This window comes from Catharus ustulatus, chromosome 6, assembly GCF_009819885.2.
Source record: "Catharus ustulatus isolate bCatUst1 chromosome 6, bCatUst1.pri.v2, whole genome shotgun sequence".
NCBI lineage: Eukaryota > Metazoa > Chordata > Aves > Passeriformes > Turdidae > Catharus > Catharus ustulatus.
Window position 1 is genome coordinate 47,493,007 of NC_046226.1, and position 69,655 is coordinate 47,562,661.

Sequence of the window (69,655 nt, forward strand, 5' to 3'; positions counted from 1 at the left end):
GCTTGGCACCTGCCAACTGCCCCCTGAGCACAGCATGGCTCAGTTGGCCATGGGTGAGTAGGGAATGTTTATAAGGTTTAGCTGTAGTGCACAACAAGCATGTGGCTACAGGCTGCTATTATGTCAGGAGCAAGGTGGGAGGACAGCACAGCTGGGTAGCAAAATAATAATAATAATGATAATAATAGTAATAATAAGAAAAACAACAACAGTATACTTCAATGCAAACACTCCATGTCTTTGTGCTCTTTAGCTTGGCGATCTGTACCATTCCCTACATGTGTGTGTCCCCATCTGGAGCAGGACTGGGACAGTTCTTTGCATTCGAAGGAGGATGCTTAGGCACCTGACTACAGCTTCAGAGCCCCTAGAGTAGTGGTTTTTAGTGTGAGTGCCCATGAATGCCCCAATAAATTTTATGCCACTACTTTCTCAGCCATGAGCCTCATGCTTTGAATTAGTTCAGCTGCAGCTTTCAGCTGCTGGCTCCTTTCCATGGACACAGGTCTGGCTGTGCATCCAGGTCTGTCTGTGTCCAGGTCTGGCTCTATGTCCAGCTCTCCACCAGCTCTAGACCCCATCACTGCAAACAAAGGTCCACTGCCCCCCCCAAACTCCCAAAGAGCCCCATTCTGAGAAGGTCTGACCCTCAAAAACCAAGGCTGACACCAGCTGTTAAAACACCTATTCGGGTATTTATTACAACACGTTGTTCCAAAATACAAAAGAAAGGAAAAGAAAGTAGAGGGTAGAAAAGCACTGCTGTTTACAGCCTCTGGTAATAAATAAATAAAGACGAGGCAGGGGCAGGGTGTCTCCCCGGGTCCGATGCTGGCGCTGGCCAAAAGGACAGCGAGGAAGGGAGTGTGGTGGGGCTGGTGGCCAGACCCTCTCTTCCATGCTTGGGAGTCCCCCGGTACACCAGGGTGGGTACAGACCCCCTCTCTGTGTTGTGCTTGCTGAGGAAGGGTCTGATCCTACAGGGATGAGGAAGGGAGAAGAGGCTCAGTCCCAGCATGGTTGGAACCTGCCTGCTCCCTCCCTGTCCACGGCTGCTCCAAAGGCAGGTGAGGTAGGAAGGGTGATGCTGACTGGGACCCCAACACAGATCTACCAGGGTCCCCCAAGAGAGGGGTGAGACCTGAGCTCTCTCCTCTCCAGTGTGGTCTCAGAGCAACCTTGGAAATGTTCAGCACAGCATGATGAGAAGGACTCCAACCCACGACAAAGCAAAGTCACGACAGAGACAAGAAACTGTGCCTGGGCCGCTTGGAGAAGGGCAGTATTAAACCCCACAAATTAAAATGACTCTTCATGGGGCTGGCGCAGTACAGGGAGTGTTTCGTACCACGGTGCAGATGGGGTCCTCTTCCCTTCCCCTAATGTCTCCTCCTACACCTTACAATCATCTGGAAACCTCCAGGTTGTACAAGGAGCACAAGCAATGGGTGCAAAAAAACCAGCACCAGCCTCTGTCTGCTCATGACACCACAATTTATCAATGTTTGATAAAGACCATATCAAGTCTCAGGCTGGGAGCTACTCCCAGCCCATCTAAATCCCTCCAGGTACAGAGTCCACTCACATGTCTCCCTGTGGCTCTGCCACTGGGATTGCTCTAGCACTGTCCATGTGCCTTCCCCAGGCTGTGCTGCTCCTGGACAGCGGCACTGCCAGCACGAGGAGGACACTCAAGCCCAGGAAGCCCAGGGCATGTGGCTAAAGCAGCAGCCAATGTCCCGGGTTCAGCTGAGCAGGGTAGCTTTGCAAAACAGCTGCGATGCCAGAGCAAGAAGCCCCTGTGGGTGAAGGTGCAGCCTGCAGCTGCAGCCAGCTGAAGAAGGTGAGAGGACCACGACCTGGATGGAGCTGATTCCATGGACTGGCTGGCTGGCCAATGCTTCTTAAAGCTTTTATCTTTCGCCATTTAATCCTCTGTTGTTGGTGCCAGTGGGTTCCTGCCTCTTGCAAAAATGAGCAGGAACCTGTATGGGGGAGAGGAATTGCAGGAAGGGAAGGGAAGAGTTAAGAGAATGGATCTGCCCCGGGTTTGGGTGCCTTTATATCCTTAGGAAGCACCTCCCTCCAGCTCCTCTGACAAGGATTTGCCTCCTGAGGCTTGGGCAGCCGGGAGTGTGCCAAGTCAGCCACAGCCGGGCTGCGGGGAGCAGAGAGAAGGTGAGATGGGGCCTTGCTTTTATTCACAACAGAGAAACAAAGAGCAACATACAAAGAGTAAGAAGCAAAAAAGTACAGAATCATAACCATAGTAATCATAATAATAATCATAAATACTCAAATCTATCATTCATAGATTGCAATGACAACACTGATAGCTTATTATCATTAGTATTAAGAATGGGAAGGGAAAGGGGACAGCAGGAGGGGTTTCTGAGGGGCATTGTCTCCTAAGGGGCAGATGTAACAGGGATGGACATCCAAAGAAACAAGCAGACAAATAGAAGGGTTTGGAAAGCAGCAGGGGCTGGGGATGCTGCTGCTGAGGCCAGGGACGAGCCTGCTCTGACCCAAGCCTCTGGCTCAGTGTTGCCAACCTGATCACTGCCCTCCAGCCAGCTTTGCTCAGCTGGGAAGGAGGTGGCTGTGCGGCTCAGCCCTGAGGACAGGCAGAGGCTGGAGGGAAAGGAGCAAAATGCCCTTCCTAGTCTGAAGGAGAGCTGTGATTTGCTCAGTCCTTCATGTGGTGGAAAGTGCAGGCCACTGCACTTTCCACTGCCATCAGACACCCAGCCGCTTTGTTGGTTCCTCCCTTCAAAGAAAAGACCTTTCCTCTCCTCTGCTCACACTTCCACTTCTGTAGGTCCCTACAAATGAATGCACCCTCCTCAGATTGGTATGGAAAGGTGATTTTAGATTCCAGTGAGGCTTTGCGATAGGTCAGCTGTCTGTGAGAGCCCATAAAAAGACTTGGCTGACAGATGATGTGGAGGATTATCACCTGGCACATCTGTCCTCATGACAACTCACAGCTCTCTCACTCATGGACAAAGTGGCTCATTAGACAGTTTTATTAAAAAAAAAATATATAATTGCAAGCCACTTGGTGACCCTGATGGCTTTGGGTCAGGATGAGCAGGAGACACTTGGGCAGGGCTGCTCCATGAAGGCTTATTTTCTCGATATAGACTTAAAATATTGTATATATGAGGGTTTCTGATGCACATGCCCAATGTAAAGGAGAAGGATGAAGCACATCAAAATAAAGCTGCAGAGGTGGGTCATGAATGTCTATAATCTACTAATCTTAAAATATACTTATCTTTGTTTTGATTTCAGAGGAGAGAGGAGTCCGTAATGTGTAAACCCTCAAACATGTCTCAGAAGCATCCAGGCCATGGCAGAATGTAGATGACAAAAAGCAAACCACATATCTGCCTCTTTGCAGACATTCAGGATCTCATTTACAATATGTGCCCTCTCCTTCCTGACTTGCTCCATCTGCTTTTTTTGTGCTTGCAACACACTGTGTCACTTAACAGGAGAAATTAGATGGGAGCTTGCTAGTGCATTGTCTCATCTCCCAACCTGGTTGTGCCCACCTGTTGTCTTTTCTATTACACCCTTTGGGAAGTCATTTAAGCCTCCCTCCATTGCTCAAAGCTACACCTAACCAGCTCCTGCCAGCAACTTGCCTGACCTGAGCTCAGTAAGTCTGTGCTGGCACCAATCCTGGAGGACTATGGGATGGGCAGGGACTGAGTGCTACAGGGCAGAGATCAGCAGACAATCGCCACTGGCATGCTGGGGAAGAGATGTGACCACTGAGGGCAGCAAAAGGGCAAGGAGGACCAGAAGCACTCCTTGGACAGGAGGCAGGTGACACGCTATGCCCAGTGGGGAGGCACCAGAGGAAGGATGAAACCTTTTTCTTCTCCCTCCTTGATGCCTATTTAGGACAGCCTGCTGCAAGTGGAGCTCCTGAAATAGCTGCCTGGCTCACAGGATGGACCTAAATGCCTTCTGGAGTCTAGAAAGGGAGCTTAGAAAATAGTGTCATCACTGCTTCATGGTGAGAAGAGAGCAATGTTCAGGTTGGCAACACTGAGCAGATTTGAGGTGGTTGCTGGAGGCAATGATGGGTGGTGGTAGGCTTTTGAGGACTGACTATGAGATCTCTCACTCTCATCAAAAGTGATGTGGGGAGAGGAACAGGTGGTCCCTGGCTCTTCAACCACCCCCATCTCTCCCTGCCACACCATGGGGAACCAGTCAGGAGCATGCTGGGGGTCCCCAACATCTCAACAAATAGCTCCATGGAAAACCAGAAAAACTAAAGCCTGAAGAGAGCAAGGAGTCTCCAGGGAGACTTGCCTCAACTGCGAACACAGAGGTGGTTGAGGAAGACACGAGCTGAAGCGAGCAGCCCCTCCCTGTGTGATTGCAGCTCCTCACGCCTCTGCTTCATGTTCCGTTTTAAACCTGAGATCATTTGGTTTTGTCACGGGTAGTTTGATTTAAAGATAGAAACGAATGACAAGAGGAGGAATCAGGGAAAGGGAGAGAAACCATGTGGACCCAGAAAAGAAAAAAAAAACAACACTCCAAGGATGACACAGGACACAGACATGCACAAACACAGACCCCTGAGGTATCAGCTTTGCAAACTAGTGCGAGACAAGGGAGAAAGCAAAGACAGCTGCAGGGAGAGATGTGCTTTGCAGTGGAGGCAGCTCAGTGCCTCCAGCTTCAGAAAGCAGCTTCTCAGCAATCCTGACATTGGGGTTTGGGGGCAAGAGCTTCCCACCAGATGGGAGGAAGCAGCCAACCATCTCTGAAAATAAGTCACTTGTGCCCCTCCATATGCTTGCAGAGCTTCACGTCTGGACAGCTTACCATCCTCTGGATGGAGGGGAGCCGGCCTGGAGGGCAACAGGACTGGGGGAGTCCTGGCACCTGCAAACATGCTCCCCCTGAGTTTCTCAGATGGGAAACAATGGATGTGGGAAGCCAGAAGAACCGCCACTCCCAAAGGGAAAGTGGTGCCCATACCTCCCAGGCAAGGTAGCTGAGGTGAGGGGGAGCTGAAGGGCTGGGACAGGCAGGCAAGACACCTCCCAGCAAGAAAGCCAACTACCACCAGCCTCCCATCCCTCCCTCTGCTGTGGCAGCTTCTGCTGCCTTCCCCATGCAGCTGGAGGTGACATCCTGCAGCATTCCATCCACTTCAGGTGACTCCCACCTTTCCACCTCCACCAAGGATGGGCAACCAAAAGGAGGGGCAGGGAGGAGAGGGAGTATGGCTGGGATTGGGTGACTGCAGGGATGGGGACAATGCCTAGGATGGGATGATGGCTGGGATGGTGGTAATGGCTGGGATGGAGATGAGGAGAAACAGAGACCAATGTGGGAAGAAGAGGCAGCAGCTTCCAGTAGCGTTTTCTGGCTCAGTTTGTGTCATAAGAAGGTTTTATGGTTTGCTCATTTACTTGTTCATTTCTAGAAAAAGTGCCCAGAAGAGTCTCCTGTCCCCTTGTTGGTATGCTCAGAGAGAAGTGGGAAAATCTATGTAGTGGACATTAACTATAGAAGGAGCCACAGGCCTCAGATATTGCTTAGAAACTCGTATTTCAGATTTAAATACCATACACAGTAAAAATAGAGCTGAAAGTACCGCCCCACATTGTCTGCAAATCATTGCCAGAATGAACAGCTTCAATAAATTAAAAACAAAACAAAAAATTGAAATATTATTTACGTCTCAATAAAAATTGCAGTAAAACCATTTACCTTTTCTTTTGTGTGTGTGTTTTCGGGTTTTTTTCTTTATATTATATATAATATATATTTATATATGTATAGGGCTGCTCCAGTGCAGCATTTTTAGGATACTTAGCCAGAGAAACACAGGGGAGCATGCTTAGTGCACCAGGGTGCAGGGAAGGGGCAGCTGTGGTCCCCCCCTCCAGGTGCTGTGCCCCATCACCACAGCCAAAATTGCAACCCCTGCCTCTTCCCACTTGAGATTTAGGCCCAAATTTTGAGTGCAGGTCTCTGAGGGCTGGGGCGCCCTGGGGATGGGTGGGAAAGGACCAGGGTGAGTGCAGGAGGGACACTAAGCATCCGCCACTATGTTTCCCGACTCTGGAAAGACTTGTCCACCTTCGCTTCGGTTTCAGCGCTTGCGCTCCCGAAAATGCACGCGCAAGTATAAATACACCCCCCGACCCCACCGCCCCCCGTTCCCTTTCCCCCCAGTTTAAATATCCCCCCGCCCCAGCCCCGTCCCAGGTCTCCAGGCACCCCGGGTGAGTGTCAGGACACCTCGATGATCTCCATGCTGCCCGAAAAGCTGGACTGTTTGCTGATTTTGCCCAGCTCTTCCCGAGCCCTGCCCTCGGACATGGTCTCCTCGAATTCCATCTGGCAGCTCCTCCGCTTGAACTGCTTCTCGGCGCCGGCCTCCTCATGCCAGCTGTGCCGCCCGTCCCGTGGCTCGGCCCGCGCCTTGTCCCTCAGTCTGATCTCACACCCGGCCGCCACCGTGCCGCAGCCGAATGGCGCTGGGTACGGCCCGGAGCTGGGAAACAGGCCCCCGCCGCTGCCGCCGGTGCTGCCGGAGTCCTTGCCGAAGTACCAGCCAGCCTCGCCCGAGGCAGAGCTGGGGGACTCCAGGTGCACCCCGCTCCAGGCCGCGGTGGCGGTGGCGGAGGGCGGCTGGCCGAGCCGCGGTGGTAGCCCGTCCTCGGCGCCGGGGCTCTTGCGCGTGGCGCAGGTCCCGCCAACGTTGAGGCTGAGCCCGTGGGCCGGCGAGCCCGCCGCGTGCCGGTGCTTCCGCCGCTGCCTCACCTTGGCCTCCAGCAGCAGCTCGGGCCCCGTGGGCCGGTCAGGGCTGTCCGCCCCTGGGGAGAAGGGGCTGAGGCTGCCCGAGCCCGAGGGGCTGTCCAGCTTGCAGAGTTTGGGGGCTTCCCCAGGCCCAGGGGGCCCGGGGGGGTCCTGCCGCAGGCCGGGGGAGTAGGCGGACTTGATGTCCAGGGAGAAGGAGCGTTTCAGGCGGTTGGTGTCCTGGATGCGCTCGGAGGAGAGGTGCAGGCCATTGAGGCCCTGCTGCAGGGTGGTGGGTGACAGGACCTTCGGGGTCCCGCCCTGCCGCTCGGGGTCACTGGTGGGGGATGCCGAGCCGGTGCTCCTGGGCACATCCTCGGCCTTCTCTGAGGTAGGTGTTAGGGGATGCCGGCTGCTCTCAGCCACCTCTGCTGGGTCCTGCTGGGCGTCCCCCTCGCTCCAGTCGCCCTTTGACTTCAAGGCCTTGAGGAGCTTCAGGCTCCTCTCATACTCCAGGAGCTGGCCCAGGAAGTTGAAGTTGGGCGAGATGGATGGGCGACGGTCCTTAACGAACCTGCCAAGAGGCACAGACAGCCCCGTTGGTGCTTGGTCCTTCAGTGGGCCACCCCTACTCTCTCATCCTCTTTAGGGAGAAGAGGGATCATCGAGAACCTTCTGACCAGACTATCCAAAGAAAAGGATCTTGGGGAACCATGGGGCTGGGACTGCCTCCCCACTCCCTTTTAGCACTCCCAACCATTCCTTGTTGCATGCATTTGATGAGGGGAGGTTTGGTTTTACTGGGACCCAGTCAAAGCAAGACAGAGCTTCAAGGAGCCCTGACCCTCTCCTTCTGGACTCAGCCTGCTTTCCTTCCCTGGAATAAAGCATAACAACCCACCTACCCTCAGGGGAAAACTCACCTGTAAGCATCATCTGATGACATACCCATGGTCTTCATGATGTAGGCGATGGCAATGGTGGCTGACCGGGAGATCCCAGCCAAGCAGTGCACAATCACCTGGCAGCTGGACACCTTCGCTTTGTCTGGAGCAGGGCAGAGGAAGCAGAGAGAACAATGATGGTGAGCAAAATGGTTCTAGCCTCCCTCCCCAACACTCAGCCCCTTTATGTGAGAGGACAACAGCTGCTGGGAGCAGACCAGGGAGGACAGAAGAGTTCAGGTTGTGAAGGCTGAGAATTGGAGGGTCTGCAACCATAAGGAAAGCTCACCGATGAATTCAATGGACTTGTCCAGCCAGGGAAGCAGCTTCTCACAGTAGTTGTCATTGACAGGAATGCGCATGAAGTGACTATCACAGATGAAGTCTGGCTTGGGACAGGAGTTGCTGGCATTTAGGACATAGCTTATCCCGTTCTGCGTCATCAGGTCCTGGTGGGAAAGAAGCCATCAAAGGATCAGCTGAGTTCAGCCTGCACCACATACTGAAGGTCTGTCTTGCCATGCACACTCCCTGTCTTTTCCCATCCCAGCCATCCCAGGTCTCCCAGCACTGCCTAGCTGATGATAATACAGCAGAGACTAGATGAAAAGCTTGTGTCAATTTAGATGACACGGGTTTGAACCTCAGCAGATCTTTATTTTGGTCCAAGTAAAGTGAGCAAGGCCAAAGACACCTGGAAAGGGGCTCCACAGGGGAAAACCCAACAATCCCAGTATGAGAGGAATAAGACAGTAAAAGAAAGAAAATGAGCAAAAACTCTGTCTGAAAGCTGTGAAAGTATCAGCTGAGGGAAAAAGGAGACATCTCATCAAAGAGGGGAGCGAGTCACTGGTAGCACCCTACATTAACCAATGTGGCCAGAAGATGCTCTATCCATAGGCAACAGATTGAGGTTAAGGGTGGAGGCCTCGCGTGGGCAGTGCTTCTCTTCTCTAGCACATGGCCACATTGTGGGGATGGCAGAGAACACAGTTCCAAAACATGAACAAAACCCTCCAAGGAGGTGGGGAGGGAAGGAAACCATGAATTTCCCTGCCTGGCATTGGCTCCTCAGGATTTTGGCCCCAGAATTTCTGCCCTGGCTCTCCAGTGGCTGGTTCCTGCCCTTCCAGCAGGCTTGATGGAGCCAGTACAGCTCCCAGGCTCACATTCTTGTCATTTTTTTCTTTCATTTCCTTCTACTCCCTGTACATAGTTTCTCTCTCCCTCCTTTCTGTCTCCAGCTCCAGTCTGGTGTCATGGTCCCTCTCCCTCCTTGCATCTCCTCCCACGGACAAGCATGTCTGGCTGGCTCCCTCATGACTACAATAGGAAGATGCTTGGCAGCACTTTAACTGCAATTCCTCTTTCTTTCTTCTCATCATTACTTTCCCTTTAAACAAAATTCCTTCCCTGTGTGACATCACAGCACAGCCCTTCTGGCACCTTTTAAAGGGCACTGTGTGGGAAGGAGAGGAATCCTTAAAACCTTCACCCCTCTGCATGACTGAGATCCCCAACGGGACAAGGAAGATGTGTCCCCTTGACAGGGCTGTACCTTGTTCAGGACATCCTTCTGGGAGCCCAGGTAGAGATGTGGCAGGATGCGCGTGGGGCCAACGTTGGCCACAGGCAAGCATGGCTGGGAGATGCTCATCGGCAGGATGGCAGCTGGCTTCCCCTCGCAGAGCCCTGGGAAGCAGGATGAGAAGGTGGCAAAGCCTCCTGTGGAGAAAACAGGGACATTGAGATTGGAGCAGCAAGGCTGAGATCATCAGTACCTGTCACCCAGAGGCCTGGGCTGGGGACAAAGTGGTGATAACCCTGCAGCTCTGAGAGCAGAGCCTCCAGGAGCAACGAGCCGCCAGCCACCACTGACCAGTGCACATACATTGTGATGGCCATGACACACACGGAGAAAGAAATGGAGAACCAGTGATTTTTATGTGTCACAGCTGGATATTAATGCACATGTGAGGCATTCACATCCTCCCCAATGAAGTTGGCTCTTCTCAACTTTAGTCCAACAGCAGGAAGAGACAGTCCTTTTCTTGGCTTTCTACTATTCTGAGGACAGGGTCACCTTTTGATAGCAAAATCCATCAGGACAGGGTGACGACAAGCAAACCCACTGAGATGCAAAGCTCCTGGAGTCTGGAAGGTCAGCCCAAACCTTGCTGCACTGGCTACACTTACACATCTTGATTTCTAAAAGATAACCGTCTGCCCAGCCCTGCCAAGCCAATGATATCTACCACACTATGGTGGCATAATGGTATCTACAGGCCACTGCTGTTTTTCATGCTATGACCTTGCTGAATGTGACAGCAAGCAGTGTCCAGTTTGTTGCACCAAGCTGCTGTGCAGTCACACTCAGCTTGAGCATCTTGAAGCCCAGTGTTGAAGGAAAACCCCCAGCTGAGGTTGCAGTAGCTGGCATGGGACAGCCAGAGCTACTGTCACAGTGCCTAGCATGGTCAAAAGCCTGTCCTGAAAGCCTGAGCAGGGCTGCAAGCCCTGCTTGCACAGCAACCCCCAGTGCTGTTGCATTTCCTGCACAGTTGCACAAGACCATTGGTGATCCTGATTTGCTCTCACTCAGTGATCCCGTACTCCAGGGTAGAGCCAGGTCTGGCTAGCAGTGGCCTAATTTCACTCCTCTCCAGCTGAGGACATCTGGGTGGCAGCTTCATGCAATGGAGAGAAGCTTGAGTCATATCTGCCTCAAGTCTCCCTCGAGGTTTTCCCAGTCATGTGAATGAGCAGATGCAGCTTGACATCACCCAAGGGCAGAGAGGACTTGGGGGCTTGACAGCCTTTGACTGTCAAAGGAACCAGGATGCTTCCAAGAGATCCTTTTGAAAGCCCAAGTCTCTGGACTGAGCACCATGAGCATCCCTGCCCATCTCCACAGCTAAACAAGACCTTTTAACGAGCCAGTCCCTCTCCCCTTCGGAACATGGCAGCCTTGGCATATTCTCAATTTACCTTCTCCAGAATTTTGGTAACATTTCTGCTGGTCCTCCTGGAGCACCTCTCTGGTTGTTGGTGTGGCACCCACACTCTAGAGAGACATGACTGGTTCTGCAGACAACCCATCTGACATACTTGTGAGATGAAGGTGATGGAGAAGCCAAAGCAGTGCACAAAATCATGCTCACACCACTTGGGAGCCAAGTGTTCCAAGGTCCATCACACTCCATCTCAGCACCTCCTGGTGTCAGGTCCCACTGGCCTAAGGGAACAGTGTCCTTCAAAAAACCTCTTTCCTCCCCTCCCTTATGTTTTCCTGTCTGGCAGCTAACATGTCTCCCAGCTTCAAAACCCAGTCAAGACAGGAGGGGTAGAGTTAAAGCACCTTATCTTTTCCAGCACTTCCTTTTCTCTGGCTCCCTCCAAAATGACATCACCTCTCAACTGGGACATTAAATCAGAGCAAAAGCAGGAGAGCTAGTGCAGGTGCGGCATAGCTCTGGTTACTGCTCATCCCTGCACTGTGTCCCCATTGCCAAGGACTGTCCTTCACTAGCCACAGCTCTGCACGGACACATGAAACCTCCCTGCTTTGCCCCATGCTGATGCCTGGGGAATGCTGGGACAGAAACCTGGGGGAAGTGTTTCCTCTAGTAGCCCCTAGAGAAGCCTGCAGCATTTGAGTTTGAGTGAGGCACAGATCTGACCCCAGGCTTATGTGAAACAACATGGGAATTTTTCCGAAAGAACATGGCACCATTTTGGGGAGCTGGGTGCACACAAATGCAGCCCCAGGGATCAGTGCCTTCTCTGGTCCATAGGTGCCCAGCCTCTTGCACTCACTCACATCCATCAGGAGCTGCCCAGGGCAGTGGATGGCTTTGTATAACTCTTTAATGTGATCTCATAGTTCAAGCAGGTCAGGGCATGCTGCTCTCTCCATTGCTCGCCCCCACCACACTCAGCTGGCAGCAGATCCTCTGCCAGCCCTTCCTGGGGAAGTCCAGGCAGGAGCTGAGGGGGCTGTGAAGCAGGCAGGGATGTTTGTTGAGTGGCAGCAGCACCCTTAGCTGCAATGCCTACCGGGACAGGCTGCCACAAGTGAAGGATGCTGGCACCTGAAATGACGCCCATATAGCTCACCTCACTTGTCCTAAGCAAAGCCTCGACCCTGTCTCTGGAAGTCCAGGCATGCTCCCAGCCCACCTGTCCTCATCTCCCCCATACTTGCAGCTGCTGAGGGCAGCCTGAGCTTGGGGGAAACCCTAGAGATGGGGCCGGGTACTTGACACCATCCCAACATGGAAGCAGCGCTCACCCCACCCTGCAGCGGCTGCTCCAGCATGCCTTTCATTTTTAGAAAGCCAAGCAGCTCTTCAGACAATCCCAAAGGCAGTGTCCCTGGCTGGGCTCCAACTGATACCTGGGCATTTGTCCCCTCTATGCCCCAGGACATGGATCCCAGATTTTGCTGGGAGAGAGCAGCAGAGTCCAGTGAGGTGAGGAGCCAAGGATAGCTCCAATTCTAGCCTTTGCTCTTTTAGTCACAGTGCTGGTGCCAGGAGCACCATTTCTCTTGGCATGCATGGAATTAAGCTCAGGAAGGATTTGTATTTGTCATGGAGTGGGTGTTTGGGGATCTCTGGTTTCTTGTGGATACTCCCCTACTCTGATGAGGGCTTGTTGGGGAGGAGCTGGTCCTTGTGTAGCGTGGCCCAGTGAGCTGCTCATGGCTCCAACATGAAGGGCTCTCAAAACCATTCTCTGGAAAAAAACAGTGTCTGCCTACTGCAATTACCTGAGGCAGAGATGGTCCTCAGGAAGTGAAGTGGGAACTGGAAGGGAAGGGAACCAGAACAAAAGTGGGGATGCTTTCACTGCTGCTGCTGAAAATGCAGGAAAGAGGAGCCAAGAACCAGCATCAGGCAGATTCTAGGAGGCCTAGAAAGTGAAAATCACCCTCCTGGAAGTGAAAATCACAGGGTGTTGCAGCAACTTAGCGCCAGAAGAATGCAACAATGGAGACCTGGTATCTCCCCCACCCGAGGCTTCACTCAAAGGGTGCTGACCACTCTTCCACCTCTGGGCCAGCCCCCAGCCCTGCTCTGCATGGCCCTTCTGTCAAACAGAGGAGAGAGGAAAACACCACAACTTCTCCTCTATCCCCATCTTTGCCAGGCCCTCCTCTCTGCACATTTTCCAGCTGAACATCTATGATAAACTCCCAGTGAAACTGGATTAATTCTGAGAACAGATGTTAAAGAAGAAAGGCAAACAACCTGGGAATCCTTTCCGAGGCTGTCCATCAGGCCAGGGGGAAGATGCCAGCAGCATCTCTGAACAGGCTGCTGTGGTACCTGCACTGCTGCAACTGTTGGGAGGCGTGTGACTCCTCCCCTCCAGCAGCAAACTGCACAGTGAGGTTGCAGTCCCTGCACCAGTGTCTGACTACAGCCCTGAGACGGCTGTAACCAAAACGAACAAAAACACAGGCACGGAAGGACATTACAAGATGCAAGGACAGAGATGTTGCACTGGTGAGCTGGGACCCTGACACAGCTGAGGAACCCTCCACTGCCCTGGCTGTCACCTTCAGGTGGTCTCTGGGGACATCCTAGTCATAGCTGATCACTGACAACATTGCAAGTAAAATCTGTCACTTGTGAGCTGCACTGTGCCCTTCTCTGCCAAGGCTGGGCAGCAGCGGTGGTGCAGACAAGGTGACATAGAAGGTGACAAAGTCCTGGCTAAGGACAGGGATGTGGTGTGGCATTAGACTTTAGGGATTTACAATCCATTAAGCTGCATGAGGGGTTAACAGAGACACTGCTGAGGATAAAAGGAAGGTGTGGGACACACAAGGCATGGATATCCCAGCTCCTGGTGGTTCCCTGTGTCCCTCCCTGCACTGAGGCCATCTTTCTAGGCTGGAGGTGTCAAGTGGAGCTGGGGCTTGAAAAGCCTCTCACACCTTGCCCTGATGGCTGCACTCTGCACATTCATCTCCAGCCCATGGACTCACCTCCTCCTTCAGCGGCCTCTGAAACAAGCCAAAAGCTCTGGTCTTGACACTGTGCCCCACTGACTGCAAGAAACTGTGAAAGGGCTGCCAAGGGCACCTGCCTCACCCCTAATTGTTCTTCAAGAGAGCCACATGCCTCTTGAACACCCCCAGCCCCATGAGTCTCATACAAGTTCCCCACAAGACACACAGAACAGCATGTCCTATTCAGCAGCCTCCCCTGTGCCTTGCAGGCTCAAAGGTCCCCACCAAGAAACAGGGAAGAGGTGACACTGTCACTCTGCTGTGCCATCAGTTTGTGGCAGCAAGGAAGAGGAGATCCAGAGCTGGAATTCTCCCCTGGGCCAGCAGCTGCCGCACCCCACTCCTCACCCCACACCGGAAGCTAGAAGGAGACCTACCAGGGTATTAAAAATGTGTTTTAAAGCCCACCCTCATCGCTGCAGTAATGAGAGTTAGAGAGCAGCAGCCGGACCTGTTCAGATTACGGCTCCCCAAGCAGCTGCCAGAGGTTTTGCGGCAGCCCGCAGCCCCACCAATGAGTTTTGTGCCTGCGCTTGTGCTGGAGACCCTCTGCCCCACTAGGGCTCCTGGCAGCTGAGGGGGCTGAGAGAGGCCAGGCTCTGCCCAGCTCTCATTAAAATGCCTGTGGTGGCTGGGAGCTGCTGCCAGGGCGGCACGTGGCAAGGAGCAGCAGGGCATGCAAGCGAGCACGCGCCTCGGCTTGCTGCTGGAGCAGCCGCCACGCCGGCATGGCTCCATCGCTGCTGCGTTGTCTTGGTGGCCAGGATGGTGCCTGGATACCCCCTCTTCATCAGCCCAGCCCCTCGGGGAACATGCTGCTCCCAGCACTCTGACCCATCCATCCCCAAGCGTTAAAGTACCTTGCTGAACTCAGGTACAGCAGGAGATGACAAGAGCTGGGGGGACCTGCAAAACCCCAGCCCTCACCTGCATCACGCTCAGCCTTCTTATGACAGTGAGCCTGAGCGTTTGGTCGAGCATCTTTGCCACAGGTTGAAGTGAAGGACAGAAAATGGAGGGGCCTGGCAAGCTGCACATCAGCCCCCAACGCCGCTGGGAAAATCCCTCTTTGCAAAACGCCATCTCCCTGACTCTCGTGCTGGGTGGGAGCTGTTGGTGCCGGCAGCTAAGGGCGGCATGATGAAACACTGCTTACTGCCACCCTTACTCACTGTGCTCCGGGGAGCTCCGCGGCTTTGTCAGCATTTCCTGTTGCCTGGGACGTGCCTGAATTTTCCTCCTGCCTCCATCCTCACTGTTTCCTCGATACTGTAGCCCTCTTTGATTTTGCCCATCCCTCCCAGCAATGCTTGATGTGGACACAACCCATTTGCTTGCGCATCCTTCCCACAAGCCTGCTGAAATCTGGTGCTGCAGCCTGCCCAGCTTGCCCTCTCCTGGCTGATGCTCTTTTATGTCCCCCCCATCTCAGTGAATTGGAGAAAGATGCCCAGTTTTCAACCAGTCTATTTTTCCAGTACCCCACTCCCCTGCCCAGGTTTCACCATCCCCTCATTTGGCACAAAATTTCATCACCCCACTGCTGGCTCGTCTTTTTTATTTTTTTTTTTCCCCAGGCAATGGGGATGAGAAAGCCGATGAATCAGCCCTATTATGGATTCATGTGCATTCCCTGTTTCCCCAACGGCCACCCCGAACAGCCTCTGTCCATCTGCTGCTATAGTGCCCTGCTGCCTCCCAACCTGTGCCAGTCCCCCATGCCTTGCAGGCTGCTCCCCTTCACTCAAAGAAACGGAAAACATCTTTTAAAAAAGGAAAAGCAGCAGAAAGGAAGCCCTCCACCTACACAACCACGGACACGCTCCTCGAGCTGTTGAGCTTGATTTTCCTCTGGTGACTGTGCCTGCTTTGGACCAGCCTTACTCGTTCTAAGTAAAGAAAAATGTGTCATTTCCAGGAGTGACTTATTACTAATGACACCATCACTGGGTTATGTGCTTCATGCCACAAAAACCTGTCAAGCACTTTTAGCAGCCTCCCATTTTAAGTGGTGATGGAGGGGAAGTTGCTTGATTCAACCCTTCGGTAATCTAGGTCATCCCAGGCTCGGTAGATTTTTAAGCTGCTCTAGTTAAAGTCCCCTTCCTCCTCGCGCCCTTTGCCCTGACACCGGGATGCGGAAACGCTGCAAAACCCCTTTCTGAAAGAAACCACCCAAGATGGGCAGGCAGGGCAGCGCTGGTGAAGCGAAATGGCTCCGGCGGGCAGCTGCCTGGGCCGGGCACAGCGCAGCGCTCGGAGCCGATGGCCCCTTGTTCTCCCCGCCGTCCTCGCCCGTCCTCGCCCCGCGCACTCTCCTCCGCCCGGTGCCCCCCCGCGCCCGCAGCCCGGCGCCCGAGGGCGCAGAGATGCTGGTGGAAGATCCTCCTCGCTCCCGTAGCTTTCCTCCTTCCCTTCTCCGCTCCGTCCGCGCCCTCGCCAAGCTTGCCTGGACGGCGAAAGGTTCGGGGGAGTCCGGAGCGGTCCCCGCGGCCAGACAGTGTCCGCAGCGGGTGGGAGGGCTGCCCAGCGCCGGGGCCGCTGCAGATGCCTCTGCCCGCTGCAGGCAGCCGCTCACCTGCCTGAAGGAGCTGCCCTCTCCGTGCAGCTCCTGTCCCAGCCCGGCCGGCTCCGCCAGCGCCGCGCACATCGCCCCTAGCCGGGCACCGGCCATCGCTCCGCTCCGCTCCCCTCCGCACGCTCCCCGCTCGCTTCCATCGCCCCGCTCGCCAGCTGCCTGCGCTCTTTGTATCGCCAGCACCGCGCTCCGCTCCCCGCCGGCCACTCGGCAAAGGCGATCTCCGGCCCCCGGGCAAAGCAGGGCTCCGGCGGCGCAGCCCCCTCGTCCCGCTCCGTCCCCATCGGAAGGAAAGGCGCCGGGCCGGCTGACAAACCTCTCTTGTCCCTGCTCTCCTTCATCCTCCGCACCCTTATTTTCAGCTTCATCTGCCCCTCGCGCATGTCTGTCCAGAACTGGTCCTCGGAGGGAGCAATCATTACATCCACGGGCATCCAGGCAGCTGGGCTGCGGCTCGCGGGGGCACCTCTCACCGTCGCCAAACAACAGCTGGCGGGCAAACAAAATACTAAAAAAACCAAAAGAAAGCGCCCCTGCGGCAGAGCAACGCCAGCGTCCCCCCGGCTCCAGCCTTCAGGCTGAAAAAATAAAAGCCATTCGAAAAAAGCCGAGCGGGGTGAGGGGGCTCAGCGTAGCCCCCTTTCCCCGGCCGCCCCCTCTTCGCCGCCCGCTGCAGCCCGAGTGAGCTCAGCCCGGGAGCAGCCGCCCCATCCGCCGCCGCGCTCGCTGCGCGCCCGTACCGCGCTCATAGCTAACGGGTCAGGCATGCGGCCGCATTCCTTACTCAGCACACAGACACGCAGCACAACGCCGGCCTGACATATGCTTCGCTCCCTGCTTAAAGGCGCAACCGCGATTTTCTCGCCTGCCCAAAGCCCCCCGCAGCGAGCGGCCGCGGCGGGAGAGGGATCGCTGCACCACGCCGGCTTTGGCCCCGCGCGGTTATTATGGGCACGGGAACGCGGTGGGAGGAAGCTCATGCCCACACCTCATTTTAGCACCTGCCAGGGCGGCGTGCGATCAAACCCCCACATCGAAGGGGGGATGCAGCACCACCCTCCACCCCGGCTCCCTGCTGCTCCCCCGTACCGTTAAGGCACCCCACGGCTGCAGCCCCTCTGCACGGCGGCTCCTGGCAGCACCAGTGTGCATCCCCTGGGCGATGTTTAACTCTGAACTCTGCACCAGGAAGGGCAATGCCATGATCTCAGTTTCCCAAGAGGGAAACTGAGCCACAAAAGATTAAATAACTTCTCCCAGGCTCTCTGCTGCAAGGCAGAGCTGGGGACTAGACATCAGGTCCCTAATGACCAGCTCATCTTGTCCCTTAATATCTCCACTGAGAGCACCACCTAGGAGGATGCTCATCCAGGAGGGTCCCAAAGAGCTGGAGATGAATGGGTCCCAACAGCTGGCAGGAAAAGGGGCTGCTGGCACTGGGCTGCTCACACCAGTGTGTGGCCATGTCAGATGGAGTTATCTGCCTGGTCCCAGCAAAGCAGGACCATGGTCTGGAGGAGATGTACCCTCTGCCAGAACCTCCTCACGTGCAAAACTCCAGCAAGAAAGGACATGTAGGAATGGCCTTTCCTGGTCTCACTGGGGGTCTATCCATCTCCAGTGGCTTCTGAAGCAGGTGGGGAATGATGTGTTTTCTTCTTTGCATTTGTTCTAGGGGAGAAAATTACTTGTTCCCTGCTTCCCACCCGCAGGACTCCTTAATACATCTCCACACAGCTCCTTACGAGTTTATTGGTCTGAGCCCAGGCCTCCAGAAAATCATTCAGGATTATAGTAAGCGGGGGAGAGAAGGGGGGGCATGTATTGTGCCTTTGAAAATCTGAAGCTTTATGGGCTGAAAAACCCCAGGCTGAGCCATATGTGAGTGACTTCAGTGTTTTTCCTTTGAATGACATCACATGAGATGAGGTCATTGGCATTAACTAAGTGCTGTCTCCTCCCCCCCACCCCGAGCGGAGCCAGCCTCCTAACGAGCCTTGTTGTTGTAACAAATATGGTTTGATTATTATCAGATGTGGGTCAGAGGTTGGATAAAATTCAAAGCGTGCTCCAACTAGGCTGGAAGAGAGAAGCAGCCTTCCCCCACAAGCCATGCTTGGGAAGTGACTACCACAGCAGGTCCCCAGGATGCTCTGTGGTCCCCCACATTTGCCACCATTGTCACTACAAGGGAGGGCACGTGATCCTGGTGGCCAGTGCCAACGCCTGCCAGGGATGGGGATCCCTCCCTGTCCCATTGCCACTGCACCAGCAGTGCTCTCCCCGTGCTAGTGGGGATCCAGCTGTGACCTGCTCTGGTGGCTGTGGCTGGGGGTCTGCTGGGGGAGACCCAGTCACTCTGCCGGGGTCACTGGGTCATGCAGGGGCAGTGGGCAGGGGGGATGCTGCAGGAAGCATGTGGTGAATTACGGGTTGTAATACTCAACCTGCCCCTGACCCAGAGATGCACAAACAAAATTTGCCTCTCCTCACTGCCCTCTGGTTGTTCCTCTCACTCAGGCTTCCAAGAACCCTGGGCACAAGTTATTTTGGTAATGACAAGGTTCTCAGGATATGTTTCGACTGAGATTTCAGTTCAGGGCTCCTGGGAGCACCAGGTGCGAAGCTGGACATGACACCACCAAGTAGACCTCAAGGCAGGAGGCTTACCAATGTCCCACACCTCTCTGATCCTCAGCAAAAGACAAGTGAGCACAGATAGCCAGCATCCCCCTTCCTCCACCATTGTGAAGTCCAGCCACATGGAGATGCCATCTGCAGCCACCATTCCCCAGGCAGCATCCTCCTCTCTGCTCTCTCCCCATTTTCTTCACCCTTTTGCCAAAACCAAGGGGCATTGGGCAGCTGGCAAGCAGAGAGATAGAAGGCAACATCCACAGTACAGAAATATGTTCCATGTATCAGCTGCTGCCCCTTGTCCCTTTTTCCCAGGTGCTCCTGGCCGGGATGTCACCCATCCTGCCTCCAGACCCTATTTAGCAGACAAGAGATGCATCACCCAGAGGGAGATGCTCAGCCTTGTCAGCCTCACTTTACTCTCATTGCCACAGCACCCACTGGAAAAACATCTGCTGCAATGGGTTGGAGAGACTCACGTAATCCTCCTGCAAGAGCAGGGAGCAGGATGAGTCCCTGTCCAGCACCTACATGCCCTGTCAGGACAGTGCCTATGGCCTGGCACAAGCCCAGCTGGGCAGGGCCAGCAGTTCCTCTCTCCACCCAGCACTGGGACCTGGTAATAATTGCCAGTGACGACCTTTTGCAAGCATGCAGCACAGGCCCAGGGAAAAGGGGGAGGCGGATGAGGGGAGGCAGATTTCTCAAAAGGAAGGAAACTGTAACTGGGCAGTGGCTCCTGCCCATCAGGATCTCTTACTGGGGAAGTTGCCTTCCCCTCACTGACTTTCCAGAAATGAGAAATGAAATTACACAGCAGTTTTCTAAGCCTTAGCAACCGGAGGGCTGCTCTTCCCTAAGCCCCTTCTCCTCTGTCCCACTCTGCCTTTGACCCTTTTGCTTGCCTTTTCTGGGTCCAATGGTTAAAAACACAGCCAGAGGGGGAGGGGAAGCTCCTCAGGGTAATTATAGAATCGGGAAAACAAGTTGTCTGACGACAGCGTTGCTAAACAGGGAGGTTTAGAGCATAGGTCTGGAATACAATCAGCCTTGCACATACGTGACCTGGCTTAACCCCTCCCAGGGATGCAGTCACTGCTCCCGCCGGGGCTGAAAGCCTCCCAGGCATCTCCTGGTTGTGGTTCAGGGTGAGAAGGGGGCACCTTACTCTGTCCCTGTGCCTTGGACTGGGGAGACTGGGAGCACTCCCTAGGTCTGAATTTGGATGCCAGCACCCACTGAAGAGGGGCTAGAGGGCAAGAAAACACAGTCCTGCCCTGGCTAAAGTGTCCCAGATGGCTTTGCTGTAGGAAAGGAAGCGACTCCTCCAGGGATGTTCTGCATGAGAGGAAGGGAGGTTCAGAGAGTTACCTAAACCTCCAGCATTGTAAAAATCACAAACCCTGGTATTCCCATTTGATTTTTTTTTTTTAATGTCTTTCCCTCTAGGTAGCTATCAGTGTACAACTCTGGACAGTCAAAAGAAAAACACAGGTTACCCCCCACCACCTCACCACCTACAGCCTGGATAAAAGCTGGATGTAAGCCTCTGCACAGCCCTTCTTACCGTCTTGACCATCATGTGGGCAATTGTAGATGAAGATTGAGATTCCCCATTCCCATTATTTACAAAGCTGGTTCTTCAAAAGTCCCAAATCTGGGAAAAGCAAGAAATGGAGAGTCCTATGGGAGATCTTTTTCCTGTCTCATTCCACTCCCATACCCTCCTTACTCATACCCACACTCCTGCCAGCCAAGCATCTGCTTCTTTGGGTTCATCACAGTATGCTTTGGGATGGAGATGGCCACAGGTGGACAAAGGTGCTTGCAGAAGGTTCAGCGATAGTAATCAGACTTAAAGAAAAATCTTGCAGGTACATCTGGTGGATTCATGCCATTAAGTCCCCAAGTGCTCTTAGACATTATAGCCTGAGGCTACTTGAAACAGCCCCAATGCTTGACCTACAAGTGCACCTTCAGGCCCATGTACCGAGCAGAGACTCTGCTGGAGTCAGGGGACAAACAACCCACCAGCTAGTGCATTCTGCACATGCTATGTCTACAGCAGACACACTCAGCAGGTGAAATCATGATGCTGTGCAGAGGGGGTGATGAGGAACGTGACCATCAAATCACCAGCTGCACTCAGGTCCTGCCTCCCCACTCCCAACAGACAGCTTGTGACTGATGAACCCTGAGATTTGCTCACATGGTTAGAGCACTGTGCTAATGACACCCAAGGCTGTGGGCTTGAGGGTTTGATTCCTGTATCGGTCATTCACTTAAGATCTGGACTTGATGATCCTTGTGGGTCCCTTCCAACTCAGAATATTCTGTGATTCTGTGACCAAAGTGTGGGTATTTGGGGTATTTTCTTTCTTAGGTTTTCGTTTTATGGTTTTTTTCTTAGCCTGAGTTTGTAAAGACACCTCAATCTTGGTTCTAGATCCCGCTAACCTTTTATCTTTTATCAGACATCATGACATGGTGTCACTCCAGCCTCTGAGACTTGGACTGAAGGCAAGCCCCCTCTGCCCTTCCCTGCCCTGCCTCTGCCCTGCTTTCACACATGCCTATCTTGGCTTTCCTCATTCATCTTCTCTTTTCCTCCAGAATAGCTCCAGCCCAATATGTTTCAAGAGGAGCAAGCAGCAAGGGAGGTGTGTGGCTAGCATGTGGCTTCTCACAAACACGACACAAGAAAGCGTTATGGAATTTTCAGCCAAGGATGAGCACAGTCATGTTCAGTCGCCCTGATCTTTAACCTCTTTTTATGATTGTCCCCATAGAGAAAAAAAAAAGAAGTAAAAAAAAAAAAAAACCCAAACCTGTTTTTTCTTTCCTTATTTAATTCTTTTCTTTTTTAATTTTTTAAAAAAATTTTTAAAATTAAAATCATCTATCTCTGAGTCCTTGTGTCTAAAACAATTCCAGCCAGTGCCTCAGTGCTAAACCCACTCATGCCTGGGCAGCCCAAATCAGCTCCTGCAATGGAAATCCCCTTTCCTTTCTCGCTACTTCTTTTTGCCTGCGGCAAAGTCACCTGTCTTTGGTAGATTCCCCCAAAATCCCCGAGATTTCAGCCCCCACACAGATCACTGCAGCCATACAATTCTCCAGAGCTGTGCTGGATGGCCATGGCACCGCCGGGCTGGAGAGGAGCTGGGTCTTGGCCAGCTCGCTGAGGAGGATGGCGAGTGAAGGGCTGGGAGGGATTTGTCGCTGATGATATTGTTACATTCTTTCCGAATCCTGGGAGTAAACAGACGCTCCAAATTTAGAAAGAACAGGACTGGAAAATTTAAACATTCCTTGAAGAATTGGTACAAAAGCGGGGGGAGGGGGGCGCTGAAGATGATCTCACACGCTCCCGAGCCAGATGAAAAGCTCATGACTCGAGCTCAGAACGCGATTGAGGGGCCTGTTTCAGGTCGGAGCTCGATATGGCAGCGGCGAGGCTCCCCCAGAACACGGAGCTTCTGTCCTGCAAGGGGGTCCCCAGCCCCACCACCGCTGGCCACACTGCCGCCCTGGTTTGATCTCCAGCTGGCACAAGGCTTCCAGCACGGCAAAGAGGAGCCCGGTGCTCAGACAGGGACAGGATGGGTGACTGAGCATCATCTGCACAAACATCCCAAACCCCCAGCTGTCGCTTCAGCCACTGGACAGGAGTAAAAGAAAATCCGCACCCTGCCCGCTGCAGCTGGACGAATGGAGAGGAGCTGGTGAAGCTCAGCACCCACCAGCTCAGCACCACACACAGCTTGGGACAGGCTCCAGTGCCAGAGCTGGCACATGGGAGCTGTCAGGGAGCAATGGAGCCAGACTGCTGCTGCTGCTGCTTCATAAGCAGATAATGCCTCTTAATAAAAACCAACAGGGTGATTGCAAAGGGGAAGAATAAGGGAGGAAAAATATAGCAAAGTTAAAAAAAAAAAAAGGCAAAAAAGCAGGGAAAAAAAAAGCAAAAAAGCAAGGGTTTGTGCTGAAGTAAACAAAGGTTAAAGAACAGTCAGGCTCCTGCAGGAATAGCAGAGCTGGGCTGGGAGGGAGGGGGCATTACGTAATGCAGGAAAAATGTTGGCTCCATTCAGTTTTCCACCACTTCATGTGATGTCAGGAAAACCATATAAATCAACAGTCTTTCTGCTCCCACGGATGGAGGGCAGCAAGCAGCACTATTTATACTTACACAATTAAAAAAAAAAAAAAAAAAAAAAAGAAAAAAAGAAGAAGAAGAGAAGCTGATGATTTCCAAGACTGGGAATAATTGACTCAGATTCTTCCCTGCCAGCCACTGGAATCACTGCTGCTGGACTGTTAACCCTTGAGGAGTCCCTGGCACCAGTCCTGCCACTCCCAGCTCCCCTGTCCTCCCCCATCAGCCTCCATCAGCTGCTTCAGGGGTCAGAAGGTCACTGGCCTGGAGGTGAGCAAGGACAGCCAAGCCTGGTGTTTGCAGGAGATGGGGACACAGAGGCACAGACCATGGCATCTGCTGGGGCTGAGACAGCTGGGCAGCACAGAGGGGCTGTGTAGGGCTGGCACACTGGACTGGGGACCCTCAGGACAGCTTCCCTGGGGAAATGGCATCCACTGAGGCACAGGCTGAGATTTCAGCAGCCCTTGCCAACCCACTGGGGTCACAAGGCATCTCCAAAGGAGGGCTCAGGCACCTCTTCTGAGACACCAAATGGGTTGGGGCAGGACAAGGTGCTTGAGGCCAGAGTGGACAGACCAAGGGGTTAAACCCCACAAGGGCAAGGGTTCAGAATCATGCCCACTCACACATCCCGCCCCAGACCCCCCAGGCACTCCAGAGTTGTCTCTACACCAGCTTGTTTGTGCCCACACTGCAGGCACTGCTGTGCCTGTCAGCAAGCATGCCCAGCCTCCCCTGGATGCTCTGCACAGCCATTCCAGTCATGATTTCCATGTGAAACACTGCCGCCATGACCCAGTGTTCTACATTTCAGCTCCAGTTTTTTCCACCTGCTGGTGGCCCGCGTTCCACATCAGGCTGAGGCCCTGCTGTGCTTTTAATTTTGGAGGCTTGAGCGTTGCTTGGTGCTTAGCACACCCACACTCCTGCTAGGGCTCTGGGCTCCTGCAGCCCAGGAGGATGGAGATGGCTGTCCTGACGATGAAGGAGGTGTGTGCCCAAGTGGGGGACAGCAGGTTTGCTGGCAGGGGTTTGGTGGTGGTGTGCTGACGGCTGAGGGGGTGGCACGCTGCTGGTGCATGCTGTGCATGCAGCTGGGGGGCACTGGCACTAAGAGGCTCCCCCAGGCCTCCATTTGCCTTAAGGAAAAGGCTCCGGGATTTTCCTCACCCAGCCCTGGGAAAGCTGCATCGGGCTAGGGGTGCCAGGGTCACACCACCAAGGCTATTTCCTGACCCATCCCCATGACTAAGCAGGTTCCTTCCCAGATGCAACTGAATCCACCTCTTCCTTCTCCTGCACCATAGACCAAGCTGTGTCCTAGTTTATGCCACGGTGACCTTGGAACTGCAGGCACAGCTACGGAGGCAGGCCAGGGGCTGCCATAGCCAGCTCAGGGAGGCATCCTCCAGCACTGGCCTCAGCAGAGCTCCTGCAACCCAGCTCACAATAATTAGCTTTAACGTGATTTCATATAGTCCCTGCTTGTTTTTGTTGCTAGAATCCAGGTTTGGGGGGTTTAATCCTGCTGTTTCTCTGCTCTGTTCTCCCCACCACAATGCAGCTGCTCTAATTCAACAGCACTCACCCCTGCCTTGCATGGGCAGGGCTCCCTGAATGCCACTTGCCCATGCTACCTTCGCCCCATAATTCCCCTTTTCCCAGGTCTGCCACTCTGCAGGTGTGGCAGAGTCACACGGCAGAGTCATGGATGTGTCCATCCATCCCTGCAGTGTCCCAGGGAACAGAGGCTGGCATCCTCTGCCTCAGCCCCAAAGCAGTATCCAATTGCCACAGGTCGAGGACAGGCGTGAGGGACAGAGGTGATTCCCATCTCTGTGCTTTTGGCACTGTTCAGGAGCATGGCTGAGCTCAGTGGGATTGAGGGGCTGCACGGGGCAGTGCCTGCCCACCCATCCATGGGCAGAAAGCTCAGAGGTAGGCAGCCATCAGGGCAGATGCTTGGCTGCCCCAGCCAAGGGGAATCAAAGGCATCTTCAGCTCTTCCTCAGGCAACTCCCGGCTTCTCTCTTCTCCTCTCTGCTGGGTTGGAGCTTTTCATTCATCAGTCACTTGCCTCACTGCAGAAGGGCTGTAATTAGGGCAGCACGTGCCTCCTCCTGCCTGCACATTTGTGCCCGGAGAGCATCATCTCCATCACACCCTGACTCACTCAGTGATGACCCTCTGCCCCTGCCATCCTTCTCCTTTCCAGTACATCCATGGATTTCTTCTCCTGCCCTCCCTTTAACAGCAGCAAGAGGGAGCAGAGTGCCTGAACCAGGTCTGGTCCTTGGCACATTCACCAGGGATGAAGGAACACAAGGATGGGAGAACAAAGGGCAGCTTTTGGATGGCTGGATCACCATCACAGCCCTTCTGTGCCCTGCTCTTTCATTCACCCTGGCTGGTGGGTGCAGCGGCAGGGAGATGGACAGTGCAAGGAATGAAGGCACAGGGAGGACCCAGAGGTGCCAGTGTGGGCTGAGCCTCCTCAGCCTGCATCAGGGCTGCCTTCCTCCCCCCACAGCCACTGGTGGCTGGGAAAGTGGGTGTACATGGACATGGACAGCCACAGCTCCCTCTCTCCAGGCTAAGGGCACGAGTGCCCCTTAGCCTGGAGCATGAGATGAAGTGGTAACCCAGGGCTCCTACCTGTGAGGATGGAGACACTGTGGAAACAGCTGTCCAGCTTGCCCAGGAGGATGGAGAGGAAGCTGTCAGCAGCCAAGCCGGTCACGTCCCGCGTGCTCTGGTCGTAGACCACCACATCCTGGTGGTCCTCCGCCTCCACCTGAGGGAAGCGACAAAAAACAGGTATCAGGGAAATGGGCTGAGTACTGAGGATGATGCTGTCCACACCACCATGGGAAACAAAGCTGAATTTAGTGATTTCACAAGCAGGAAATTCCAGCCCCACACCATTTCCACAAGCTGGTTTTGACCACCACAAGGAGTGTCCAGCCAGGCTGGGACTCTGCTCCACGGCTACAAATGAGTGTGTCAGTAGAGGTGCCCACTGGTGTGCTCTCCCCAACTACAAGTGCTTTTGAGCATCCTACCAAAAGAGGGTCATTCATCCCCACCCTCAGCCTGCTGTTGCTTAACTGCATCCCAGAAATCACCACAACTTTTCCCACCACTTCCTCCCCAGCCAGCTTTTGCCCTCAGATATTCCTCCTCAGCCTGGATGGTGTCACAGGGACAAGAACAAAGGGATTTGGGAATGCAGGCAGGGGTGCTCCCAGCACAGCCCTTGTGCTGTGGCTGCAATCAGTGGGGTAGGATCACCAGCTCTTCAGGGGACACCATGCCTAGCACAGAAACACCTATATAGGAACTATGCCTCACCCCAAAAACCTGCAGATCACCCCTAAGGGCTGAAGGAGAGGGAAAATCTCTTCTTTTGCTTGGTGGGTGATCAGAGTGATGCTCGTTCTTCCTTTTGTAATGTGTGTTGGGGCCTGCACACTGAAGGGATAAAGTAGGAAGAGGGGAGGAGCTCCTGGGCTGCTCTCATGTGATTTTTACATACCACAAACTGCACCTAGCTGCCCACCACTGCAGGAATAAACTGGGGTAGGTGAGATGATGGGATAATCTGCAGGCAGGCAAATATCTGCAGGCAGGAGTCCCCCCAGGCCCAGTGATTACTGGATTGCAATGAGAGCACTCAAGGCACAGCTAGACATTCCCACATCTACCTGAAGGTCCTTGCACTAAGAGAAGACAAAAATCCTCATAGAGGCATAGCTCAGCTCATTTGCTGAAGAGCTGGGTGTATGGCACATGCCATATCCAAGGCATATCCATCACATCATGGGAGGAGGGGCAGGCAGCAGCAAGCAGGGAAGGAGGGAGCAGCAAGCTGCTCTATTCTCAGCTAGTGCTGGAGCTGTCCATTGGCCACCCCGTGCCAAGCCCTCTCCAAAATGTCTTTAGGAGACCACTTGAACAAGGTACCACTCATAGACACCCTCGTTTTGCTGTCTCACTGCCAAGCCCTATTTCACCACCAGGGCAGATTCGCTCAGGGTTGCCATCGTTATTAATGCTGCTTTCACACCCTGCTGCAGGTGCTTCCCTGCTCAGCGACGTGAGCACCATCCAAATAAAACTGCAGGGAGCACCGGTTTAGCTGAGCTCATCACATCTCTGCGCCGCAGCGGAAGGACAGCCCTGCACCGGCAGAGATCCCCGCCGGGACACCCCGCACAGCTGTGCACCAGCAAGGGGGGCTCAGAGCACCCACCTGTCCCAGCCTGGCACCAGCAAGGGGGGCTCAGAGCACCCACCTGTCCCCAGCCTGGCACCAGCAAGGGGGGCTCAGAGCACCCACCTGTCCCAGCCTGGCACCAGCAAGGGGGGCTCAGAGCACCCACCTGTCCCCAGCCTGGCACCAGCGACTGGAAGGCAAAACTGGCCCTGTGGCTCAGCAGGATGACAGGAGGCATGAAAGGACAGGGTAAGAGGGAAGAGAAAAGGATGTGGGAATTCTAAAATAAGACACTGAAAAATGACTGGAGCCACCTGAGATAAGCCAGATGAGGGTCTACCCCAGCATCTTTTCCTCAGCCAATCCTGACACAGGACTTTTGTGGGAGGTCATCCAAGCACAGCTGGAGGGAAACACAGTGACTGACAAGCCAGTTCAGAACTGGGAACCTACCAGTCCTTAGCCTAGCCCTTCAAGGCTCCCTTGCACATCCCAAAGACCCAGTTCTCACCCTGAAGCCCCACGCCAGCAAAAACATCTTCCCCCAAAAGCACAGTGAGGCAGGAACCACTCTGCAGTGGGGCAGGGGCTCATTCCAGCTGCACAGTCCAGGCTGAGGAGGCTGCAGGGGAGATACCAGCTCTGGCTGAGCAGTGTTATCCCACAATAGGATTTAGTGTTCCCTCCACATGGAAAGGCTTTGTTTGGGCCCTTACTGCAGGGTTGCCGAGCGACAGCAGAGATGTGCGACACGGTTTACATCTTATTAAAGTTATAAGGTTTCACTCAATGTAAATGCCAAACAAGTGCTGGCTTCACGTGGCCTGGCTGCAGAAAATAAATACCTGGCTTGCTGGAGTGAGGATACCTGCAGGAAGGTCCTGAGGAGCCCTCATGGAGCATACAAGGAGTCTGCACTGGCATCCCAGCTCCTCACCACAAAGGGAAATAAAGCGGAGATGTTTAATCAAGCACATGGGTCTCGCGTCAATCTCATGCCCTCCTGAAGTGCCCCATCTCTGGCCTTAAACATAGGGAGACTAAAAGCTAACTGGGGCAGAGGAGGAGGGTAAAGCTGAAGAGATGCTCCAGGTGCTGGAGCCAGGTGCTGGCATAGGACAGGGACACAGCTGACAACAGAGGTGTCCTTCTGAGAAGCAACACTTCCACAGGGGTTGCTGTCACCCCAAGACTGCTGAGGTAACCCCAGGCATCACCCTCCACACCTCCACACAGGATGCCCACATCTATCCAGCAAGGCACAGCAGGGCCAAGATGCAGCAAATCTTTCAGCTCCAGGTAGATGTTGAGTGGGGCTTGCAAACCCATGCATGCCTTTGAAAAGCTGCTGGCTCATCCCAGTGCTGGGGGTGCCCCAGAGCAACTCCTCAAGAACCTCGTCCCTGCTAAAATCCTGGCTGGAGGGGTATGACCAGCCTGGAGCCAGGACCACCTGGCCAACAGCTCCAGCCAAACCCCAGCTAAGCCCACGGATTCATTGCTTTTGTGCCAAGCCCTGTGCTCCCCATCACTGTCCCCAGTTCTGGCTGGAGGTAACTCCCATATGGACATCAGTCCCCAGCACTGTATGGTTCAACACACCTTGGGTCCCAGCTCTGTCTTTCCCCAGCTGCCAAGCAGGGATAATGATGCTCTACAGGTGATCCAGGCTAAGATAAGTGTGAGCTATTATTATTATCCCAATTACTACTGACAACTCAGTCACGTATTGTTTCAAAACACAGTGAATCACCCCACTGAAATAACAGGGCTTCCATCAGCATATAGAGCAGCCAGGCACATGGCTCAAAAACAAGCCCCAGCTTTCCCTCAAGCAAAACAGCTGCTTGCAGAGCCAAGCTCCTAATGCAAATAAATAAATATTCCTATCACCTAAAGAGACCCTTGTCTTGCCTCAAAGCATAGCTGTGGTTGCTCTGGAGATTGTTCCATTTCAGGAAGCGAGAAGTGGTGGAGAGGTGGTCTTTACAGGGGGATCTTGAAGAAGTAACATTTTCAACATTTCACTGAAGAAATGCTAGTGAAAAACCCAAGCAGGAGTTTCCCATAACCTCTGCTCTCCAAACTGCACCGAGGAGCTGAATTATTCCAGTTGTTATCGGAATTTATTATTGTGAGAGTTTATTATTGTCAGCACTGGGAGAAGGGTTCAAAACCAACCAGAAGCAGTTACATTGGTACCATTTTTGTGTGGAGGCAAATGACTGTGAGAGGAATTGCTGCTGCAGCTTTTCCCAGAGTGGGCACCATGGGAAGATGTCCACACCAGGGCTTGGGGAGCAGTGTCTACGGCAGCTGCCACAATCGTAGGATTATGGGCATAATTCATTGAAAAAAAAAGAAAGGGATTTTAAATGTCTCCATTTCTTTTTTCCTCCCAAATCGATCTTTCCTCTCCTTGCTCCAAAAAAAGCCAGAAGCTGTTATCCCACAGCATCACTCCAAACTGCAGCCCACAGAAGCATTGCTAACAGCACCCTTCCTTCACGGCAACATGGAAAAAGAGGAGACTAAGCACTGGGAGAAGCAAATTATACAGATTCTCCCATCACCCCCCTGTCAGCACGTAGGCAGGAGGAGCAGACTTGGCGGCCAGGTGGGGTTTGCCCAAATGCTTTGCCCTGTACCAGCCCGTCTCCTTCCCCAGAAGGCGAACACCACGCTGAGAATCCCTGGGGTGGGATGAGCAGGTCCAGCTCTCTGCCGGAGGAGCAGTGGGACGAGGCTGGGGCTCGGGGCTGCCCTTTGGCTGCCCGGGCAGCCCCGCGTCGCTGCCATCCGCCTTTGTCTCGGCAGCCCCGGCCGGCCGGGAGCAGGAAACAGGAGGAGGGCGGGAGGCCCGTCAGGAGGAATAATGGGGCCGGACAATCGCGCTACTGATGTCACCCTTCCTGCCATCTGCTCCCCACGCCAGCCGTGCCCCCCGCCCCCAGCCAGGGGCACAGCAGGGCTGGGGGATGTTGACCAGCTGAGGCAGGGGAAGCAGGGAAACGACACGGGGTATCAGAGGTCTAAATCAGCTTTCAGCATCTCCTTCTGAGGATCTGTGCACCTCGAGGCAGCAGATCGTAGTGATTTCTGGGGGTCTGACTGAAATGGGAGGTGGGAAGAAGGAGAAAGGAAGAGAAGAGAGTTCATCACCCCAAAATGCAAACACACAGTTGCATGCACAGAAAGGCTTGGACATCCCAAGCCACAGCCACTACCTCTGCTTTATGCCAGATGAGAAGACGGCAATGATCCCCTCCCAGTCCCCCCCTCCAGCTTCCCAGGACAAGTGGCTTAACCTCTCAAGGGTGTCCAGAAGCTTAATTAATTCCTGGGCTGCATGTGCTGGGAGAGCCAGCAAGCGGTGGGCATGGCAGGGGCTGTGCAGAGCAGCAGGGATGTGCTGCCTCCTGCCCATGGATGTGCCAGGAGGGATTTCAGCCGTATCCAAAAGAAAAAAGGAATTAAAGACGATGGCAACGCCTCTCTCCTCTTTCCCTAGCATCCCTGGTTACAACCACATCCCCCGCCAGTATGTGGACCATTATGCAATGATCCAGGAGCCGGGAGAAAACGATCCTTCTAAGCTTCTATGGGGACAGAGCAGGGAATGCCAGGAAGGACCACCCGGCTCCTTTGGGAGCCCACTGCTTCACTGCAGCTGGCGAGCTGCAGGTTTGCAGGGGATGGCATCAGCTGATGTTAACTCTTCCATGCTTGCCCCTTCCCTCTCATCCTCCTCTTCTTCCTCCCCCCTGCGCATCGCGGGTCCTGCTGCTCCGCTCCACGTGACAGCGGCCACTGCAGAGGTGACCCTCGCCGGGAGGAGGGCGGCCGCTCCGCTCTCCTCGGGGCTGGCGAAAAACTGATTATTCTGCTTTATTCTCCAGGGGATTTAAGAGCAGCTAAAGCCGTTCAGGAATCAGTCTCTGCAATCCCCTCCAAATCGCCCAGCCCAGAGCATCACCGAAGCAGATTGGCGAGAGGCCGGCCCCCCCGCGCTGCCAGTCCCCTTGATCCCGCGGGGTGATGTCACCGGCAGCCAATGCGGACAGCGGTGGCTTCTCGGGGTGGCGGGGGGGAGAGGGGGGGACACGACGCAGATGGCTCCAGCTGGGCCCAGCATTTGATTAATCGCCTGAATTACCCTCGCTTTGCCATAAAATTACAAGGCGGGAGTGGGGGAACGGTGGGAGCGAACTGGCAGGAGGGTGGGCTGTGATGGCAAACCACCCTTCGGATGGTGGAGCATCCTCGGGCTCGTCCTGCGGCCACTGCGGGATCTGCGGGCACAGCCCTCGGGCACATTTCCGTCACCCAGCACCCCGGCACCCACCGGCACAGCCCTCGGGCAGCGCCTCAGCTGAGGGCACGACCCAGCCCGCGGCTCTGCAGGGACACCCGGCCCTGCTCCGGCCGGGGTTCCAGCCCAGCTCCGTGGCTCAGAGCCACCTCTATTATTTAACCGGGAGCGATAGAGAGGAGCCTGGGAGAGATAATATGCCATGACACCGGATAAGAGCTTCTGGCGTCACAGGGGAGGAGGATTACATGTCCCTGAATGGAGTTAGAGATGACAGAGGGGAGGGGAAGAGTTTTTAGCAGGGGATTAAGCTTACAGCTCCAGGAAGGCTTTGGGGGGTTGTTTGCTGTCGTAAGACAAGTCCTAAGGCTGATATACCTGTTAGACTTGCTTGGGGAGGGCTCCTGAAGCAGGGAGCCACATCAGTGGGGTGGGGGCATTGAACAGGTCCCCGAGGACAGCCCTGAGGCCAAATGAGCTCAGGCTTTAGTTGTCCAAAGGGTGTCAAAGAGATGCTGGCAGATACCGGGGGTCAAGGGACGGAGGGGAAGGATCCATGTATTCCTATCCCTTAGGCCAGTCTGCATCCCACAAGACAGGGGGGTGTGAGCACCCACCAGGAAAGATGAGGGTCAGATCCCTTACCTTCATCTTGGAGGCAGGCTGGATGAGCTCCGTGATGGAGACCTTATCCTGCTGGAGCCTCCTCTTGACGAGCTTGGAGCAGCAGATGTTGACGGAGCTGAGGACGTGCCAGGAGTTGTACTCCACGAAGGAGCGGCTGTCGATGACCAGGGTGCCCTCTGCTCCGTTCCTCAGGAGGGTGGCCAGCTTCTTGGGGTCCATCACTTTGCGTGGGAGCCTGTCCCCAGCCATAACGGGCCGGTCCCCTCTATGGCCAGTGGGGAGCAAGGGGTGGAAGGGCAGGGCAGGGACGCCAGCACCCGTCTCCCCAAGGGGAATGAGCGAGGGTGAGGGCTGATCAGGCAGCACCCGTCCTATTCTCCTCACACTGCTAATGCCCAGAATGCCAACTCATTGTGCTGAACCTGCAAAGAGAGGAAAGGAGATGACAACCCATCAGTTGGGCAGGATGACATCTGGATGTCTTCAGAAGAACCTAAGAGTGCAACAAGCCGCACTTTCGAGGTGTGTTCTCCCAGCCTGCTGGCATGTGTGGCTCCAGAGCTGCCCAAGCCAGGGGTTTTCTCTTTGTATTTGATAGCCCTCAGCAGAATTTTCTTCCATGAATTTGTCTAACTGCTTTTTGAAGCCATCTCAGCTTTTAATTTAACAGGCACCGTGGCCAGTGGCAGGGAGTAGAATGGCTTGCCAGTTACATTGAAGTCCTTCTCCTGGTTTACTCCAAACCTGCTAACTGAGGGCTTAAATGGGTGACCCTTACTACTTGCACCAGAGAAGACCACATGCCTGTTCCCTAATCTTCTCCACAGTTCTTACCACATTTACACCCAATTTAAGGAGCCTTTCATGTCAAAGCATCTACAGAGCTGCCAGTTACACAGACACACACCTTTTGCCACACTGGCCAGCCCTGACGTGCCATGTTTGAGAGCCAGGCACATCAGGGACCTGCACAGGGCAAGATGTGACCTCCTTTCCCTGTTCCTAGCCTAACAGCTCCTCACACTCAATTTGCTTTTTCTGACCTCTGCCAAGCCCAGAGCTAATGGTTTCACAGAAGCAGCTTAGCTCAGCTCTAAGACTCTACTGCAGCATGGTAAAAGCTAGTTCGGGGCCCATCATACACACCACCAAATCAGGTTTGCTCACTCATGTTCATCACTTCACACTGGATTGCACCTGCCTGTTTATTAGAGCCTGCTCACGCGTATCTTGGCCAGCTTGGCTCCTGTCAAGTCAAGAGAAGACAAAAAATCAAGCTGACCTTTACTCCTGTCTTCAAGAAACAGGCCAGGCATCAAGACAGAAGTGCTGGGAAGTTGCACTTGGACTGAAATGGCCCCGGAGAGCTTTCTGCTTTTCAGCACCTAAGTTGCACAGCATTAGAAAGGAGCTTCACATACAGGAGTACCCGGCATACAAACACCCTGTGTTTCCATCTTATGAGCTGAGGGGGGTCGAGCCTGGTTCTCTCTGAGATGAAGAAAAAGATTCCTCCATGTCCAGCCCATGAGGTCTGCAAGAGCAGTAGGCAGCCTAGGGAGCATTCAGCTCAGGGTGTCCTCTTAAGTTCTAATGGAACACGTCACTGCAAGTATGTTTTAATGGCATTAACTTTTAATGCCACTGCAGTCATTCAGAAAACAAGCCTGGGTTACTACCAGGTTTCTCTTGCTCCTGCCAGAGGGTGTTTTAGAGAGAACCCACAAGCTGCTTCATGGAAGCTTTAATGCATCTGAATTAGGAGGACTATGAATAACGTGCCTGGAAAGGCTAGTGTAAAGATTTTCATTGACCTCTGCAGGATCAGGATTTGGTCCATGGGCCAGAGGAGGCTTACAAGTCACACTGATCCGAGTAAGCCAGCAGTTCGCATAAGCTCACACACCTGCAGGCACCTACTGCAATGGTAACTCAAGAAACAAAAAACATACTTGAGTCAGATGCGCTACTGGGTGACATGACAAGGACCTCAGCTACCAGCCACCAAACCTGGAGGACACTGCCAGCTTGTAGGAAAATAATGGAAAGCCACAGAATGTGAGGATGGGGGTTCCAGCATTTGCTCCAGCACTAACAGCCCAAACTTCCCTGGGCTACCAGACCTGCCTCCCAAAGCAGGAGTAGAAGTCTCAGGCTTCAGCCTCAGGATCCAAGCTCCCAACAGGAGGCCACATTAGGATGTGCAGTACTTTCCTGCCCTTGTATCACACCCCTGCTGCCTCTGCCAATGTGTTAATACAAATTACAGGAGGGAAAAAAATCCCCTAAAAGCTGCGATAGTGACAGCCCCTCCTGGCACTGCGCGTTTTGGCAGCCCCGTGGCACTCTGGCATCGCTGTGCCCGGCCCCAGGGAGCGCTCGGCGGCTCCTTGCCCCAACTCCAATTAGAGCAGCCCCCTCGGCGGGCAGTCCCCCCGCTGCAGGGACCCCGCTCCCCCCAGCTCTCCTCAGGGGAGCTGAAAAATTGAAACAGTTCTAATTAGGGGGTCTGAGGGGGAGCGAGGCTGGCTCCTGCTGGGATATGACACACCTCATTACGTTGCTACCGCCTTGCCAGAAGCCCCCCTGCTGTCCCTTGGCTATAGAGCCAGGGCACTCAGAAAGGATGCAAATTAGCCAGCTTTTCCCCTTAGTCTTCCTTTCACACCCCACTCCCCAAATCACTTTCTGCCTCCCTTACCCATCAGGACACCAGGCTGTGAATGTTTTTTGGCTCTTCCAATTACATAGAAGGAAGAAAAAGGGAGTAGAAAGAGCTGACAGACACAAAAAAACCCCTAGAATAATACTTTGGCAGAGGGATGAGTGAAGTGGAAGGAAGGAGTGATCCAACACTGCAGAGCTCCTCTGGATATAATAACACGGAATCCAATCTACAGATAGTGAGCAAGGGGTGAACTTTCTGGGTGTCAACACAGAGGGGTCTAGGAAAGATAACAAATCTTGATGAGCTTGTCACTCTAAGAGAAACCAAGGCACAAGAGGCCTTCACAAAGTTCAGCAGATGAGCAGAAGCTTGGGTGAAAGAGATTGGAGAAGACAGACGAGGTTTCCCAAGTCTAATAACTAATAACCCCCCTGCTGCAGAACAACCGGATGAACCTCTGCAGACACATGTGACACATCAAACAGGTTCCACTCCCAGCTCCACCCAAAAGATGTGGGGAAGGCAGGCAAGGTTAGTCCATTCTGCCCCTTTCCTTCACAGTGGATGGAGTTGGCCAGCTCAGCGTGGTCACAGTGAGCTGTAACTGTGGCATTAGAACCAAGATATGGGGACTTCTCTGTGTAGGTTCAGCCAGGTCAAAGGCAGACAAGCAACTTCCCTGACAGCACCTTGCAGGCTCTGTATGAGATGGTCTCTGTAATGTCCCCATACCTGAGAAGACCAGAGAAGGAGGGAGGATGTCTTTCTGATTCTGCTCAGATGGGCCAGAAGGAAAATTGAGGGAAAAGGCTTAGCCATGGAGCAGTGCTAAAGTGAGAGATCTTCTTACCCTGGTGAGAGGAGACCAGAGGAAAAGGTTAACCTGGAACCTAAATTAGGGTTTCAGAAACATAGCCATGTTCCTCTCTTATCAGTTTATTAAAGCCATCTTAATCTTCTTGAGTGTTCCTGAAGAACATTATCATAATCCTTTAATCCCACCTCTCCCTGGAGTGCCTGTAATGAGGAGATGGGCACATGGCTTAGCTGAATGGGGACAGCCAGCAGGAGAGGCCACGCTGCAGCCGAGGGACAGAAAGATGGGCAGAGATTAGCACAGGGCTGGGCCGACCCAACAGGACTCTGTGATATGGGAAGAGCACAGATCTGGTTTCTCTCTTACTGGAGACATCAGCTGGAAGGGCAGCAGGTCTCTACAGCAGTCCCAAACCTCACTGACCAGCATGTCCACTCCTTGCACCAAGCTAGTGTTGTGTCCTGGAGAGCAGCCCCCTCGAGGAGATGCTCCCCCACTGCCACAGGCAAGCCAGCCTTGCTGCAGAACACATTTCCATCATGCCTGTGAGACTGCAGCCACAGCACGCTCCATGTGAGGCTCATCCCAGGAGCACACTCTTCTGGTGGCATCTCCACCTCGAGTTTACCAAGGGAGAGGAGCATCACAGGCAAATATTTGTTTATTTGTCCCCAGTAACTTGAAAGCAGCCACTCCTGAAGAACTGCCATCTCCACCAGGGACTCAGTGGCACTGATCTAAGCGATTTGGCTTTTCCCCTTGCAGCCTGGGGGCTGGGGGAAATATCTGTGCCTTGTGAGCCCTGCACTGAAATGCTGCCTGGCCAGGGCTCCTCCATCTGTCCAGGTCAGCCCTGCAACCAGCCCCAGGCTCACTCTGGAATGCTAGCAGGACCCCACCGGACCCCAGCTCTCCAGACACTTGCTAGGATGCAAACCGTAGCAGTTTTCCCAAGCCCCACACCCTTTTTCCTCCCACATCCCCTCATTTCCTTCAAGTGCTTCAGCACTTAGCTAACTCCCCTCGGCTGGCTCATGCTGTTTGAGGGATTCCTAAATCACAGGACCATTACTAATTATTATTATTATTTTGCAGCAGCAATCAGGGACGCGGGGCTCATTAACAAGTTAGCACCTCTGGTTTCCCTGGAAACCCGCAGCTGCCAGGCAACGGCAGCGCTCCGGCCCGAGGCGATGCTGCTGCAGCGCCTGCAGCCCAGAAGGATGCTCGGGTCCTGCACGGAGTGCTGAACCCAGCCTCGCCAATGGCATGAGGTTAGGAAACTCCAGGATGTGTCCCCTGCTCTACCCCATCTGCTGGGAACCTCAGCCCTTCTTCCCGATCCTGTTCTGCCACTCACAGCATCACAAACTGCGCAGCGGCTCCTCCCTCCCAGCGAGCCATGCAGGCTTTCTCCAAGGGCGAGGAATTTGGAGCATAATGATTCCCCAGAGTCACAGTGGGACAAAGCTGTCAGGTGCCTGCAGCAGCCGGTTTGGAGGTGATGTAACTGATGACGATTTCTCAGCAGTTACTCAAGGTCCCTTTAAGAGGCAGCACAAAGGACTTCTTTGCTTGACGATGGAAAAATGTTTTTTTTTTTTTCCTTTGCTCCTTAAAAGGAGGCTGGGAAACACCACTAACCACATCCACTAACTCAGACACAAAATCTGCTTGTCCACCTTTCCCTACTGAATCTCAAGGATGGGGAGAAAAGACATGCCCAAGCCCCAGCAGTAGGGAAAGGTGGCATCTCCCAGTAGGGGAGATGGCAGTGCCTTTCCTGGTGTCAGTTAAGCCAAGAGGAGATCCACTGCTCTTTCCCAACCCCTGCCACCCACATGGCAGACAGAGGACTTCCCCCCCAGCCTCGTCCACACCGATCTTACAACCCCATCTTGTCTCCCTGCACACCCCAGGCACATTCCTCCTGGGACAAGAGCTCCTGCACATGGCTCTCCACGCAGGGAGCAATTCAGGAAGGAGGGAAAGGGCAGCATTCTCTTTTTCCCACAGCACATCACCCGGAGGCAGCCACTGCACTTTTGCCAGGGTTTCAAGCCTGCTGATCTCATGATTCCTTTAATTTTTTTTTCCTCCTCCTTTCTATGCCGCAGTCTCCTTTCAATTCCCGTAGGCTGGAAGCAGCATGCCAGAGAGCCCTGCAAGGAGCTGCATGCAAGAAAACAGCACCCACTCGCCTCCCTGCATCTCCCATTGCCCTCTCCACCTGCACCCTGCAGCCCAGAAGGTGTTTTCCACCAGAGGACGGGGCTGAAGGGCCAGGATGTCCTTCAGCAAGTGCCAGATGGTGCATTCACACCGGGCAAGGGACGTGGTGTGGAGCCACGTGGCAGTGCTGGCATGGGGGTGCTCAGCCTTGGCTGCGTGGCTGGTAGCATGGGACAGCTCAGGGATGGAAGGAAGAGGGACAGGTTGTACCCATTTGCCAGGGAGTCTTTCCCATGCACCCTCACCCCACAAGGCAGACCAGCTCTCCTGGCTGCAGTTAAGCCAAGCAAAGTGGTCTCTCATCCTGTCCCACCACTTGATGTTGTGCCAGCAGCTTTGGATGGGTTTTAACTGCAAATGCAATTGCTTCCCAGCCTGTTTCCACCAAAAAAGTGCAGTTAAGGATTTATAGACTGGCCACTCCCAGGAAAATTTCTCACTGCAGTCATGGTAGTCAATCTGGAGATCCTGTCAGGAAAAGCCAACAGGGACAGCAGGGAAAGGAATTTAGCTGGAGTCTAGATGACAAGAACAGTATCTCCTTCTCTTAGACTTGCGCTTTTAACATGATTTATATGGTTTCCCCTTTAGTATAAACACAAGCTTTCATTTTAAAGCCTACAAAAGCCAAGATCAAAGGTTGTCCATGACCAGCCAGCCATTTAATCACTGCCTTTGCCCACGCTGAGGATATTGCTCCCAAGCATGCTGCTTTCTAATACCAAGCTATCCCATTTCCATTCTCACCCTGCCAAGCTGAGAGCCGGCTACATTCTCATCCCAGAGCTAAAAGCACCTTCTGTTTTGAGCAGCTTGGCACACATCACAGAGGACATGTCATGATGGAGAGGAGAATCCTAGTTTTGTTGATCTTCAAGGTCCTTGTTGCCCACTGCCTGGTATCCCATCATTTGCTGTGTGATCCCACGTGTCCAGCAGGTTTATCCTGGGGCTAAGGTGCTCCTTTGCCTTTTTACAGCAAGAGCAGACAGAGGCAGCCCAGAAAGGTATGCAGTCAGATACTTCTGCAGGGCTGGTCTGCCTCTCTTGTCCTAAGACAACAAACACCATAAATACCTGATGGGGGGATTTGCAGTCTCCTGGAGAAAGGGTCTCCAGGACCTGGGTCCTATTTTCCCACAACACCTACACACCAAGTGAAAGAAAGCACAGGATTAAGCTGTGGTTCTTCAAAGCTGCAGATAAATATAGCATTTCACTTCTTAAGCACAATCCCCAGTGACAGGAACTTGTCCATCTCAGCAGAGGGCCGGGGACAGTCACAGGTGAGGCCACAGTGAGCACCCAGCACACACAGGGGCAGTCACTGCACAGAGCAGTGACTAATGACAGTGGCTAATGCCCAGTGCAGTGTCATTAGAACCCATATTCAAATGACAAATAGGACCCCTGCCTCCCTGAAGAATAATGATGTTCCCTTCTGTCAGGTTGTCCGCAGTTTCTGGTGAGCAGCAGTGCACACTGAGGTGCAGATCCCAGCACAGGTTTGCAGCCAGAAAAAAAACAATGCCCACAATTATGCCACCCTGTGCCTACAAAACTGTGAATCTCCCTAGGAGATCCAGAGTTCAATACAAATGCAAGGGGCTATGCTGGTCTTCCATGGGATGAGACATTTCCCAATCCAGCAAACACATTTTACAAGACTTTTCTGACCTAGTTCATGGTTTGCTGAATTTTCTATATGCACACAATAGCCAAATTGCTCATGGGTTTGGGATGAACTAGCATATGTCAGCTCAGGTTCTACTTCCTACCACAGCCCCAACAAGGAGGCATCAGCTCTGAGTTTCAGAGGATTACCTTTCTCTAGAAAAAACACACAAGACAGGCAAAGCCCAAGCTGATGCTCCTGCCTTGCTCTTCTCCTTTCCCTTGGGGGCCATGATTCATTACCAGCTGGTTTTGTTCTTAATCTGAGGTGACACAGGGGTCAAACAACGTGGTTTGCAGGTCTTCCTCCATCCTCAGCACCCTGTCAAGCCACGGCTTGCTGGTCAGATGCCACAGCTCTTCATGTATGGAATCCTGCAGCCTGGCCTCCTGACTGAGAGCTGGGCATTGCAGCACTTTGTAACATGGCCTTCTCTCTGAATCCGTATTATACATGCAGTCATTTGCTGGAGGAAACAGGCAGCAATATTCCCCTCACCAGCTCCAGGCAGATGTTAAGCATGACATATACGTGTACTTTAACCCCAGTTTAAAAAAAAACAAACCCAGAGATGTATCATGACATCCGCCCAGAGCTTAAGCATCCTCCAACTTATCTCCACGCCAGCAGGTCTGATTCAGCCCTGCTTCCGACCCTGCAAGTGAAAGCTGGGGTGATCACACCAAGCCTTGCTCCTTTTGGGCTGGCTGAGCCCCAGCTAAGACCAGTTCAGTCACCCTCACCTTCCCACCTGCCCTGCTGGACTCCCAACAGAGCTCACTCTTATCTTTGCATCAGGTACTGCTGAATGAACCTTGCTCAGGTGCCAGACAAAGAGGCAGCCAAGCTCAAAGCAGAAGGGATTGTGAGGATGACACAGAATTAACAGGCATCAGCATTCAGCAAGCAAGCGGAGAATGCGTCGATCTATTTTTAATGGTACAATGAGAGTGCTTTACAAAAGGATGTGTCTGGGGAGATTCTGCCCAGTCAGAGATTTGCATTTGGGTTTTTTTGCAGCAGTCAACTTCCCTTGATGTGTGGGAGGCATTTTGTCTTTTTACCACCCCACAGAGCAATTCAGAGGGCCCTGGCTCAGTTTTGGCTGGAGTCTCATCCCTCTGGGTCACCCTCCTGCCCTGCCGCATCCTTCTGACTTCCCACCAGAAGAGCTGAACCTGACGTGAGCAGCAGGTAAGGTGTCAAGGACAGCTCCAGGCTTGCTTGGCTTCTAGGTGTCAGCCCTGCTGAGCCAGCACAGCTGCTGGGGACATCTCTGCAAGGTCCCTGACAGCAGCACAGTGGTTAACGTGGCATTCCAGGGGCTAGCTCCAGGCAGCAGGGCTGGCACCCTCCCTGCACCAGCCCTCCACTCAACAGCCTCGAGTGCCAAGAGAGGCTCCGGCTGCGCCCGCTCCCCACGCAGGGCTGCCGGCCAAGGCAGATGAAGATGGCATGAATAACTCCACTCAAGCCACGGCTCAAGGAGGACCGGGCTGCCATCGCAAGCTTGGAAGTGAGGGTTGTTAGAGACAACACAAAAACAATCAGATGTTGTAGACACTCCTTGGTTGATTCTTTTCAGCAGCATGCCCCAGAGATGGAGGGACCCTCTTTGTCCAGAGGGTCTGGATTTCAATGGGAGATGTGTGAGTTATGCAGGCACAGGTTTGACATAAGGAAAGGGCCTGACTTGCTCAATGCAAAAAACCTGCAGTGCCCTAATAGACTGAAATTTCTCCCTGAGCTTCTGCTGCATCAGCTGAATCACCATGTGTTAGCTGCAGACAGCAGAGCTCCTCAGAGAACGAAATCCCCTATTAAAAAGCCAAAAGGAGGCGAGCTGAAAAGCCAGGATGCGGGCACACCGCACACCTCCGAGCCCGATGAGGAACGTGGGTTGACAGAGACGGACCGGAAAGACGCACTGCATCATTAGCAGGGCTGGAGGACGTGGTGGGGGACAGGATGCCAGGGTCGTGCTGTCACTGGAACCTCCATACAGGATCAAAGCAGTGGTCCACCTCACTCATGTCCCCTCACCAGCACTGCCTAATAACAGGTATCCTATAAAAGCCTGGGAGAAGCAGGACGGTGGGTATTTATGGACTAGTCATGCAGTAATTTAGGTTTAAAGGGACCTCAGCCGTTCAGCTGGTCCAACCCCTCTCTCCCTTAAAGGAGAACAAGCATCAACACCAGAAAAGGTTGTCTTGCCCCTCTGGTTGGCAAATTACTTGTTCCCAGTCATCAGTGGACTCAGAAATAATGCTCCCCATAACTCGGCATGCAGAAACCCTACATGGAAAGCCTCTTCTGCAAATTGTTAGAGGACCTTGAAGGACTCTGGAGAAATTCCTGAAGAACACAAGGTCTCTGCCCCAAGAGAAAATACAGTGAAGGAAGACAAGAGATACATGCAAACACCAGGGAACCATGAGCGCTTTCCACACAAAAAAAACCAACATGGAGAAAGGCGTAAGAAGAGCATGAAGAGGAAATCAAAGATTTCTAGGCCTAGACAGGTTCCTAGGAGTCTCTTAAGTAAATTTCAGATTAATGCACACAGTCCCTGCATTTCTGTCCTGTTATTGCTCCCTGTTTACAACAGGAGTCTCTATGTACTGGACCAGCTTCCAGTGAGCACCTCCAGGTGAACCCAGTCTGGGCTAGCACTTCCCCTATCTTCTAAAATGCTGATCCTTCCGAGACATCATGCAAACAGTACCTGTCACTTTGGGAAACTGAAGATCCAAAGCAGCAAAACTAACCCCACAGAAGTCCTGGGCAAAGCAAAGGAAGAAGCCCCACACACACCAGCCTAGATTGTCTTGTCCAGCTGGGTCTGTAAAACCTCAGAGGAAGAGCCAAATAGCAGAGAAGTGGAGCCAGACATGCTACAGGAGCCATGGCAGTGAGCAGCATGGTCTGGGCAGGGCTCTGTGCGGTGCACAGTGCCCCCACAGTCCCACCTTCACTCTTTCTTTTATTAAAGTAGAGATGGTTGAGACCCAAAGGTTTGGGGTAGAAAGTCTAGAAACATCTCTTGAAAGAGAAAAATATGTCTTCCTCTCAGTGAACTCATGCTAAAGAGGAGACAGGGTGACCAAGGCTTGGTATGTTCCGCCATGGTCTCTCTTGGCTGCTGGCCCACTTCTGGCAAAACAACTGTCCCATGGGGATGAGACGTGTCATGGTCTCCCCTTCCATCAGATGAGCAGGTAAAGCCATCACTGGGGTGCACTACACCATCACTGTCCCTGCAGGAACCTGCACCACCATTCATCACATCACAAGCTTTGCTTGGCTTTGACAGCAGCCCCTGACATCAGCAGTGCACAGCATCTTGGCATGGTCAGTTTTTACCCTCCCTCACACTCCCCTGGCTGTGTTATAACGCTGCACACAGAAGTACACTCTGGTCTCCTGAGCAAGCTTGAGAAAATCTTGAGCACAGAGCTTGTTTAGCTTCTTATCTGATGAATGCTCCCAGGCCACTCACCTCCCTTCCCCAGCCTGCCACAATTACGTCAGGTGCCTCCTTCCCACTGGCATCAGGCGGGACAGGTGTATCTTCAGAGAAGAAATGTAAAGCTTGAAAAACAGGTTTTAAAACCCAGAGGGCATGGGGATGCAGAGGAGTGTCGAAGCTTTCCCCACAGGATGACTGCACTGCCGCTCTGGCTGCAGGAGCTTCTCTGCATAGCAGCAAGGAGAAGAGTGCAGTGAGACCCAAAGACCGTGAGCACCTGGGAGTTTCTGCAATCATCTCCCCCCTAACACTGCCATTAAACACACGGCAGAGGGTAAAACGGTCTACAGGTTCTCCCAGAGCAGCATCCTGGCTGCCCTACTGGGAAACAGGGGTCAGCATCCACAAGCTCCTTCTCTTCATCACCTCCTTCTCTACCAGATTCGGTTTGCTGGCACTGTTTCAGCGTGATGGCCGTGTCCTATGAGCCTGCACCATAAATCTGGGCTGCCAAATGCTGGAGCACCTCCTTTTCCTCCTTCCATTCCTGATAGTGAACATGCTCTGCATCTGACTGTGCCCAGGGCTTTGGGAGCTGAGCTGTGCACCAGAGAAATTAAGCTCTGATCCCTAAGAAAAGCCTTGTTTGAAGGCAAGGACGCAAATCCAAAGAGGAAAAACCTCCATCCCTCATGCAGATTACAGCAGCTGGTGCAGAGGAAAGGGGTAGGGATGGAATGGGGACTCACTCATACTCATGCCAAGAGAAGTCACTTCAGAAATCCAGAGGCACAATGGGTTTCCAGCCTTTGGACATTTCCTAGGGGAGGACAGGATTGCATAGGAGAGAAGCAAGTTTTCTCCCATCTCTTAAGATCCAATTTGGCAGCATGGGACAGAACTACTCTTGGTCCTATGCAGCCCTCAGGGGTGTTTTTGTAGTAAAAGTGATGTTGCATTTAATTTTAGGTGAATACAAGCTGTCCAGAGGTTCAGTGGCTTTCTCAGTGAGGTGCTTGGCACCCAGCAAAAATACACTGCAGACAAATACAGTGCAGTATTTGCAAGAATAGTCTCCATGCAGAGCCCCCAGTGAATGCTCCTAAGGATTCTGGACACTTTGCTCAGCTCTCCCAAGCTTAGCCGAGGCTAGATTTTAAAGAACAATGCTAGATGCAGGTTTTCCTCACCTTATGTCTAAGCAGGGACAACTGAAAACCACAGGAGGACAATCTGTTGGGTTAGAAGACTTTTGGTGTGAGCTGCTGTCATCTCAGCTTGGAAACCTTCCAGCCCCAGGTTTGAGCCTCTCAATTGTGTTGCCAATGGGCCACAGGCAGGATTTTCTGCCTACTTCCATTGCAAAGAGGCGTCTGGGCACCCCTGTGCTGCTCACACTCTCGCCTGTCTACTCTTGCCCCAGCCATTTAGACAATCCTGCACATCCAGGCTCTGCCACTGTGGTTGTGCCATGCAAAATTGGGGACAAGACACCTGCAAAGTCCTTGAGGGTGTTTTAAAATCCCAAATACGCTATGGCCAGGAGGATTTTCTTGGTGCCACAGCTTACTTCATTTTGGGAGCTGTTACAAGCAAAATCAAAGCAAGTGCAGAAAGCCCCATGCAGACCCAAACCCCAACAAACCTCTTCTGCAGAGAGAATCCTTCCTCCGACAGCGCGAGCAGAGGCGCACAGAGGCAAGGCCAAACCCAAAAGCACCAATGCCCGTGCATCGAGTCCTTCCGAAAACAAAGCTCTCCGCAGCCGTGCCCCGAGCCTTTGCCTCAGCGCAGGAGGATGAGACAATGCAAGCCAATGTCAAACACCGCTCCACGGGCAAGCTGCTCTCAAGGTTATCATGGCCCCTGCACTGCCAGGAGCAATCCTCAGCGCTACCTGTTCGGGCTGCTTGGATATCCTCACCCTTTCCTGGGAGAGGGGTCTGCCTTACTACCCCAAATCAGAAGGAGATGGAACCTCTGGCAACAATTCCCAATGCGTTCGTCATCGCCAGCTGCTCGGGACAGGGATGGTCTCTCCTACATACGTTTATGCAGCACCCAGCTCCCACCAGGGAGCTGTCGATAACTACCGCAATACGAGGGATACACGCAAGAAAAATCCAAACATCCCTATCAGAACAGCGCTGCGCCGCATTCCTCCTTCTAACGAAACCGCAAATTACTGACCTGTGCACAGAGCTCCCCCAATGCAAGCTGAAGCACTGACATCAGCTTTTGCTGTTGCTCAGGAATTTAATTCTGGGGGAGGAGAAAAGGGAGGGGGGAGCAGGAAGGAGAAGGAACTTATTTATCAATATGGGAAATAACCAGGAATCTCCAAAAACAAACAACGCTCAGCACAGAAAGCAACATTTACCACTACATAATGATTGAGGGTGCGTGGGGGGTGATCAATCGGTCCAGGCACATTAGGGGAGGTGGAGAGGATTTTTTTAAACGAGCAGCTTAACTCATTAATCGCGAGCAGCGCCTTTGGAGCCGCAGCAATGAAGTGCTGCATGAAAACCCCCGCTGCTGAACACATGCCGGCTTCGTTTAAACGCCAAGGACACAGGGCGACACTCCAACCTCTTTCATCATCAGAAAAACCACAGCGCTGTTAACACCGCTTCCTCAAACACCAGCCCTCAGCCTCGCCAGAAAACCCCTCCACCCGCGACCCCCGGCCGGGCAGGACAGCGGGTATTCCCCGGCGCTTCCCAAGCCCCCTCCTCACCTGCACCACGGCCGCCCGGCAAGCGCACACCGCGAAGGCAGGGTGGGATTTCCACCACCCCCCCGCCCCGAAAACAAGCGCAGCATCCCCGACATGCGCGGCCGCGGAGCGCCAGCCCCCCCGTCCCCAGCCCCCCCTTCTTTCCCCAATCCCCGCCGTGGGGCTGCTCCCTGCGCAGCCCCAGCACTTCACGCACATCATTCCCCCCCGGCAGCGCTGCCATTCCAGCCCCGCACACCCGCGAAGCGCTGTACCTAGGTGCGCACCCAGACGCGCACACACACCGGCGCACGCCGCCGCGCTGCCCGCCGCCTCAGGGCGCGATGCCGGCTCCGCTCCGCACACGCGGGTGCCCCGCACCGCCCCCCGCGCCCCCTCCCCGCCTCCCCGGGGGCGCACGGCCCCGTCCCGCACGGACGCGGCGCGGACGCGGCGGGACGCGCACTGACCCGGCGCGGCGGGCGCGGGCAGCCGCCCCGCTCCGCGGGCTGTCCGCTGGCGCGGCCGCTGCCGGCGCCGCAGGGCCCGCATGCCGCGGCGGGCGGGGGGGCCGCTCCGCGCTGCTCCGCGCTGCTCCGCGCCGCTCCGCGCGCCGCCGGGAATGCGCCGGCGATGAGGTCATGCCTCGGGAGCGGGCGGGGGGGGGACGGGGGAAAGGGAAAAAAAAAAAAAAAGAAAAAAAAAGAGACAGCGTTGACGTCACCCTCAGCCAATCAGCGCTGGAGGCGCAGGGCAGGGTGACGTCAGCCCCGCGGGCGCGGAGCGGCGCGGAGGGAGCGGGCTGGGGTGCGGAGCGGGCTGGGGTGCGGAGCGGGACTCGGGGTGCGGAGCGGGGCTGGGGTGCGCAGCGGGCTAGGGTGCCCGGGCTGCCCGTGGAGACAGTGGCCCGAGCGGCGAGGCGCTCCCCGGGGCCACCCTCCAGCCTGGGACACCCCCGGAGCCGCGCTGCCCCTGGCAGAGAACGCTCTGCCGTGTGTTTTTGGGTCGTGGATGGTTTTGCCCCGCTTTGCGAAGCTGAGCCGAGAGCTCTCCCGCATCTGTGGCCAGCCCTGCCTGCTGAGCCTGGGGCAGCGGGGACCTGCGGAGCTCCCCATTCTCTCTAGGGTGCCCAAGCTGCAGAAGGACAGGCATAGAGGCAGCGCGGTTTCCCAGGGTCGTGCGGCAAAGCGTGACCAAAAAGCTGGGCGCTCAGGAGGAGCCTGACCCACTGGTCAGCTCCTCGATGGATGGAGTGGGCTCACCCCCATCCTGCTGCGGGTTCACCAAAGAACAGGGCAGCTTGGCCTGGTTACATGGCAGGGGTTTTTCTCTGCCCTTGGCCCTGTCTTGGCAGCTCCAGCTTAGAGAGGGATTAGGGCTTAGAAGCTTAGGTTTTGCTGGTGCTTAGGAAATGAAGGGAACCTTCCTCCCTGCCGATACGGATGCCGGATGTTTGAAAATTAACTCTCATGTCTCCAAACACGCAGCTTGCTCAAGGAGAACGTCGAGCTCCCACAGTAACTGGCGGCAAAATCTTTCCCAGAAATGTCATTCCTCATAAAGCACCAGAAGTATAAAACCCTGGGATGCAAAAGTCTCACTCTCCCCATTGCATAAGCAATTCTGAGTTCATGCCCTTCTCCTAGTGCAGAAAATCAGCTCACCCAAAGCTGTCAGCGGGGAAACTTTTATGAAATGAGGGATATTCTACCTCAACTCATGGGTTTTAGCCCAGTTATCATAATCAGGGGCAAGATGCTGGGGTAGCACGGGCACTCACTTCTTTAATGGGATGGGAACACTTGGTTCTGGTGGGAGCTGGAGCAGCAGCAGGACCAGTATGACTGGAACGAAGCTTTTCCTGCTGGTTTTCCTGCCCAGCTCCCTCCTTGTGGCCATGCAAAGCACCCAGACCCAGGAGAAAACCTGAGAAAGACTTCTCTTGCCTCATCTTTGGACTGTTTCCTCCTCTACCCAACACCCATTTTCTGGAGTAAAATAGGAAAAAAGAGGGGGAAAGGAATGAGTCTGAAAATCTCAAAGCTTCATAAAAGCTGTTATCTAGGCAGAGAGCCATGAGCTCACAAAGCCTGCTCAAGGAAGAGGATTTATACAGTTTTTTTCCAAACTCCAGTTAAAATCAATGTTTCCAATACTGGACTTGGCACATCACAAATGAGCATCCCAGATGAGTTGTTGGGATGATTGTTCCCTGTCTGTCCAGTGGCATTGCACAAGGAGGAGAGTAGGAAGCAGATCAAGAAGTATGTCAAGCTTGCAGCAGACAAGGGATGGGGAGGTGATGAGGATGAGGCAGAGGATGGAGTGTCCTGAGGGGCACCCTTGAGCTGTGCATTCCAGCTAGAGACCAAGCTGAGCTCCCTCTTGAGCCTTCATCCCTGGCAACCTCTCCTCAGCTAATCCGTGGATGCCCGAGCTGCATCCGCGGATGGTGAGGACACAGGAGGTTTGACCCACACGAAATCCCCGTTGGCAGAACAGGAGTAGCAGCTCCAGCGGGGCTGGGGACCAGTGGGACCCGGGTTCTCACGGCCATGGGAGTGGCTCCAGCCCACGAGCCCTGCATCTCTCCCACGCCCACTGCTGCTGCGCGAGGCGCTGCAGCCGAGCGCCTGGTGGGGAGAAACCAAAACAAATGATTCACTGCTGCTGAACTGCTCCCGGGATCACAGGGGCCAGGAGCAGGCGTTAACTGAGGCTTGCAAAACCTCACCTGCCTCCCAAAGATGGGAGCTAACCCTATTTAGATCCCAGTCCTGCTCAACCTGATATTCTGGCATTTGGGTGCGGACCCACGGCTACATGGAAGTGGGCAGCCAGCCTGAGCGAGGACAGCGCTTCGAGCGCACCTGGTCAGCTCTGGATGGCTCGGGTCATCCCCATTACTCCTATTTTCCCCAGGGGAAATTAATCTGGGAGAGCCAGGGCAATGCTGTAATGGTCAGGCAGGCAGAACAAAGCAGCCTCGTCTCTAAGCTCCATCTACCAGATGTGAATCTATTGTCTCAGCCCCAGGGCCATCGCACCCCCCTCTCCATCACAGCCATCACGAGCTGAGCAAAAATTACACAGCAAGTTGCTTATGGCTAAAGGAAAGCACTTTGTTTCAGGTGAAGCGCTTAAAGAATAATTCACTCCACTCTGGTTTTTCCTCTTTCCCAGATTTCAGGCACATCCAAAGATGGATTGCATCCCAGCTACGTGTTTCAAATGCAAGTTACGCTTGTACACGTAATAGTTCTTGCTAAAACGTTTTCCAGGCCCCCTAATTGCCATGGCAGGCCAAGTGCAGAACAGTGCAGCAGAGCCGTCTGCATGCATCCTGCAGGGATTAAAATTGGAACCTGATCATGAAGGAAACTAAAACTAGGAAAAAGGAATTGCTGCCAAACCAACTTTCTTAACCATCAAAAAGGAGAGACTTTTGTCAACTCGCAATTTCTTTAAATGACCAAATAATAATTTTTTACCTATCCTAGTTATTTAGATGCAGTTCCTCACACCACTAACTGAGCCAGCATCCCATCATCCTCACTCAGCAGGGCTGGCTGTGGCACAGGACACTGTGTTCTCACGGCAGAGGGTATTGGCACCTCAAAACTGTGCTGATAGCTGAGGCCAGAGTCTGCCCTTGGGCTGGCATGGCTCTGCTTCTTCCAGGCTTGGTTGGTTCCACCACGTGCTTGCCTGTCACCCTTGCTGTGATGTCCAGGAGTGGGACACAATGTGGTGCTGGAGGAAGGGGCTTGGCAGGCTTTGTATTGCCTTGTTGTGTTCCATAAAGAAATGGAACAATGCATTAACTTTAAGAAGGGCATCACTCCCTTCTTTGGCACTTGCATGTGTTGTCCCCAGCTCTCCCACCTCATGGCTGGGACGGATGCACAGATCCCTGTGCACGCCACCTTCTTCCTGCAAAGCCCAAAATGGTGTCACTCAGGGAAGGGAGCTGACATGCTTGAGCAGGCAAAAGACACTTGCAGCATCACCAGGCAGGTGTGTTTCTCACACAGGGGCTGCCCTGGATCTGTCTCCATTTTCCTGATAGGACTGTGTCCCTGTGTGCAGCATGGCTCAGCCCTCGCAGCGTGCAGAGCTGCGTGTGCACGTCGCAGGAGCAACTACTGTGCAATTAATCGCAGAAGGAGCAGGCTGGAGGGCTGTGTGCTGTGCCATTCAGCTCAGCACATGCTGCAGAAGCATTCATTCTGTAGCTCTGACTGTGCCACAGGACGCTCCTGCCAAAAGGGAAGAGGAAAAGTAAACCATCATACATTGAATAAATTCTCTCTGATTCCCTCTGCCCTGGACATATTGGAGGAAAGCTGGCCAGGAGCATGGAGATGTGCCAAACGTGGGGCATGGCTGCTGCGTGCTGGCATGATGGGTCAAAGTCAGGAGATGGGAGGAGTGGAGGAGCAGGACCTTTGCACTGGCATGAGGCTATCACGACACAGGCTGGCAGCAGCAGCCAAGCTGCACAGAGGCTTTACAGTAACACCCCTCATGTGTAGGAAGCATTCCTGCACCTTTGCCCCCAGAGCTGAAATGGATTGTCATGTTGGCCCACATTAAGACTTGCCATGGGTAGAGAGGGTAGGCAAGGGGCTTAGATGTGCCTAGGAGCTGTCTGGGGTGATATTCACTTCTCTGAAGGCAGAGGGAAATGAGAGAGGATAGGGACAGGGGAATGGGAGAGAAACCAAATGGTTTTATTTGAATATATCCAAGTCTTAAAAAATAATCACTGACCAGTGTTCTGGGACAAGATATGGTCTTCCTCTTTTGTATGTGAGCTGGAGATGGGAAAAACATTATCCTGGGCCAGAAGGCAGCATGGAGCTAGGCTCCATGCAAGGGTCTGTCAGGTCCAGACCCTTTCTCTGTACCCTTGTGGTGGTTTTTGTTAGGCTGCTCACCAGTTGCTAGGGCTTTTTTTTGTTTTGCTTCGATCATTTTCACTGATGAGAGCATCTGCTGCCATCTGTGCCTCCCCCTCCTCCTCCCGGCAGGGCTGCGCACCGCTGTGGTCTGCCTGCAGGGCCAGGCGCTCTTCACTGTCCAACCTGCACAGGATGAGGGGATGGACAGCAGGGAAGAGGCAGCTCCATCAGTGCTCTGCTCTTCCCGTGTTTGCTGACAATATCTGGGTGCTGTTGCAATTGTACCCATCACAGGACACCCACAGTGCCAAGGTCACAGATCTTGGTGGCTTTAAGCAAGTTCTGCCTCTGAAAAGTCATCAACCTATGAGACAGTGTTGGAGGGGAAAACAGAGATATAAGGGCTTTGGTAAGGTCACCCAGCACATCAGCACACGGCCAGCAAGGGCGATGAGAGTTGCTACTTGCTGGCAGTGTGACTCTGCCTCCTGGCCCATGGAGTGCGTGGGTTGTGATGCTACAGCATCACAATACTCGGCTTTTGCTGGAGCATTACGCACCCCACAGCAGGATAGAGGTTGCCATTTGCATCTCTGACTGTTAATTTGGGTATCCAGGCTGATGGCTGACTCACCATGCTCTGCCTGCACGCCTGGCAGCTCATCCCAGGCAGGGGAACCAGCGGATGTCAACACTGGGCCGGGAGCTCCTTACCTGAAGGAGCTCCATCTCATGTTTATTACGGCCAGCCCATAGATAAAGCAGGATTGTGGAGTCGTGTTTGCCAGCCAAACCCTAACCAGTTCACCCCAGCTAGGACTCGATGCGCTGCTTTGCAAACTGGCTTGGTGGCACTTGTGCAAAGGAGGCATCCCGAGCCCTGTGTGGCAGCAGGGACAGAGGCTCGGGTGAGCACCGGGACTTGCGTAAGCACGGCAAGGTTTGCTCACGCACTGCCTGGCTCCCAGCCACCTCTCCCTGCCAGCGTGGAGGGTGAATGTGCACAAGCGTCTGACGCACACGTCCCGGCTGGCACGGAGGGGCACATCCCTGCGGAGGGCTGGGGACCCGCTCCTGCCTGGTTCTAGGAGCCACACTCACTTCACAGCTGCTTCTTGCACAAGCCAGCAAGGGGCTGGCAGCTCCCGGCGCTTGTGTCGGGGAGCCCTGAGGAGCACGGACGGAGCGGTGCTCCTGGCGGGGATGGAGCGGTGCTCCTGGCGGGGATGGGCGGTGCGGTGCGCTCCCCGTGCCGCCGGCAGAGAGGGCCCTCTGCCTGCCTCCCGCAGCCTGGCAGCTCCAGCTCCGCTCCCACGCCCCGCTCCCTGCTCCGTCACCTCCTCCTGGCTGCTCGGGGGGTTCCTCGGGGTGCCCCCGCAGCTATTTCATCGCGGGGCTGAAGGAGCTCCGTCCCGAAGCGTCTCCTCTCCGGAGCAGGGTGACCCTCTCCAGCCTCGGTGGGCTTTCCCCAGGCTCGCCCCGAACGCCTTTCAGCTACCAGGGACACAGAATCAGCACAGGTGTTTTAGGCACAATGTCGCCTAACAGGGAATAATCGCTCCCCCCGAGCCCAACAAAAACCAAAAAGCAATCCTCATCAAGCTGTCAGGCTCAGTTTCCCGAAAAAACACAATTAAATCTTTAAATGGCAACGTGTCCGTCAGTTCTTCCCCATCTCCCAGGATGCTTCTCAAGCCGCGTTCGGCTGTTCCTCTCTTCCACCCCCTCCTCTCAGTTTTCCTTCCCGCCGCGGAGTGCAACAGAGGCTGCGGCTTCGCAGCCAAAAAAAAGTGCGATTTGGAGAGCGCGGCGCGACGTTGTGAGTGGCAGGAGTGAAAAGGCAGAGAAGCAGCTCTTGAAAGCCTGCCTTCTGCCGCGGCGGGTGTCAGCCTTGGCAAAACCTGAACTTCCAGAATTTTCTTGCAAAATTAAAAAAAAAAGAAAAGCAATTAGAAGACCTGTCGGATTTGGCTGCTGCTTTTCTTTCCCTTGTTCCCTCAAAATGAAAAAAAGTTATTGCTTTTGCTTAACAGCACAATTGGTGCAATCTGGGATGTACTTGCCTGACAGTATATGGGGATGTATTTTTGCTGCCTTAATTTGGGGTTCCCTGACACTGGCAAGATGAAAAATGAATGCTGAATACCTTGATGCTGCTTCACTTGGAAGACCCATGCATGAATATTTTTTTCTCCCCAAAAAGCTTAGAAATCTATGTGTCCCACTTATTTCCCCCATTTTGGGGGTGCTTTCCTTTTGTTGTGGGTTTGGAGTGTCTCCATTACAAGGGAAACACTAAGAGAGAGGAAGGGAAAACACAGTTTTGCTGCCCCACAGCCCAGAGCTGCAGGTGAAGCCGAGGTGGTGGAGCTGAGATGTGCTGGGATTGGTCATCCTGTCCTCCAGGCACAGGGTTACTGCATCCTTCTTGCTGCCCTGTTCTAGTCCATGGCAGGACAAGACACCTTGTCTGGGTGTCTCCAGCCTGCTGCAGCAATTTCACCTCCTACAACGTGGGTAACAAACAATAAATATGATGGCTGCTAACAATAACCTTCCCTCTGCATCCCCAATGGGTTATACACGCAAAAAGTGCTGCCGAGTCAGTTCAATATCCCCCCTGGTTCATTAAACCAGCATTCATTTTCCTGCAGATAAGATGGTCCGTCAGGGGAAGGGATGATGATAACTCATTTGTCACACTTGTTAAATGTAGAAAAGGCTGGCTTTGGGTCACTTCCAGTTTTGTGTCAGCTCTGCCTTTATCTGAGCAGCCCCATGCCTGCATGCCAAGCAGAGTGGTTCTCTCCTGTGTAGCACAGGAGAAGGGGATGGTGGCATTGTCCCTGCAAGATTTCCTAGAGTTGGGGGTGGTCTCTGAGTGCAAAAGCACTTGCTATGTGACTGACATCAGTCCCAGCTCATAGAAAGGAATGCATTCATTATTGCAGAGATGCCATTGGACCCACAGGGATCTAAACCTGCAGCTTGGACCCCCTGGCACTACACACAGGATAACCCTGGCTGAGTTATCCCCTGAGCCCATCCAGCTGCACTTGTGGTTGAGCTGAAAAGCTTGAGAAGTGTGATGGGGAAGGATTCCAAGCCAAGGCCTCAGTCACACCCAACATGAGCTTGGTGCAGGTACAGGGGGAGGGAAAAGGGGATACAACTTCATCTCTGTGCCTCTCCTAACCTCGGAGGATCCTGGGATGACTGCTCTGGGTGTTGCCTAAGGTAGCACTGTCTCAGCAGGATATAATTTGCCATTTCAGGGTGGCTGCAGTGAGTCATTGTGGCTCTACCCTCTTTGGGGGCATTGTTATCGTGTCAGGCACCTCCTTCCTCAGCCTGGGATGAGGACTGGCTATAGCCCCTACATTTGTTAGGATGGAAATGCCAACAGCCATGACCCTTCAGGTCTTGCTTCAGGGAAGGGAGCAAGAGGTAACCAACAGAAGAAGAGTATTGACCTCTGAATGAGTTGTCAGAGAGCTGTTGATGGCTGAGATGCTTTCCGGGCATCATACATTGCACCGCTGTGAACAGACCCCTGATCTGGTCTGGTGTGGAAATGCTCTCCAGTGAGTGGGGAGCAGGGAGGATTGCAGGTCCTTTTCCCCGTAGCTCCCCTGATAAATGAAGCCCAGGACATGATGAAGGTGTGGAGAGCTGAGCAGGAAGGAGGTGACGTCTCATGATGCTTTTAGGGAAGCATCTTCATGATCTGTTCCCATATCTCACTATGGCACACCCCTCACTGAGCACAGCCCAGAGACAGCCTGCTGATTTAACCATGCACTCAGGATGATGATGTGTCCCATGACAGCCTGTCTGCATTCCCCATGTCTTGTTTCACCTCTGCTTTCAGGGTGGGTGCAAAGGTGGATCCTGATGCCTTCTCCCAGCTCCATGGCTGGTCTGCAGTGATTGGTGTCCCTTGGCATGAGGTCATCTGACAGTTGGGAAAAGATGAGGCAGATGTGGCATATGAGATGAGATGAAGGGTCAGAGGGCTGATAGGCTGTATTTTAGTGCTGGTCTTGTCATTCATTTATGGGTGTTTTCAAGTCAGGGTGAGTTGATTTGCAGCATGACAGGCAGCTGCAGGCAGCTATTGGGCAGAGCCCTGAGCTCCTGCCTGTTTCAGTGGCAAACACACGTCGTCTCTGAAATCTGGCTCTTCATAATGACCCTGGGAAGTGCTGCAGTAGCAGCCAGTTCAGACTGCAGCCATTTATTTCTCTCTTCAGCGTTGGTCCTAGTAGGGGAGGGGGGCCCTGCGTGCCTGGCAGCCTTTGCCTGCTTGTCATAGATCGTCCATCAAGGAGTCACCGAGGTCTCTGCTCTTAAATCTGGGTCTGTGCTCTCCTTCACGGCTGCATGCGGCCCCGACCTGCAGCAGCATCCCTCACTCCTGCTTTAAATCTCTTCCCAGCAGCTGCTGGTGACATTAGCATTTTCTCTTGCCAGCCCACAGAGACCAGGAGCCCAGCCCTGCTAAGGAAGGAATTACCCCAGCAGCATCACAGATCAGAGGTATCTTTTTATTGACTGTTTACAGAAATACAGTAGCACTCCACTTAGGTGGCTTAGGCGAGTTCTCCAGAAGGTGCTTTCCTTCTCAGCACTGCTGGGAGATCCCCAGGAGAAACCTGCCCTTTAATATTTTGGGGTTTCTCTGGAGGCTTTGGGGCTCCCCAGCATGAACTTCCTAACACCTTCGGCTCTCCAGGGTTTGGGAGTTGTTTGAACCAGTGGATGAAATTCAAGAGAAAAAAAGGAAAAGAAGCCCCCACAAGCTGGGGGTGGTGGGGCGGTCTGAACACACCTGATATGTTGTGAGCCAGCCCTGCCATGATCCCCATCAATCACTGTATGTGTGTCCAGCTCCACAGAACCCCACTGCTCCCTAGAGATCAGCTGTCTGCCACTAAGTGTGCATAGCTCTGGGCTTTGCACGCTCTTTTCACACAGCTTGTTGGCCATAAAACAAGTATTTCTTGGTCTGTTTTTCTTCCTGTACATGTATAAGAGTACAACCCTTACCTTCAGCTGTTCACATACCATTTCAGGGCAAGAAGGGTATGCTCAGCTGGGCTGATAAACTAATTTAACTTTTATTTATGTATTTAATTCACTTTTTGTTTTTGGCAATCAAGGTGTAGTGGTTGGTTTGTTTTGTGTGTCCTTGCTACAAGAAACTGCAGACACTTCTGGCATAGAGGCATTTTGGCGGCGGCAGCTGCTGTTGGCCTCACTCAGTAGTCAGTGAGAGGGTATCGCAGGAAGATGAAGATAAGGATGATACAGAAGGTGGCAAGGGCTGAGCTGGTGATGTTAAAAAGCCGGGCTGTCTTGGCATCTTCAACTGCTCCATTTAAGTCATTGAGGAGTTTCTTATCCCGGACCTGAGAGAAAATGTTAATTAAATAAAGTGATTGCAACACATATGAAAGACATAGCTTGTTTCAAGCAACAGCCACAAAACCCAGTGCACCTGAATGTGGTTACTTGTACACAGATGAGGGCTGGGCTGGGCCTCCTTGTATTTGAGCACTTGGGGTGCCATAAAACACCCTGAGGTGAGGTTTGCACCCCGTGTCTGCTATGGGTTGAGCTTGTGAAGCCAAGCACTGTAATACCTGTGGGCTGGAAATTCTTGGAAGCAGAGAAGACCTGAAGGAGTGACCCATAGCTGTTACCAACCAGGCAGAACAGGGCCCCACGGTCCCCGGAGTAGGGCAGAGTAATTTGGAGCCTGCACAAAGGAACTGAGATGCCATTGTACACCGCAGGCACACAGGCACTAAAGCACGCTTCCCACCGTGTCACAGTGCCCTGCAGTGCCAGGCTTCAGCTCACCCAGCCACAAGGGGGAAGGCTGGCTGCGGTTTTGGTGTGCATCCCGTGCCTCGGTCTGCACTGAGGGGCCGAGCGGGTGAAACCTGGCACGGCATCCTACTGCAGCTCCAGGGCTGCGCACCAGCCTCCAGCATATTAAGTAGTCCTGGGTTAATGAGTTCCTTTCCTTTTGCAGGTCTTATGCGGATTGTGTAGCATCTCTGCCACAGGCAGTTTTCTATCCTGACAGCACAATCTGCTCCCTTCATTATCCTACGGGCTGGGACTTTTACGGGCTTTCCTTGGGACTGCTCTGCAGCGGGCGATGATTGTGCATGTCCGTGTCACTGGCCTGTCCCCCCCTCTTCCAGGCTGCCAGGCAGTGCATGGCACAGCCAGGCAGCAGTGCCACTAGCGGGCATTTCTGATGTACTAGCGACAGCATTAGCAGGCAGCAGATGGCACTGCAAGGCAGCAGATGACACTGTCAGGCAGCAATGGCATTACCAGGCAGAGGATGGCACTGCCAGGCAGCAGAAGGCAGAGCCAGGCAGCACATGGCACTCTAAGGCAAGGATGGCATTGCAAGGCAGCAGATGGCACAGCCAGGCAATGATGCTGTGAGCAGGCAGAAATGGTACTATGAGGCAGTGGATGGCACAGCCAGGCAGTGACAGCACAGCCAGCCAGGCAGCAATGGCACAGCCAGGCAGTGGCAGCACAGCCAGGCAGGCAGAGATGGCACAGCCGGGCAGCTGAAGGCACTGTCCACCAGCAGCAGCTCTGCAGTTGGATCCCAGCAGAGGAGGGGTCAGACTGCACTGCTTCCTGGCAGGGATATGTCCCTGTCCCCAGGCTGCCCCTTCAGCCAGCACTCAGCAGACTCAGCCAGCTGGAGCCACAAGGATGAACACAAGGACCAGGACACTCGATCTCTCATCCATTTCCCATATCCAAGCAGGGTGCCCAGGGTGTGGCAGGGCCTGCCCCACTGCCTGCTCTGGGGTGGGGGCTGTGGGGAGTGGGGCTGTGAGCCCTTTGCCTGCACTGCTGCCGGCAGTGAGAGCCCCACAGGGCACTGCTGGCTGGACAGCAAATGTGGGTAGCAAGCTGCAAAAACCAGCACCAGAGTCAGACTGAGGAATATTAAAAGGCTTTTATCGATCAGGAGCTTTCCAAAAAGACACTGCAACAGATTCAGACCACATCTTACAGACTTTTCTCTCTTCCTCCTGCAGTGCTTACCCACAGGGCTGTCTTGAAAGCCTTCTGCTGGACATGGGGAAGGGTTGCTGCACCCCTTGTTCCCACTGAGTCGCGCTGGTTCTTGAGTCCTCCAAAACTGCATTTCAGACCCTCAAGCAACATTCCTCCTCTCCACCACGCCAATGAGGACCTCTCTGCACAAGCAAACCCTGATCTTCTGAAATGTAGGTAAGGAAGCTACTGTTGGCATGAGACCCACAGGATCTGGTGCTGGCAAGCACAGAGGCAAGAATGAGCCTATTTTTCATACTTGTATTAAATCAAACCATGCCATGTCCTTGGCCTCTGATGTGCCCTGCTCATTGGAGCCTGGAGCTGGGGCCATCTACTCATTGCCCTGCTGTAGCGTGCTCAGCTGAGCATCCTTCTGGGATTGCAGAGAGGGGACAGTCACAAGCTGCACGTGTCTTTGGGGCACACTTGGCTGGAGCTCTCAGCACAGGAGATGATCTCTGAGAAGGCATCAAGCCGGGAGCCCACATGCCTTTCTGTGTCAGCTCAATGTCCGGGATGACTCACATTTGAAATTATTCAGTAAGTTTAACATCCTCCCAAAAACCCCTGGGCTCAGCAGCACCAGGCATTTGGCACCTCCTCACGCACTGCTGAGAAGCCCCAGAGGTGCTGGATTCAGGCCAGAAATCCTGCTTGCTGCTCCCAGCAGACTCTTTGAAGCTTTCACACACTTTCCTCTTCCCAGCGGTGCGGCTGCCTCAGGCAAAACCGACACGGAGCAAATACCTTTTGCCCCTTCCTGCACTGTAGCCCAGGCTCTCCGCCGCAGGCAAGCTGGCTTTGCTGTCAGCGTTTGCCAGGCAGACAGAGGTTTCTCCAGCAGACCGGCACAGCCAGCACACCGAGCTCTGCAGCCCTCCCGCAGCCAAGCCGCTTTACCTTTGTGAGCCCAGTTCCTCTTGGCCCCAGCTCTCTCCTACTCCTCACCTGTTCCTCCTGGCCCTGGGGCGCCCTACAACCCTAATTTCCATGCTCAGCCTTCTCCAGTGCTCCCAGCAGCCTCTCCCAGTAGCATCTCCCATCCAATACCAGTTCACACTTGCCTCTCCTTAACTTTCCCATGGCTCTCCCCTTGGCCCTGTTCCTGTAATGCTGCTGTTGCTGAGCATTTGTGGTGAGGGGTGCCTGGGGCTGCCCCCTCCCCAGTGACACCATTTCCCCACAATTCCTTTTTTTTTTTTTTTTTTTGTCCCTTCCATCTCTTCTCTTTCCTGCTGTTTGGGTGCAAATGATGGCTGCCTTTGACTCCTACCAAAATGCACCCAGCTCCCTCCTCTCCCTGCACCTCCAGCTAGTTTCACCCACACACTCCTGCCAACCCCTAAGGCTTCAGTGGTCACCCTCATGAAAATCATGCCTGATTGCCCACAATAATTTATGCTGAAATGGAGCCTCTAAGCACCCGACAAGTGCAAGGGCCCTTGTGGACTTAAAGTACAATGAAAAGGAGTTTCTCCTTACACACCTCTCTCATCTCCTGCTTCCCACATCTCTCCAGGACAGCCTTGTCTCCTCCTGAATGGCCCTGAACCCCTAGATGCTTCCAGATGTCTCCCTTTAAGGTCCTGCTGTGGCAACTGAGCCAGGCTCTGGAGGAGCTCTCCTGGAGAGCAGATAAGTGTTTCAGCTCCTTCCCTGCTTTGTCCTTAAGGAGATGCTGGTGTCTTTTTTATAGCCCAGCTTCAACTTTTCCTATTTTCATGCTCCTGTGGCCAGCATCATCATAATGTGCTGGCAGCTGGTGCACGAGTTTCTGGGAGCCCTGGAAGCTGATTCCTTCCATAGCCAGAGAGATGAAGCATGGTGAGGGGCAGGTCCCCAAGGTCACAAGGCTGAACTTCCACCCCAGACCCAGGTGTGGTGTTTTCTTAGTCACAGACTCGTCTCATCATCCCTTTGACCCTTCTCACCTTGCCTAAAACTAGATGGGGATTTTTGGCCCTGCTTTGTCAGGGTAATTACATCTGCTGACTGGGGTTTCCCTGGGCATCTCCAAGCACTCCGTGGTGCCATCTTTGAAGATCTCCCTTGGACAAGGCAGAGCTCACCTCTGATCCAGGCTGGCAACTTACAAAACTTCTTTCTTGTTCCATGCCTGTCCTTACATGAAACACAGCCAGCTTTTCTGCTGTAACATGCAAACCATTCTCCTCTTCCTTCCCCTCTCCTTTCCCACCAGCAACAGGCAGTGTGGCCTTTCCATCCATGCCCTCTTGCTTGTCGCCTCCCTGCTGCTCACCTTGTCTTCCAACATCTCCATCTCACTGTGTCCTCCCACACCTCCAGAGTGCCAGTGCCCAAGGGTTCTCTCTCTCCTCCCTCTCATCACCATTCTCTGCCCTTTGTTTCCTTGGGGTTTTGCCTTCTGCTTCCTCTCCAAGTGCTCCCCTTTTCTCCTACCACCCCACTCCCTCCCAACTGCCCCCTCTCTGCCCTGAGGCTCAGCCCCTCTCATTTTTGGGAGCAGCAAACTTGCTGCTCTAGTAAAAAGTGCTGCCTCAGCTTGCAGAAGGAGACAAATGGTTTGTTGATAACAAGTCTAATGAGGCTGTTTTTAAGGCAGCCTGGAAGCCCACAGCTGGTTGTCAGTAAACCCATTTCTATGCAGAGCGCCATGTCCCTGCACAGAAGGAGCTCTGGAGGCGATCCTTGGATTTGTTTGCTCTGTGAATTTCTCAAGAACTCTCCAGCCCACGTGCCTCCACCACATTGGCACTGGCGTCACGGGACTGTCACCCCTGCATTTCACCCACATCCATAAACCATTGCTCCTTCTGAAAAGCAGGATGAGAGCCTGCCTGAGAGGTTGGGTGCGGCAGCTTCTCAGGGTTAATAAATAGCTGTGGATTTGTGCTGGGCTGCTTCCACTCAAAACAAGGAAGATCAACAAGTGGCAAGAGGGGAAGGCAAACAGTCGTGCCCACAGCTGTGTGCTAAGGGCTGGGCAGAGAGAGGGCAAAAGAGCTTGGCATATTTCCATGACCTCAAGGGGCAAGAAAACTCTGCAAGCAATGCTGTGGACTGCTGGTGAGGCTTAAAAAGCCAGCAAGGCTCCTTGGCATCTTCATTGCTATAGAGCCACAGCGAGGCATCCACACTGCGGCTCATCTCAGATCCCAGCTCCTCTGATCTCTCTGATCTCCAGCCTCATGGCACAACGGGTACAGAGAAGGACTTGGCTCACCCTGACAGTCTCCAGAGACGAACCTCTGAACAACTGAAGTGAGATCTCCTGCCACCAGGCACTGATGCATCATTCATTACCACTTGGAGCTGGGAAAGGGGAAGGGAGGGAGTTGCTGAATATCAGACCACAACATTTGCTTTTGATCAAAACCAACCGAATCCAAAGCATTGCTGTTGGAGTGATACTTTTATCTGTGCTGGCTGGGGTTACTTTAGGGTTTCTAACTTCCCTGGTCCTGCTGTTGATCTCTTCTCCCCCAGCATCCAGCACACATGATTAGATGCGAGTGCCTGGCTTGCACTCTGGGAGGCTGACCTTGAGAAGCCTGAGATGCTAGAAATGACCCCTGGAGGGATCCGTGAGTTGTGTGACACCGTTGCAGCCCAGTAAGCTGTGTTTGCTGGGGATCTGGCCTGCTATGGGGTAAATAAAGATGACGTGTGCTGCCACACTCCTGCAGAGTGCTTGGCTCTGACGTCTGTCACACAGAACCTGCCTTGCATGTCACAGTTTCTGCCCTCACCTCACTTCACGTGTTTCCTTCACAAATTCTTTGGTGCTGGAGTGGGAGTTTTTGACATTTTTTTAGTAAGTGGTTGTCACCATGAAATAGCATTTCCCTGCAGAAAGAAATCTAGAAGGCTGTAGCTAGCATGCAAAAGGCCGGGCAGACATGCCCGTTTTCCCAGATGTTGCTGAAACCAATAAAATAGGGCATGAGGAAGGAGACAGCTTCACAGTAATATACCAGGGATATATCTGTCTTCCACTGTGGGCATTAAGCTGCTGAAACCAGAAGAAATGCTAGGGTGTGCTAAGATATATACTGAAACAGCTCATGCACTTGGGTTACAAAGGAGATACTGCTTTATTAACAGTATGAATCTGTCAGAAGCAGGTGACCTTTATGACAGGGAATTGAAAATGCCATTTCTGATAATGAAAACAATGATTCCTGAAGTTGCTAGATGTTTCAGTTATTTAAAGGAAGTGTAAAAGCTGTAACCCAGGAACCACTTAATGGCATCATTGCACTGGTGGCCCTTGAGGAAACCTGTGTTCCACGGGCTGAGGGCTCTGCTGTCAGGGATCCCACAAGAGGCTCAGGGAGAGGAAGGTGCAGCTTCACTCTTCTCCTTCCTACAGCACCTTAGTCAGTCCCTTCTGACCACAGTCCTAGAAAGGCTGGACTTCAAGTGCCTACTGCTCAAACGTTCTTACATTTAATTGCAGAGGAACAAGAGAAGTGTGTTTAAAGGGACATCTATCCTCAGGACATTTCTTGCTCCTGTTTTCTCTGAACTTCTGGGAAAAACATTACTGACGGTAAAAGAGAAGAAAACATGCTTCTGGAGAAATACCCATAACACCCAGCCTGGCTAGGGTGTTGTGAAGATCCCTGCAGCAGCTGTGGATAAGGAACACAGCTGCCTTTCTGAACATCCCAGCCTTCCCCAGGGCAGACCTGCTACTGCCCCAGCGTCTGCATTGCTTCTCAGCACCCACCCCAACAGCAGCTCGTGAGAGCACTCTGCATCCCTTCAGGAACTTGCTAGCTCTGTCCTCTGCCTCTGAGGGACATTTTGTTTCTATTTTCCCCCTGCCACAGAGTCACAGCCACTGGGGAGCTCCAAAACCAGAGCAGAGTTATTTCTACCCGCTCAGCATTACCTCTGTTTGGGTACCACGGTTACATCCCATCAACTACCGCCTTCTCAGTCCAAAAACCAAGGCTGGTTTTTGACAGCCATCTTCTATTCTCCTTTCTCTGATTTGGAGCAAATTTCCCATTTGCCTTCCCTCACCACTGCCTCTTTTTTTCATGCTTGAGTTTGTATCCTCTAGATCTTAGCAGACAGATGACGAGTCCATGCTTCTGTTCTGGTGCAAGGCCCTGGGTAACTTCTGGGCTTTGCCCTTCCTTCCACCCCATGTTAAGGATAGCGAAGGGTCCAGCCTCTAAAAGCTTTGCAGGTGGCAGGCCCTACTCTATCCTGTCACCAGGAGATGGGTCAGCCCTGTTCTCAGGCTGTCCTGCCCTCACTGCTGCAGCAGCAAGAACCACATGGACCCAGATACTCATGGTAGCCTCTTCCATGGGAAAGATGTCAATTGTTAAAGGCAGACACAGACAAGAAAAGGGTTAAAAAATGAGGAGGAAGCCAGTTTTTTCTTCCCTTGCTGGATCAAGGTATGAGGGGTGATAAGGGATTTGCTCCCCCAACTCATACCAGTCTGCTGCTGACTGGATTTGCCCTTTGCTTGTGGTGATGCTTCGCCCCAGGATGATTTTAGTTATTAAGTACCTCTTTCAGGCAGCAGCAGAGCCTCCTGCACAGGCAATGGATGAGAGCTCATCTCCCATCTTGGGGAACGAGAAACTGAGGCAGGCACCACAAGGCCAGTGCTGGGTGAGCTCAGGACACAGGGCTGCAGGCTTGTCCCTGAGCCTTTCTGATGGGGACCCTGACAGTGTTGGGAGCAGCCTCCTTGCAGTGCTGGGTGCTCACAGTCCAGCTCACAGGAGCTCTATGGGGTTAATTGATCTGCTTCTGTGACGAAGCCCGTCTGCACCCTGGCCTTCCTCTAAATGCTGCCTGCCAAAACAAATCAGCCAGCTCCTCTCCGGGCCACCCAGCCGCCCCGGGCTCTCTGCACATCCATTCAGTTAGTTTTGCATCTGGCAGGCAGGGAAGGGGAGGGCAGCCCAGGCCCCTCTCTCCTGGCAGATGCCAAGGGGCTGTCTGTTTGCCAGGCACCATCCCTGCCGGGCTGCTCTCCCCTGCAGCTATCAGAAATAATAACCTGGTCCCATTCCCATCGTGGGCTGTGCTCCATGCCATCAGCCTCTCCAACAGCAAGCTTTGTATCCCCACAACCCGTCACTGTGGGAAGCCCCCTGCACTCTCTGCCACCTTCTCACCATTCCCGTGATCCTGGAAGGTCTCCAGGGCATCTTTTGGCATTTATAGGGCTCGGGGTGGGGGAAGCTGGCCATGAGCTCTGGTGTTTTAATTACGGAGAGGGCAAGAAAGAAACAGGCAGGATCGCCCTGCACTTTGCAAGCTTCTTACCCCCTGCAACTTGCCAGCTGATGGTTGATTCTGGCTGGCTGCTTCTTACTGCTCCTGCCTGACCATCCAATGCTGCTGTGTCCTATCCTGATGATCTCTAGCAGCCAGGATCCCAAATAAGGGACCTAGAGCCTGCAGGTGCAGCATGAGCCAAAGCAGTCCTGTGTTGCCTGCCTGTCACCCTGCTGCTGCGGTACAGAGGATCCTCTGAGGGTACTTGGAGCAAGTGAAAGCGCCTTTTCCCCACCTGAAGTAACATCCCAGGCTCCTCAGCTCTTCCCATCCCCATCCCCATTGTCTGCAGCCTCTCATGTGGGTGGCAAAGATGTGTTTCACATCAGGCACAAGCCCCAAACGCTTCCCCCCTGCCTGGTCACCCCCTACCCGAGCCTCACGCTCAGTACTCACTTTCAATGAATAGGCCAAGGCGATGAAGCCCAGGCAGCAGAAGTTGAGGTATACAAAGTTGAAGATGGACCAGAGATAGTAGTCGTTCACCTCGGTGGTGTCAGGGTAGATTTCGATGACAGTGGTGGGGTTGGTCATGGTCTTCTTCTCCACCGAGTGCTTGCACGGGACCGCCGGGCGCAGGCTGTCCCCTTTGCAGCTCTTGCTCTCCATGAGATAAACGGCAGAAGAAGGAGACAGGACGGGCGAAGCTTGCCGGAGAGCTGGGGGCTTGGCGATGCAGGCGAAGCAGCCCTGCGGGGGGCCCTGCGGGGGTCTCGGGGTCCAGGCCACCCCCTCAAAGGGGCATGGCGGGCCCAAGGGGGGGTCCTGTGTCCTCTCCGTGGTGGCTGCCGCGGCGTCACCGCGCTCTGCCCTGGCAAAGCGAAAAGCCCCCCCGTGAAAATTGGGGGTGAGGGGATCGAAAGGCAGGGGGCAGGGGGAGAGAAGAATGGGGGGGAAGGAGCAGAGAAAGGGAGACGTGGGGAGAAGGCAGGAGAGACAGAGAGGGACCGGGAGAGCGAGGAGAGAGCAGGGAGAGGAGTGAGGGAGTGGGCAGAGGAGAGAGGGAGGAGAGTAGGGCAGGCAGGAGAGGGAGGAGGGAGCACCGCTACACCCGGGGACCACGGCGCGGCCGCCTCGGCGCGGAGCTGCCGCCGGCCCCGGCCCCGCGGCGGGGGCAGAGGCGCGGGCAGGGCGGGCAGCATCCCTCCATCCCTCCCTCCCTCTCTCCCTCCCTCCCTCCCCCTCTGCCATGGCCCCCCCCGCCGCTGCCCGCTGGCCTGCGTGACCCGCCTGCCATCGCCACCGGGGAAATCGTGGTTTGGGTTTTGTTTTTAAAAAAGGAGACAAATAAAAGCAGAAAGAAACACTTGGGAAGCGCCGGGGGGGCTGCGAGGGAGTTGCCAGCCGCTGCCCGCTGCAGCCCCCCGCAGCCGTCCCCGCCCGCCTGTCTGTCTGTCTGTCTGTCGGGGCCTTCTCCTTTCTGTCCCATGCCGGGATGGGAGCTGGTGGCTCGGCTGCGGGCGGAGCGGGTCTCCCGGTGCGGCAGAGCAGCCCGCCCCTCCGCCCTCCCTCCCTCCTTAGTGGGGTGGGTATTTTGGGGGGGGGATTTTTTTTCCCTGACTCTCCTAGTCTTTGCGGGATTCCAGATGTGATTCCATTTCTCGGTTCCTTCCACCTGCCAGCAGGTTCCCCATACCCCCTCCCCCCACCTTTTTTTTTTTTTTAAGGATATCGTGGCTGGGAGGTGGAGGAAGAGGAGGAGGGGAAGAGGGGATGAAGACAGAGGATGGGGAAGGGGATATAAGAAGAAGTTCCCCTCCGCCCTAGCTTTGCAAATAGGAGAGACTAGTCCACCTCTGGCTGCCCGTCCGTCCGTCCATCGCTCTCCTCCGAAGGCATCGGGAGGAGCGAGGGATACTCACAAGGAGGGATGCGGGGAGTCGCTGCATATCCGGCTCAGCACTGCCTCCGGCTCGGCTTCCTCGGCGCTGGAGTTGAAGGAGGAGGGAAGGGCGGGGAGAGGGGCACCCATGGACTAGGGATGGGCAGGGGGGAGTTAGGGGATGGGAAGGTCAACCTGCAGCCCCCTCTCTCCCCCCGAACATGCTTCACGCAGGAGAGCTCCTCCGTGTCTCAGCCCTTCTCCTCGTGTCCCCCCCACTGGGACGTCACCTCCTGCTTGGAGCATCCCGGTAGCGCCCCGCTGGAGAAGGGCATCTCTTGGGCCCCGGCCGAGCGGCTTCCCCGAGCATCAGGAGGGGGTGCTCGGCCCTGCTCTCCCCAGTGTCACCCACAGAGCCCTTGGTAGCGGGGACTCGCTGCCGCCTTGTTTGCGGGATTACCGCTATGGACCCGGGTGAAAAACTAAAACAAGTGTGGCAGGAGTGCATGGGGACAACCGGAATTAACGACGGGAGGTGGTGGTGGTGATGCAATGCTATGGGGAAAAATGGGCTCTGGTCGCGAGGGGGTGAATGGAAAGGGGAAAAATCCTATGTGTGAGGTAATAGATCCTGCTGGCATGGAGCAAATCCCAGTGCAGGCAGGGGTGGGAGAACCCCGGCAGCAGGATGCATGGCATGTGGCTGCTTTAGGGGAAGGGGCTGGGGTTGCCACGAAGGCTGGTCAAGGCCGGGAGGGCTTGGCTGTGCCCAGGCTTAGCACAGGATCAGGGATGTGCTTGCTGCCTCCCATTGCTCTGGAAACTGCACGGAATCCCAGCTCTAGGGTGCTGCAGTAGCATCCCCCCAGAGACATGATGATGGAGAGCAGCTGGTGCCGTGCAGGGACAGTTTGCAGGTCATTCAGGAGGATGCAGCCGTGGCACAGGGAGGGTGAGGACACAAGGACACGCTGTGTCACCCTACAGTGACACAGCCTGGTGCAGGTGGCCTTGTTGCAGCAAGCAGTTCAGCTGTGGCGCTGGGGAAGGGTAGAGGAGAAATTCCCAGAGTACTGGAAACAGGGTGGGTAGAACAAAAGTTCGTGTGAGCAGAAACTGCAAGGAAAGGGAAATCCTCTGGAAAAGCCTTAAGCCTACCCACAAAGTGCTGAGCTAAGAAATAAGGATGGTAATTCACTCAGCTCTTCACAGGCAGGTTTGGCTCCAGTGTAGGGGCACCCACCCTGTGTTCATCCCTGTGAGTTGGTGTGATGTGGGGGAACTTCTTACATATTCACAGACCTCTGAGGCTGGAGGAGGTCCAGTTGCCATGAGACCAGCTTAATCCTTCTGAAGGTGCCTGCATTGGTTAAAAAAGGACAAATTGCCCTCTGGTTCAGGATTTATCGCTGCTGGAGTGGCACTGGGTCCTGCCAAAGTAAAGAAGGTTTTATTAGCGCTACGGCTGCCTGTGATGAAACCCAGGTCTCTCTCCAAGAAGCTGCTAAGAAACAGAGGCAGTGCTAGGGCGAGAGTGATGCTCCTGTGGGATTAAGAGGTTTGCAGGAGAGGCAGAGCCATGGCCAGCTGTCGTCAGCTTTTCTGGAGGGCTTGGACAAACTCACCTGTGCAGAGTATACTCCCTGCAGGCTCAGGAGAAACAATGAAAACCCATGGGTGCAGACTGGAGCTGTGATGAGCCTGCTGTTCATTTGTCTGGGGCAAGTTGTGTGGGTAAGGCTGCTCCTCTTCTTAATGTCAGGCAGGGATGGAGGGTGAGCAGAGAAAAAGGTCAGAGGGGGTTTCGAGCAGGCAAGAGGAGGCAGCAGAGTGATGGAGGGGAATGTGAGATCAACAGAGACAGTCCCATTCCCTGGTATGAATAGGGCTGAAAGGTCAGGGAGGTTGGATAGCTGCTTTTCCTCTTCTCCAGGTACCAGGTCATCCCTCCAGTTTGCAGAGCACTTTTTGGCCTTTGGGTTAGTGATTCATCATCTTCCTCGATGTTAAGTGTGAGATGTGAGAGGTTTATTACGTGGACCACAGTGGCATATATGCAGCATCACTGGTTCAAAAACCACTCATGTGACCCTTCCCCCAGAGAACTGACATAAAAAATGGAAGGAATAAAACCCCTCAATATTCTGCATTGTTTTAACCCTCCTCCACTTTTTTTAGGGATCTTCAAAGGTCATGCAGGCATGCTCTCAACCACATGGCCTAGGACTACTTTCCTTTCAAATAAAAGGTGGGGTATGAATAATCTGCATTACTGTGGTATCAAGGCTGGATTCCCCTTGTGCTCAGCACGGGACAAACAGAACAGAAGGATGCTTCCTGCCCAGAGCAATTCTCCTGTAATCACGTTAGAGACATGTGGGCTGTAGCATAATCAGGGCTGTAAGACCTGTGAGAAAATCTTCCATCTCAAATCCTACTCAAGCTCTTCAGAAAACCATTAGCAGAACCTGACCCTGCTTTTTTTTCTATTTTATTTCTGAAGGAAAAAGTCCACAGCCTCCTGAATGTTCCTTTCCTATTAACCCTATAAAATTCCTCAATGGATTGCTAAGTTCCATAAGCAGTAAGGCAGCCTGACACTTGGAGGGGTAAATTCAATCTTCCCACTCTCCCTTGATCTGTCTCCTGTTCTCTGAGCTTTCATCCTGCACACTGCTTCTCTTCCCTCCCAAAGAAACCTAAAAATAAATAAATCCAAGAAAGAGCGGAAAAAGGAAAAGCCATCAGCCCCCAAAACGATGTGCTTAGTCATTCATGCTGAATAAAAATAGGTTCCCAAATGAACAAATTGCTGAGCCAACCAGATGAGCAAGTCATCTCCACAAATGAGGGGTCTCATCATCCTCCTCAGGCAGGTCCTTGTTAATGGGCTTTTGGTAAAGCCCTAAACAGAATTGCTTGGAGAAGGATCAGGTCCATGAAAACAGCCCTGGGGGTCAGTGCCTAGAACCCTACTATTTAAGGGGACATGTAATGAACAATTTGATGTTCTTTGCATTAATGGAGACATTTAATGAAGAGTATGAAATACCATATTGTCATGTGCATGGAGTTCTGCAGAGATGGTGCAGTAAACAAAGGGGCTGAAGTGAACCTGAGGACTTTGTGGGCAAGATAGTGTGGGGCTGCATTCAGGCTGCTCCTGGGGCAGGGTGTGCTTTGCTCCCTGCGGGAAAAGCACGAGTGGGCAATTCCAGCTCTTGGCTTCTCCTGCACTTGGCCAAGATCAAGGCTATGATTGTTCCCACTAGGATGTAATGCTCAGCACACAAGGCATGACTGAAGACTTAGGGAGAATCCCCCCAGCAGAAACAGGGCCCTCACATTCCTGTCAATAAATGCTTGGCAGCACATGACTTGTTCTTCCCTTGGGCTATTGAGGAACAGCAGGCTAAATGATTGGTTTTCAGGATCCAGCCAGCCCTTTTGGGTTAAATCCATTTCTTTAACACAGGAGAACAGCTGATTGGGGAATTTAGGCATCCTGGGGGAACAGGGGCTCAGGACATGCCAGTAGGGAAATCAGCTAAGCTGAATGCTTAGATCTGTGCTCAGAAGATGGGATGGGACTTGGCTGCATCCATCTTGCTTATGTAGATGATGCTTTTTTCAAAGTAGGGATTAGCTCTTATCTTCCACCTGGCACATG

General features: G+C 53.6%; 2 protein-coding genes across 8 annotated transcripts; both read right to left on the reverse strand.

Annotated features, from left to right (window-relative positions):
- Positions 1-675: 675 nt before the first annotated feature.
- Positions 676-46,387, reverse strand: DUSP8 (dual specificity phosphatase 8). 6 transcript variants are annotated; one of them, XM_033062073.2, is made up of 7 exons: positions 46,332-46,387; positions 32,297-32,700; positions 25,779-25,917; positions 9,286-9,452; positions 8,017-8,176; positions 7,707-7,830; positions 676-7,357 (listed from the first exon to the last, which is right to left on the reverse strand). In XM_033062073.2, exons 2-7 carry the CDS (start codon positions 32,525-32,527, stop codon positions 6,274-6,276), a joined length of 1,905 nt encoding a protein of 634 aa, XP_032917964.1. In that variant the 5' UTR covers positions 32,528-32,700; positions 46,332-46,387; the 3' UTR covers positions 676-6,273. The 6 variants fall into 6 exon arrangements, with proteins under 6 accessions (XP_032917964.1, XP_032917966.1, XP_032917962.1 ...); XM_033062075.2 differs by lacking the exon at positions 46,332-46,387 and adding an exon at positions 46,137-46,203; XM_033062071.2 differs by lacking the exon at positions 46,332-46,387 and adding an exon at positions 45,883-45,966.
- Positions 46,388-55,291: 8,904 nt separating this feature from the next.
- Positions 55,292-67,576, reverse strand: IFITM10 (interferon induced transmembrane protein 10). Of its 2 annotated transcripts, none has more exons than XM_033062046.2 (3): positions 66,026-67,576; positions 64,560-64,974; positions 55,292-56,176 (listed from the first exon to the last, which is right to left on the reverse strand). In XM_033062046.2, exons 1-3 carry the CDS (start codon positions 66,133-66,135, stop codon positions 56,027-56,029), a joined length of 675 nt encoding a protein of 224 aa, XP_032917937.1. In that variant the 5' UTR covers positions 66,136-67,576; the 3' UTR covers positions 55,292-56,026. The 2 variants fall into 2 exon arrangements, with proteins under 2 accessions (XP_032917937.1, XP_032917938.1); XM_033062047.1 differs by having other exon boundaries at positions 65,958-66,030.
- Positions 67,577-69,655: the final 2,079 nt, after the last annotated feature.

Excerpts from the sequence above, each read along its gene's own strand:
- DUSP8 (XM_033062073.2), bottom strand. The coding sequence starts at position 32,527 with ATGGCTGGGGACAGGCTCCCACGCAAAGTGATGGACCCCAAGAAGCTG. Across the intron at positions 8,177-9,285 it reads AGAAGGATGTCCTGAACAAG|GACCTGATGACGCAGAACGG; the intron begins GTACAGCCCTGT and ends CTTTCCCACCAG. Across the intron at positions 7,831-8,016 it reads CAAGTCCATTGAATTCATCG|ACAAAGCGAAGGTGTCCAGC; the intron begins GTGAGCTTTCCT and ends GCCCTGCTCCAG.
- IFITM10 (XM_033062046.2), bottom strand. The coding sequence starts at position 66,135 with ATGGGTGCCCCTCTCCCCGCCCTTCCCTCCTCCTTCAACTCCAGCGCC. Across the intron at positions 64,975-66,025 it reads GACTCCCCGCATCCCTCCTT|GGCAGAGCGCGGTGACGCCG; the intron begins GTGAGTATCCCT and ends TCGCTTTGCCAG. Across the intron at positions 56,177-64,559 it reads CCTTGGCCTATTCATTGAAA|GTCCGGGATAAGAAACTCCT; the intron begins GTGAGTACTGAG and ends ATTTTCTCTCAG.